Here is a 72,089-nt window from a genome sequence, read left to right as displayed (position 1 = left end):
CTCACTTAGTGGTAGAGGCAGTAAGTGAGTGTGTAAGGTAATTGGCTAGTGCTAAGTGCTGCCAAGCATACCGAACGTGGTTATGTGTTCGATAATGACGCAAGGCGAAGGAAACCGTTTTAGACTGAGCTGAGACCCACGTGATACATGGGATCCAGCCACGTGAGTACTTAGGGGAGCAGTGCTCCCAGAGGAGAGAGCAGTAAGCGCAAAGGTCCTAAAACTTAGCTAATGGCACTGCTCAGTCATTTGGGAGTACAAACTGATAGGGCCACTTAAAAAATAAAATCTTATTAAGTTAAATTAAAAATTTTAAAATTTTAAAATTTTTTAAAAAATTAAAAACATCCACAACCATGACGAAAAGAAAACATATTAAGGACACCACTTAGATTCTTTTTTTTTTTAGGTATACAGATGAGTTTTTTTTTTTTCTTAAATAGTTTATTGTCAAGTTGGTTTCCATATAACACCCAGGGCTCATCCCTACAAGTGCCCTCCTCCATGCCCGTCACCCTCCTTCCGCTCCCCGCACCCCCATCAGCCCTCAGTTCGTTCTCAGAATTCAAGAGTCTCTCATGGTTTGCCTCCCTCCCTCTCCCCCACTATTTTTCCCCTTCTTCTCCCCCACGGTCCTCTGTTAAGTTTCTCCTGATCCACCTATATGTGCAAACATATGGTATCTAAAGGACACCACTTGGATTCTAAGTTGTTCTTTGTTCTCATGTTTTGGCCAAGGAGTGAACAGATTCAGTACAGTTCTCCCTGCTTAGTCTCATATCTTTCCAAAACTTCCCGCAATCCACCTGTCTTTCGATTCCTGAATAGCTTAAATGGCAACCAGAGAGTATGAGAAGTATATATTTTCATGAAGCTGTGTCACACTCACATTCCAGTGGGACCATGGAGAGGACTGACAAAATTATCACTCCCCTTTGCCACTCAGGAGAATTGTAAAATTGTGTAGGTGTGGACTTTGCTGTTGACCGCAAATGTTTGATCGGCAGGCACACTCAGAGAATTTACGGTGCCTTCGTGGGGTAAGGTAAACATCTAGATTAAAAAAAAAAAAATGCTGGGGTGCCTGGGTGGCTCAGTCAGTGAAGCGTCCGACTTCTCCTCAGGTCATGATCTCGTGTTTCGTGGGTTCGAGCCCCGCGTCGGGCTCTGTGCTGACAGCTCAGAGCCTGGAGCCTGCTTCGGATTCTGTGTCTCCCTCTCTCTCTGCCCCTCCCCTGCTTGTGCTCTGTCTCTCTCAAAAATAAAAAAAAAATATTAAAAATAAAAAGCCAAATGCCTTTCAAGGCTTCTGCTACACTGGTAAATGGTTCTTAAAGAGCACCATGTTGATAGTTTGAGGGTTAATAAGAAAAGACACTTGGGAAAGATGTTGTAGGAAACAAATGGATTTACATTTTAAAGGGGTGGAATAAGAGGAAGAAGAGTCAAAACATGACAAAAGAAAATTACACTGTCTTATGTCAGGTTCACTAAAAGCAGAGCCTGAGGCAAGGATTTGGATACAGGTGATTTATTGAGTGATCTCAGTAAAACCTGTGAGGAAGTGAGGGAAGCAAGACAGTGCTAAGGAAGGATGTGGTCCCAGGTAGAGTCTAGCTTCGGTCTGAAGCCCAGACAAAGGGCTCTGGAACTTAACCCCCAGTGGAGTTCTCCTATTTGGAGTCAAGGAGGGCAGACGTTGGCATCCTGATGTCAGCCAGGCATTGGTCATGGGCATCAGGGAGGGGTCTTAACCTTTCAGACAAGATGGCACCTGTCAGCCTCTGTGGACAGCTCTCCAGAGGGGCAGCTGGGGGTAGCTGGCAGCCACCACTCACGAGAGCTGCGGTGACTCCGCACCAGAAAGGGATCCTGGTGGAGAATTCAGAGTCTCCTGCACCTTGACTCTCCTTCAAGGTCTATCTTTTGACAAAATAGAAACATCCATCCATTCATTTAATTATTAACTCATTTGTTTAATAAATGTTTCTTGAGCACTTACCGTGTTTCAGAAATCAGTGTTAAAACACTGAACCAAATGGATCTGTCTGTCGCCAGTTATCACCACACTGAAGCAAATGTGAGAGACACAATGAAACAAAGAAATGAGAAGGTCAGGGTGGCCTGCGTGGCTCGGTGGGTGAAGTGTCCCGCTCTTGATTTCAGCTCACGTCATGATCTCATGGGTTGTGGGCTTGAGCCTCACATTGGGCTCTGCTCTGATAGTGTGGAGCCTGCTCTGAATTCTCTGTCTCTCTCTCTCTCTCAAAATAAATAAATAAACTTAAAAAAAAAAAGAAATGAGAAATTCTACAGTAAGAGAGGCCAGGTTCTGTAGGAGCTCATCTTAGGCCCCCTGAATCTAGGGGAGACCGACCAAAACGGTTTTGCCCATCACAGTAGCCATGAGCACTTGAAATGCGGTTAATCTCAAGTGAGATGCTCTGAAAGTATAAAATACACCTGGAATGTCAAAGACTTAGTATGAGGGAAAAAATGGGAAGGGTCTCATTAATGATTTGTTATATTAATTACATGTTAAGATGACTATAACATTTTGACTATATTGGGTTAAATAAAAATAGATGATCAAAATTAATGGTACTTGTTACTATTTACTTGTTTAATGGGGCTGCTAGAAAATCTTTATATTTGCATTGAGTGGCTCGGGTCTAGGGGCTTCTTGAAGCTGTCTTCATCCCTTCAGCGCCACTGAATAGCTTGCTGAACAATCCAGTAACCATCCAGGACCCCGGTGACTGGGGTGTTCACGGAGTATCTCCCCACGGTAATGAAGATACAGTCACGTGACCCCAAATTTAATATTGAGCACTTCCAATCACTTGAGACCACTAAATTTGGTTTGGTTTGGGTTTTTGTTTTTGTTTTTGTTTTAATGTTGATTTATTTTTGAGAGAGACAGAAACAGAGCACAAGTTGGGGAGGGGCAGAGAGCGAGGAGACACAGAATCCGAAGCAGGCTGCAGGCTCTGAGCTGTCAGCACAGAGCCCGACGTGGGGTTTGAACTCACGAACCGTGAGATCATGACCTGAGCTCAAGTCGGACGTTGTTCAACCTACTGAGCACCCCCGCCCAGGGACCCCCAGCTTGGTTTATTTTTAATAAACCCCTTTATGGCTCCCTCTGGTATCCGAAAGCTCACAAAAACATCCCACACCCCTCTTAGATCATTGGAGTTTGACTGAAGAGGGTTTCCATCCACCACAGATAACAATTCCTGTTTTATCAATCTCCCTTTCTCTTCTCCATGTGGCACGATTATGAATATACATCTATAGATGCGAAAGTGAAGAGGCAAAGAAATATAAATGGTTTGAAGTGAGCCTCTTTTCAAGCAATTTTTCCCCTACCCTGGTAAGTTGTCACTCCGAGAGAGATTTCACAGCACAGCAACATGAAAAAGTATGATAATCGTTCAAAACATAATTGAAAGATTTCAAAAGTTGAACTGGAAGCATTTTTGTCAGAGTTTATTGCAAGTATTTTGTATCTTAAAAAAAAAGTTTATGAAAGTTCTGTGACAAGAAGATAAATTATGGAACCATAAGAACGGGGAAATAAATGGATCCTGGAGACTGACAAACAGGGCAAATGACGAGAACGTATAATTTTAGAACACAAAAAAAGGTAACTAAATTTGAAAAATTGCATTAGTGTATCATTTTCTGTATATGAGCCATTAGAGGGGAAAAGTGGAAATTACACCCTGTAACAAAGTAAAAATGTTTTCAGTGTTTAAAGGTAATTTTGTAATACTGCTACTATTACTTAAACTCTTACCTCTTAGAAAGATCCAAAGACAGGACCCCTGGTGATATTACTTGTATCTTAGGCAAAGAGCAACAATTTGAATTCCATTCAAATACATTTGTATTTTGCCAAGTGCTATCAAGCTCTGAGCTGCATAATTTGCAGTATAAGTGAAATAGATACTTTTTCTCTGCTCATTTATCACTCTCCTGTGGGCTTCATTACTGACAATCAAATCATAGAAGATGTACAAAATTGTCATGATGCACTTATTTCCTCATGATATTCGATACAAATAGTACTTCTTTACAAATGGCTTTTTTTGCCCTATTTGCCACAACATTTTTGCTGTCTTTTTAGAATCTTCCTAAAGTTCCAGTGATAGACTCCCCCCCTCCCCCCAGCAAATGGGTAGGGGCCCCTTGAAAAACAAGTATTTCTATTTAGGGAAAAATTAAAACTACTTCACATAAACAAAAGTAGTACTGTCTACAAGTAGTCCTTTAACTGTTACTCCCCACATGTGTGCGGGTGTGTGTACTATGTAAAAGCGTTTATGAACACAACAGATTCTAGCTCAGGTTACGTCCCTTTTGAAATCATGCACACCCCGTGACCGAGTCACTTTAAGGATTAAATACAGAGATGCCTGGGGCTCCTGGGTGGCTTAGTTGGTTGGGCGTCCGACTTCGGCTCAGGTCATGATCTCATGGTTTGTGAGTTCGAGCCCCACGTCGTGCTCTGTGCTGACAGCTCAGAGCCTGGAGCCTGTTTTGGATTCTATGTCTCCCTCTGTCTCTGACCCTCCCCTGCTCACGCTGTCTCTATCTCTCTCTCAGAAATAAATAAAACATTAAAAAATAATAAATAAATAAATAAATAAATAAATACAGAGACGTGAGTCAAATGCCTAAAATCTAGCCGGGAAAATTAAATGAGGGGGAGGGCAAGACTCTGTCTAGCTTTTATTTTTCCACTTTGGAAAACATCGTGCATACGGAGAAGTTTTCATCGGCTCTAAAAGATTCAAGAACAGGCAGCTGGCTCTGCCTGGTGGGAGTAACTTTAATTGGCAAAACTATAGGGAGTAGTGGGGGCTGTGGTGAACACAACACCACTCTCTGCCTCCAGGGCCAGCAACCACTCCCAACCCCAGTTTCTTGTTCCAAGAGCAATGGCATGTTTTTCTTTATTTCTTTTCAAAAGAAGCCAAAAATCTGGATTTCTCTCTCTCTTTCTGTCTCTCTGTCTCTCTCTCATATGTGTGTTTAGAAAGATATTTCTTAGTTTTTAAAGGTTGATAGCATGTTTTAAGTGTATAAACATTGAGCAAGCCAAAGAAATTACATTTCCTAGCCAGCTACAGCCTGGAGACTGCCAGGTGTGACTTTGGCAGAAGGCTCTTTTCAAGGGTCTGGGGCAGCCAGCGTGGTCACGTAAGGGTCACGGAGTCTGTCCTGAGCCTCTCCCTCTCTACTCTCCCTCCTAGGACATGATCTATTGGAGACAAGGTCATTGACAGATTGATGTATTGACCGATCAGTATTATGTCAGATGTCATCTGTCAGCTAGTCAGCTATGAAATCTCCTCTACTTTTCTTATCAATATAGGTGGCAGTTGGACCTTAAAAATAGTTATGTCCCCTCTCAACAGAAACCATCAGGTCATTGTCACCTAGTGAGTAGGAGCCTTGGGGCAACAAACTAAAGATATGACAGGGAAGATCACTTCCATTTCCTAGATTTCAAATGAATTCCCGTTTTCAGCAAAGCAAACACGACTTTTTAACTCTAATCTGTTATGGGGTCCCCTTCCTTTAAAGCTGAACTAGAAGTTCACGTATAATGCCAGCCTAACCCATGTTCGCAAGGAAGAGGGGGACGGCTCTTGGGGAAAATGGATGGCCCCTGGGCGACGATGACACATGTGGCGTGCCAGTCAGGGGGCCCCCTGTGGCGTCTGGGCCCCGTGTGGGGCTCACACACCTCCCTGCATGGCTGTCTCTGAGGTCTGGCTGTTCACATGCACCAGAGCAACTTAGCCCTGGAGGAGTCGGGCTCCATTACATGGAGCAGTCTCCCCTCCTCCCAGCAAGTGGAACCCCTTTTCTATCTGGGATGGAGGGAGCGGAAAGTGCGGGAGAGGGAGACCGGCTTTCAGTTCTCAATTCTGGCCAAATTCTTCTTGAACTCCTGTTACAAAACCTCTAAGTCTCCTCAAGGGGTTTTTAAGCCTTTGGAGATAAAAGCCAAGGACAGGCAGAAGGTATTTCTGCTCTCTGCTCTGCCACATCCCTTCCCCAAGGCAATGAACAGAACCGAGGACTGCACGGGAGGGTGGGAGGCAAAACCCAGGCTAATATCTCCACAAGTAGCCCAGGACAGTCACAATTCCAGCGTCTCCAACCACCTCGACTTACCAGATACCACCTCTGTGTTCTGGGCTTACTCGGTATCATCTGATTTATTTTTCAGGACAACCCTGTGAAGGAAACATTATCTGTATCAGTTATCTATTGACAGGACAGTGCTGTATAACAAATACCCCTAAACCCGGTGACATAAAACAATCCACGTTTATGTTGCTCACGAGTCGGAGGGGTCCAGCTGCTCTGGGCTGGGCTAGCCTGATCCTAGGTGGCCCTGCTCATAAATCTGAGGTCAGTTTCCAGGTTGGCTCAGGGGGTCGGCTCATCTTGCCTGGGGTTCACTCACATGGTTGGGGACTGGCGAGCTGTGGGCTGATAGAGAACAGTCTGGGCTGTCATGGCTGGGACACCCCGGCCCGACAGCAGGAATCTCTCCTCACCCGGCAAGATAGCCTCTGCCTTTTCTTCTCGTAGCAACGGCAGAGGGAAAAAGTGACCAAGCCAGGTCGTGTAAACATTTTTCAATTTTCTGTTTTGCCTACATTTGCGAACATCCCAATGGACAACACATGTCATGTGCCAACCAGGAGTCAGAAAGGGGGGACACGACATCCGTTGGCTGGCAAAGGGCACCGACGGAGGGAGGGCTGAGGCATTCGGGCCCATAATGCAAACAATATCCCATCTTCTGAATCACAGAACTGAGCCGGGGAGAAACGAGCCTGGCAGTAAAGAGGCTAAGCTTCAAACCCATGCATGTCTGACCCCAAAGCTGTGCTCCGGGCCACATTGCTTTGCTGCCTTAATGTTTAAAAAGAGCTTATAAAGAGGATTCTCCATGTTAAGGCAGCATCTTCGAGGCCAAATGGAGTGTTGAGTAATTGCCTGCTGAATATGGTTGATAGAGAAAGCAAACTTCAAGCCAAAACACTTTAATTTCCCCTAAACATGTGTAATCATCTTAATTTCCTTTTTGCCTCTGTTGACAGAGCTTTGGGGAGACAACCCCTTTTGAGCATCAGCCACTGTTTTCCCGGGAAGCAGCATGCAAGAAATGGGGTTGGCTGTCTTTCCTTCAAAAAAAAAAAAAAAAAATCCGTTTTACATACTTTGATTATCTTCCCTGGGCTGGCCCCTTCCCCCACCAGGGACCTCTTTGGCTTAATGTTGTTATTTGCCCCGTGGGTTTGACCCCACGTGCTCGTTTACCATCAGGCTTCCATGTCTTGGGTGATTTGTGACCCAGGTATAGTTCCCATCAGTTGAATCCATTTGGGGGCTGAATTTCATACATAATGAAAGAGCTGGTTGAGCAGGGCGGATGTCTCTGGAAGGACCAGTCATTGGTTTGTTTCAGAGAACAGTGCTGTCCTAATCTGAGAGGCAGATTACATGTCTAACCCAGCAAATCCAGCTTCTTCCGTGGGTTGGCATGACCAGAAATTGCCAGCTTGACTTTACGGACTGTTAAACTTTTTAGATGATGACATGAGGTCAGATTCAAATGGAAATAATAGTAATAATAACAGCTGCCCAAATTTCCTGATTCTTTATCACATGCCAGGAGCTGTGCTGCCTCTTTGCATGTATTTCACGTTCCCAACCCTCCTGAGTTATGGATAACACTATACCCATTTTGCAGCTTAAGATACTTCAGGTTTGTGTCACTTTCTTTCCCAGGCCACACTGCCAGCCAGTAAGTGACAGGCAGAGACAGGAGTTGGCTCAGCGGATGCTGGTTAAGAACAGGATCAGTAAACTTTGTCTGTAAAGAGCCAGACAGTAAATCTTTTAGACTTTAGCAGGCTCTTTGGCCTCAGCAGCAACTACTCAGCCCTGTTGCTGTAACACAAAAGCAGCGACCGACCCTGCGTTTCCAAGTGGGTGTGGCTGTGTGCCAATAAAACTTTATTTACAAAAACAGGCAGGGAGCTGGATTTGGCACTTGTCTGGCATCACTTCCAAGCTGTATTTTTGGGGGGAAACTATCTCAACTCCTCTGTCATCTCGATTTTCTCATCTAAAAAAATAAGAAAAAAATAAAATAAAACAAAATAAAAATTGAGCATGATGATGTTCCTAATGCCTAGTTTATAAGGTCATTTTGAGGAGTAACTGGATTGTGCCTACAAAACACTTATTTCCATTATTGCTAATGTGGGAGAGGGAGGGGGAGGCGAGGAGCACTTCCTTCTGGGCTTAAGCTTCACTTTCCAACTTAACCACTGGCTGAGTGATCTTGGACATGTTACTTACCATCTCTGAGTCTCTGACTCCTTTCTCATAAGGTGGAAGGTGCTGAGAGGACAAATGTCACAGGGTATTTAGAAAGATGAAATTCATTCAATGCGTCCAAAGGGTTTAGAACAATTCCTGGCACATGGCGAGCACTTTAGAGGTGCATTATTATTATTATTGTCAGTATTATTACTGAAAAATCAAGGTTTGAGCCCAACTACTCTTTGCTTCCAACCGCAGGTCCTTTGCCACCAAATGCCCCTGAAATGCTTCCTCACTGTTTTACACTATCGATGACCCCCTTGGTGACCAGGTGAAGTCTATGGACCCCTTACCAGATGACTATTTTTCAGTGCATAAAATAAAAATATAAAAAATCACAAAGAAACAATTACACAGAAATTCAGTTATCAAAATATTTAAAACAACAACAGATTTTGATGCAGCTACATATGTACTTCTGTACAATGCATTAAACAATACGATCTATCAGGAGGCCTAATAACTACTATAATGTTGAAATAGTGATAAATGTCCGTGATATTTCAGTAGCTCCACAACAACTGTAATGTGATACAAAGATATCTGTGATTTGTACTGTTGCTAAAGTCACAGGTCTCGTGATTTGATGCCTGCATTTATAATTGAAGAAATGCTACATTTCATTGTAAACGTTGGTGAAAATAATCTTTTCAAAAGTTCACGTTCACAAATGTCTGAGCTCATAGAGCACTGGGGTGCACAGGCTCCCGGGGTCAAGAACCCTCAAGGAGCCATTTTAAAGAAATAATAAATCTAATGAACGCTGGTTCTTATGGAGGTGACTGGTCTCTGGATCCAGGACTGACAGCACACACGGAGATGGTGTTGGGCAGAATGGACGTCCACAGAGAGAGCAAATCCTTCCTGTGTCTGTGCAGTCATGGAGCGTTCATTCACTGGTACGTGAGCAAGAAATCAGAAACTGTGTTGTCCCCTAATTTGATGCCCCGCGTGGAAAAAGATTGTCATTGAGACTAAGCGAGCGAGAGGTAATGGAAACATGATACCGCTGACCTCATCCAAAAAAAAATAGCTATTGTCACAGGACAGAGATGCTGAATATTTGTAGGTTTGGGGAGAAATATATTTGTTAGTGAAATGGAGCTTACTGTGGGGTGAGTAAAGGTGAATTATTTGTCAGACGACTGGAGGAGGTTTATGCAATATAGTATTATTGAGCGGGGCTATTAACAGAGTGAATTGCTATTGTGACATGCCATTAAATTGTTTTTAGTGTCCACAAAGGTATCATTCAGGAGCAGGCAGGGTTAGTAACAGAGTTGTATTTTTGGTGGACAGCAGCAGATCTCAAAACAAAATAGCGTATTTTATAGAAAAGTAAAATACAGCCAAAGCCGGAAGTCCACAGACAATAGAGTGTGGGGTAGTCCTTTGCAACTGCTTGTCAACAACCCAGAGACTCGAACAAGGCTCTCTGAGTCCCGGCTGTATATATAGTTGAAACTGAAATCTGAGCCATCCATCCATCAAGAAGGAACAGTGAAGAAGTGAAACGAAGAGAGAAATCTGAACCCTGGGCTCTTTCAAGAATGTTCTCTCTTGTTCCTGAATGTATCCCCAGTATTTGGCAAAGAGGTTGGCTCAATAATTATTTTCTGGGGGAAAGAAAGGAAGAGGGGAGAGCATGAGAGACAGAGGCAGAGATACAGACAGAGAGAGAAAGAGAGAGAGAGAAAAAGTATTAATTAGCCAAGTAAAACACTGGTGGTATGGAAGCATGTATGTAACCCTGTGTGTCTGAACTCCTATTTATGCATTTTTTATTGTTCAACAAATATGTATTGCATGCCTACTAAGTGTCAGCCCCTGTACTATGTACTGTGTACTATGTATGACTCAGTCGGTTGAGCATCCACCTCTTGATTTCAGCTCAGGTCATGGTCTCATGGTTCATGAGTTCGAGCCTGCATGGGGCTCTGTACTGACAGTGTGGAGGCTGCTTGGGTTTCTCTGTCTCCCTCTCTCTCTCTCTGCCCCTCCCCCACTTGTGCTCTTCCTCTCTCTCACAAAAGAAGTAAATAAAAACTTAAAAAAAAATTTTTTTTAGTGTATGTTTAGTGAGATGGGAAAGATCCTGGCTCCCAAATGATTGGCATTCAAGTGAGGGAGTCAGAGAATAACCACGAAATCAAATAAGCTTATTTCAAGATAATGTTATATGTTTAAAAAAAAAAAACACAGCAAAAACAAACACCCAGAAACCAAAAGCACTGTAATGAGGTAGAGGGGAACTAGAAAGAAGGGGGTCCTTTGGGTATGATGGTGATGTTGGAGCTGGGAAGATCAGCAGAGACTGACGTTTCACTGAGGGCTTCCTACCCACCAGGCATGTGCTAAATTCTTTGCGTCCATTATTTAATTTAATCCTCACGTCTATACTGTGAAGGAGAGAGTATTTATAACAGTTTCACAAATCACAAGGAAGAAAGTGAGGCTCCAAGAGGCAAAGTGACTTGTCTACTGTCTGGTAAGAGACAGAGGCAAGATTGAAATACCTTGCCATGCCTGGTCCCACACGTCAGAGATGAAATGGGTGCCATGTTGCCTCCGGGTGAAGGGAAGCTCCCTGTTCACGATCATGCAAATTAGAGAAGAAGACTTTCCAGTAAGGTCTCTGTTCTTTGACTTGCAAATGAGTGTTATTTTTATGCCCTATCATGGCTATTTTCTACCTGGTCACCTGGCTTCATTCCTGAGACTTGTCGGTAACCCAGATGGTGGATTGCATCTTGAGTCTGATTCATAAATGCCTGAAGAAAATGTACATCTTTCCCATATGGAAAAAAAAAAGAAAGATGAGTCATCTTCCTAAATTAGATAGGGTGGGGAAAAGGGATAAAGTTCTTAAGGAAACCAAGCTCTTCTCTTGAAGAAATTGTTTCAACCCTATTTAGGACACATTTTCTCATAGCTAAGCTCTTATGGGCTAAGCCATGTCTACTGTTAGAAAAACAGTATAATTTTAGCATCGACTGGCCACCCTCCACCCCTCTTCTGCCTTGGAATTTGGTTTTCTTGTTTGTTTTCTTGTTCAGAACTCACTATATACACCAAGGCCGATAAAGATCATATTTGTCATTATTATTTCTTTATTTTTGTTTATAATTTAAGACAGCAGATTGCTACAAAGTGTTGGCATGTGTATGTTAATATATCTTAGTTGGTTACCAAATAAATGCAATTTAAACCACCAAGTATCTTTATTATTACAATTGCTATTATATTTGGGTTATCCAATAATTAGTGCATTTCTGATGTCAGTATCTAGTATTGGGGGGTCCAGGAGAAATGAGCAAGAACACTTTCACTGACTATGTGATGAAGCTCAAATTGGTCACACTCTCTGGAGAACATTTGGCAATTTATCAAATGCCTCTGAGGTGAACATGGCCCATGACACAATAATTCTGTTTCTGGGAATTTAGCAGAAGTTATATCCACATTAAGTAATACGTAAATTATATCCAGTGAAGTATTTATAATATAGGGAAAAATAGAAACAACTGCTAGGTCCAATAATAAGGCATTGATTTTTTAATGTATATTTCTTTTGAGAGAGAGAGCAAGAAAGTGGGAGTGGGGGAGAGGCAGAGAGAGAGAGAGAGAGGGAGGGAGAATCCCAAGTAGGCTCCATGCTCCTTGCAGAGTCCAACACAGGGCTCAAGCTCACAACCACACGATCATAATTTGAGCTGAAGTCAGAGTCAGATGCTTAACTGACTGTGCCACCCAGGCTCCCCATAATTATTTTTAAAAATGGTAACTATATAATGGCTTATCACCCACCATTAAAAATCCATGATCATAAAGACTGAAGTCCCTAATATATTAATTAGGGTGAACAAAATGCACATTAATAAACATATGTACATGATGACCCTATAAAATACTAGTATAATTATAGCTACAGTATATCTATAGATACATGATATAGGTAGATATCTATATATAGAAATATATATCTATATAATCTATAGCTATAGACTGATATGTTAAAGGTGATATTATATTATTACATAATATTGTTATTATATTATTATGATGTAATTTATCGTAAGTGGGATATTCTTTCTTTCTTTCTTTTTTTTTTTTACTATTTCCACGTTTTCTGCATGGAACATAATTTTTTATTATAATCGGGAAAAAATACACATGAAGATCCGTGTTAAAGGTCCTTGTTACTTCCCATCAGGGTAAGGGGAGGCAGTAATGAGAAGAGAAAAAAAAAAAAAGAAGAGGTTAGCATTTATGGTTGATCGTGGCTTAGTATGTTTACTTATTAATGATGGGTTATTAATTTCTTAATACTAGATGCTGAGAATTTAAATCCACATAAGACTCAAGTACTGGTTATGTGTATTGTATGCAAACTATATCTGAACAAAGTAGAAAGAAAAAACTATGGGGCAAAGTACAACCAGAGCCAAAGTTTACTTTTTTTGTTTGTTTCCTTTTGTAAGTCACAGAGTTGACTGATTTCAGAGGAATTGATATGCTGAAGGGCAGTGTGGTTAGTGGAAAAGATCTCAAGTTCGGGACTCAGATTAAGCTGGTTGGAACCCAGGCCCTTACATTCACTGGCTTTGTTACTTTGGACAGAGACGGTGTGATTTACCAATTAAAACAGCAACCAGACATTAGAGCTCTAATCCCAGCCCAGCAATTTTTTTTTAATTTTTTTTTTTTTTTAATTTCTAGGAGAGAGAGCGCGTGAGCAGGGGACAGTCAGAGAGAGAGGGAGCGACAGACTCTGAAACAGGCTCCAGGCTCTGAGCTGGCTGTCAGCACAGAGCCCGATGCGGGGCTCGAACCCACGAACCGCGAGATCATGACCTAAGTGAAAGTCGGACGCTTAACCGACTAAGCCACCCAGGCGCCCCATACCCAGCCCAGCAATTTTGAGCTCTGTGATTTCCCTTCAAGTCACTGAAACTCTCTGAGCCTTTGCTTCTGTGCACGGAAAATGGGGGAGAAGCTCTTTTCTTCTGCAGATCAGTGATGTCACTAACTAAGCCCCTGACACATAAACAGTGCTTCCTAAGCATTGACTGATATTAGCACTTTCAATGATGATTTCATTCTACTTACGTATCTTGCGAAGAAGAACAAGGAGATGTAGAAGAGGGAAAGAAAAACCAGATGATGTTGGTTGTAATGGTCAATTCAAACGGAGACCTCCTGACCGTTGAGGGTTGTTATGTGTTTTGCTTTCTGTGAAACACAAGAAAGTCACCTGGACCTCTGTGAAGGCATGTGTGTGCTCCTCTCCATATTAGATTACGTGTTTTAGGACAATAAATCAGTGAAAGAAAAGTAATAAATAATGCATGCCGAAAATGTGATCATGTTTATTAAGAAGCAACAGCCCTGTCAGCTTCATTTTCTTCTTCAGTGATTCTCCCCTCTGAGGGTTTGCTCTTCAGGGACTCCCTGCTATTTAGCTGGAGGCCATTCTCTAATTCTTGTTTGCAGAAATACCTGCTTTGCAAAAATAAGTTAAAAGCCGAGCATCCGGGTCCTCTGATGAGTCTCTCATCCGATCCGTCCCATCATTAGAGATGGCTTCCCAGGAGCTCCACACCCTGCATACTTTGTGCTTTCCCACACTGTGTCTTTGTCACTCTGGCCTTTCTGCGGCAAGGTTTTAAGAAGTCTCTAGGCTTTCGGATTTTGGAGAAGAAAGCAAAACACAAAAATCAACTTTCCTTTTCCGCGTCATGTGCAGCTGCTGAAACAATATGTTGACATTAGTGCGTTGTGACATCCCACGACTTTAATTGGGGCTGCATTATAATCTGTTACTCTTCTCCGTTTGCACTTGAATGACCCTGAAAAAAAAAAAAAAAAAAAAAAAAGAACCACACTGGCATGCAGGCTTCCAGGGGGCCGGGTGGAACTTTGCACTGTGGAAGCAGAGCTGGGTGTGTTTCATCACAGAGAGAAACAGAGCTGGGGGTAAGGGAGGTTGAGTCAGGAGCGATAAGGAGAGGAGAGCTAGAGGGAAGCAGAGGCAAGAGAGAGGGAGACGGAGAATGAAGAATGGCTCGCACGTGGTCCTGGGGAGCAGCCTGGATGCAATGGAAGACACCCTTGCTTGACAAGTTCCTGGCTGAGGTCTTCTCTCTGAGAAGTGAAAGACAATTTCACCCTGCGGAGCCATTGTTCTGCACTCCCCTGATTGAATGTTGGTGGCACAGTCTTCCACTGAATGTCTTGCTCTCCTGCTGTCATTGTCTTGGGTCCTGAGAGCAGATTCCAAACTTTGAGAGCAGCACTAGCCTGGGACTGAAGCAAGGGTGGGTTTGCATGTGCCTGAAATACCTTNCCAACCCCCCCCCCCCCCCCCCCAACCCAGAAGGCTCCTGTCATTCTTTTTACCCTGGTTGGTTTCTGCTATCCTGGAGGAAAGGAATTCTCCCCAAACTCTAAACTTAGAAACCCAGAGTCTCTCCCCCTGACCCTGTTTCTCTCTGTTCCCCCTTTCTCCCTGTTCCTCTCCTAGATCCACACCCGCACCACCGCACCTGCCTCATCTAGCTTGAGGTGTACGTAAGGGACACTTTATCGTCGTGTGCCCAGCCCAGTGTGGTCTTAGCAAGTTCACCGAATAGTAAATTACTTGTGGACAGAGCCCCGTGTTTAGTTAGCTGTCCTGACATGAGCTTATTTATCAGGCTCTTCTGTTCACACCTGTGTCCCTGAAATCCGTGTTAAGTTTGTTTTTCGACTCATGGCTTCCCTCGTCCCCTCCCGGTGCATTCCTTCTTCCCTCTTCCCCTCCCTCCCTCATTTTCTCCCAGTCATCGTGGATGCATCTGTCCAGTGCCCTCTCTCCTTCTTTCTCTCCCTGCCCCTGCTAGCATTTGACTGCATTGCAAACGCGATAATCTATGGTGTTTTATTACGCATTATATTGCTTGCCTGGCCTTCGTCTTCCCAGGGGTGAGTCCAGCCCCAGAACTCCTCTACAATTGCCCACCCCTTGAGCCCTTAGATTCCACGTTGCTCACCTTCTTCCAACCTGGCTTCCCTCCTTTCTGCTTTGACCTCTGTCTTTGTTGACTTCGATATGACCCCCATTTCTTCTCAACTGAATCCCTTTAAGCCAGAAGCTCTGATCTGCTATTTCCTTGCCTTTGATGTGTCTCCATTTCCTGTAATTAATCTCATTTTCCCTATAGCTCAGTGGCTCCATAGTCAGCCATGAGGGTAATGTACCCAGTTTGAGCTAGCTGCAATCCCTCCCCAACCCACATCTGTTCCTCAAGGTCTGCTACTTTGGTAGACACGGTCTTGCCCCAGGAGTAGAAGGTAGATGCACCACGCGGGAAATAAACACTGACTTCTGTTCAAGGGAAACTGTACCACGGGAAAACCAGGTGACAGCAGCAAGCAGGTCATCAGTTATGTTGTGAGCACAGAGCTTTGATGGGTAGCTCTATTTAAAAGAATGTATATTTTTACATTCTTATTTATAGTGAGCTCTATGTATATTCAGTGTTCCGAGAAAAACCAATGAGGATCAACTGAACATCTAGCCATTCCAATAAATCCTATCACATTGCCATATATAGTACTGGGAAATTTTTCCTCACTTTGTAGACTCTGTTGGCTTCAAAGCCAGGGATCCTTTCTGTTCTTGATTTATCCTGATCAACATTCCTGACCCTGACCGTGGGGTGTATTCAGCACCGAAAGGTCTGTTTAGCCTAATCTTTGACTACTAGGACAAACAGATTTGAACAGTCTGTCCTCTGAAGATCCTTTATAAGAATGTTGTCCTTCCTGCTTTGTTAGAATTGTTTCCATTTTTCTTAAAAAAATTAGGTTACAGGTTTCATGGGCAAGTCCTTGATACTATCTGCTGGCACAGACATCCATGAAAATACTTTGAAAATGTAAAGGCATTCAAGTGATATGAAAGGTTGTTCCTTGCTTCCTATGAGCTTCCATTGCCTTGCCTAGAAGGTGGGCGTGCCCGTCCCGGCCAGGCCAGCGTGCGGAGGCTTTGAGATGACCTATAAAGAAATGTTCTGCAAATGCCAGAACATATAACAATGAGGACACTGTGTTGCCATCTTCATGTCTATGTGGGAAACGGACCAAATCGTGGTTATTGCCTTTGAAACTGTCCACAAGGAGTGTTTGGGTGGATTAGCCAGTTAATGTTAGCAAACCATGTTGAGGTATAAAATGAAAGGTTTTGTACTATGTTTTTTCTTCTCTTCTGACATGGGAGAATCTCCAGTGTTCGTTTCACCTGGAGCATTATAGGCCTCAATAAAGACTGTCTGGCCATCTGATGCTTTTTCTTCTCCCCACTTGCAAACTGAAATATGGAGAGCTGGGCATTTCGAAAGGGAAGAGTTTATGTATCCCAGAGTTTTTAACTCATCTGTCTGTATCTTCTCAAATTACTCCCAAACTTGCTTTCCCTGCTGAAGGGCATAGCAGACCATACTTCCAGTCAGTAGCCACAAAGCTATAGATGCAACTCTGTATTTATGCACGTGCATATGTGCATAACTTTCCACAAATAGGGCCATATTATAGCTGCTCCTTTTATATTTTAACTGGTCATCCTTTACCGCTTTTCAGGCCTGACTCTCCCATTCTGGACCCTATCCCGTGCTCACTGCACTCTCCCTCCTCCACCCATAACTCATAATCCAAATCAACAACCTCGATAGAACCTCTTCACTCTTTACCCCCTACTCATATAAGCTCTATGTCATATTTGCACTTTTTCCCTCTCTCATGTTCACACACACAAACACACAAACATAGAGGAGTTGGAGCACTGCCTTTTGGGGGCTTTGGGGTTTGCTTATTTGTTAGTTTGCTTGTCTCTATGCATAAAATGGAATGCATCTTCCAAGAATGGAGACTTTTCATTTGTGTTTGGATGCTTTTATTTTACTTGTTGTTTAATTATTTATTTTTTTAATGTTTACTTATTATTTGGAGAGAGACAGAGACAGAGCATGAGCAGGGGAGGGACAGAGAGAGAGGGAGACACAGAATCTGAAGCAGGCTCCAAGGCTCCGAGCTGTCAGCACAGAGACCGATGCGGGGCTCAAACCCACGGACCGTGAAATCATGACCCGAGTTGAAGTCGGCCGCATAACAGGCTGAGCCCCCAGGAGCCCCTTATTTTACTTTCTAAATTATCATATGGTGAAATGAAATCTTTCTGGTGGTGTAGAATTCTATGAGTTTTAATTCCAGTATGGATTTGCACTATGACTACAGCCGTCAGCATGGGGATGGTCCCCTCACTCTGGAAATCTTCCTCCTCCTTCACTCTGTAATCACACTCTTCCTCCACCCTCTTCCCTGTCACCCACTGACCTGTTCTCCTTCGTCTGGTTTTTGGGTGAAGTATATTGATTGAATTCTATAGTAATTAACCTTCTGCGACTGGCTGCTTTCATCCAGCATAATGCTTTTCTGTTTTTATTCTCTTTTATTAATTTCATTTAATTTCATTTTAATTCCAGTAGTTAACATACAGTGTTGTATTAGTCAGGTATACAACATAGTGATTCAACACTTCTGTGATACTTTTCAAGAATATCTGTCCATTGTCCCTATTTAATGCTGAGGAGTATTCCATGGACCGATGGGCTTGGACTGGGTGATCCATTCTCCCAAGAGTGAAGGCTTGGTGATGGTGCTAGTTAAGTTATGCGTGTTTTATGGCTCCATTTTTAGAGCTTCCGGTTTAGGTAGGGGTTTGGATTCATGTGTGAATTTACCAAATTAAAATATCGAGAAAATCAAGGGATTAGAGAATTAGTCACTAGGCGAATTTAAATTTAAAATTAATTCGAGCTTAAAAGGCAGACGAGCTACCAGGACTATTAAAAACAAGTCCTTGCCCACTTTATTGACTGCTTCCCCTGTACCAGGTATGGAATGGAGATGGACACTGGCGTCCAATATCTCATCAACTTCCCTGGAACCCTCTGCAGTAGACACTGTTACCCCGTCTTACAGAAAGGAACCTAAAACTCCTTTGTAAGTAACACCCAAAGCAGGTGGTCCTACCCTGGTCTCCTAGGTCATTGTTTACCCAACCTCCGTCCCCCGATGCTGGAACTTTCTATCAGCTTATGCTTCTCTTGGCTTTAGAGTTTCAAGCCGCTTTCTACTCAGTAGTCTAGATACGCTTGATATGATAGTTTCCCTTTCATTTCTTTAAGTGATGCAAATTGCTTTACCCAAAGAAAGGCATCACATTACACCATTACATGAAAAAAATCTACTGAGGAAGAAAGAGGAAGAAAAAGATGTTTGTATTTTCCCCCCTCATTTTTCTTTCTGACTGATCTAAATGACTGCTGGGATCCCTCCAGCCCCTTTTCTCTTGTTAAGTGAGGATATTCAGGTCTTACTACAGAAGCAAAAAGAAGGGAAGAGATGATCAAGTTATCTGATTATTTGTGGAGTTGGTGGTGGGGGACCATTCTCCCCTCATCTGCCTGCTCCACACCACCATGAGGGGTGCGGAGAACGGGGCTTGGGGTTCCGAAAACTTAAAGTACGTGAAGTGAACCAATGATCTACTTCAGTTTGCCACTGTGGTTATGTTCTGGTGATTATTTGTTCGCTTTCATTATTGACAATGACACTTTTGTAGCCAGAAGTTAAAGCATTCAATTTACAAAGTACAGGAAGATCTGCTAGCAGAAAGTGCTAGCAGAAAGTTTGCTTCCATTAGCCATGTCGCATCGACAGCTGGGCAGACAGATGGACACATAGTTACGTTTCTTTCTTTCTTCCTTTTCATCCTAAACACTGCATATCGAGTAAATAGTTCTCCCCAGGAAAAACCTTGCAGGCTCTGTCACCAAGAATTCAGCTCCTGGAGCTTACATAACTATGTTTCATGCATTGGAGAGCTCAAGATTCTAGCTTCTGTGAATGACTCGGATATAAATGGAATGACTTTGTAAATGGCTGTCAGGAACTGCCCCTCCATTAAGGAGCCACGTCTGGCCCATCACACCTGCCATCATTCCTCTCTCCCCTGTCCTATCTGCCACTAAATCCTGTTTGGTCTACTTTTGAAATGGCTCTCAAATGGGTCCCTCTCTACCCCCACCTCCACTGCTCCATCCAGACCTTTGTCACCTTTCTGATGCATTAATATTATCATCTCCTAACTGGTCGCTGTGCATCCAGCCCCTGTAATCCATTCTTCTTGGCAACAAAAGCGTCTTTGTAAAGCAAGGTTCTGCTCTGATCCTGCATTTTCTTAGAATACCCAGAGTTCCAAACAGTGTTACCAGAACTATGGTGTATGATTTGGCAGGAAATATACAAATGAATACACTTTATTTGGAGAGTTATATGTTTAATTTTAGAGTTATATCTTATTTATGGAGATCCTAAGTTTCCATCCATGATGTGCACTTTAACTTCCTTTTAAAATAAGTTTAATAACGTGTGTCTTTTTAAGTGAGCTGCCTACAAAATAAATCCGTAAATCAGTGGCTGGTATGACAAAAATTGTGAACCTTAGAAAACACCAGCAGGGACACAAAGTCCAAACTCTTTAGCCCGTCATTAAAGATCTTTCACAATTGGTTCTCCCAAAGTAGCAAAGAGCAGTCGTCATGCCTGCCCTCCTTCCTCAAGTTCAACATGAACTTCCCTTCCACTTTTAGTCACATCAAATATTTTGCAGTTTTCCAAACATATTAAGGCTCTCATATGTGTGCATTTCTTTTTCCCACTCCCCAAAGTATCATCCCCATGTTCTGGATTGTGGTTTTCTACCTGGTGGACTTCTATACATCCTTCAAAACCCAGTTCACATGTGCCAGTCTCTTCTCTAAGTTCCTCAGGGAGAGTTCAGCAGGCCTCTGTGCTCCCACTCTCTGCTGTATGGCTTTCAACACTCGATATCGTGGCTATTTGAGTTCGTATCCACTTTCACCCCCAGAACTAATGAATCCCATAGGGCCGTACCTAAATCTCTTTGTCTCCATTGCCCATTGATGGGCATGGTGAAAGGACTGAGCCATTTGCTGAACAAATGAAGAGGTAAATAGCTGAGTAAATCAAGTCAGATTCTTTCTTCAATAGGAGGGTGTCCGTAGGTAAGTGAGGTCTCACACACAACTCATTTGCCAAAACAAAGTCATCACCGTGTTCCATCCTCCCTGCTAAATGGGGCTCAGAAAGTTGTTCTGACAGTGTTTCCCAAGCAACTTAGCTGCAACTATCTTTTCTTCTTTAATTTACTCTGAAACATTCACCCTTACTAAAAGGTGATACCGCGGCACAGCTGTCTTCCCGTAACACTTATAAAACTTATTATAATTGCCTGCTCTCTACCTTCCTCCCGTCTCTACGGACTTCACTAGAGCAGAGACTGAGTCTATTTTGTTCAGTGCAGTACCTACGTCCAAGGACAGGGCCTGGCATGTGAGAGGTACTTGGTGTTTCTTGAATATATGGCGTCTGAATACTCCATTTATTTGGCCGGCAGACTCTCAGTTTTTCCTTCTAGTTAGAGACCGTGCAAAGCGGCATGAGAAAAGCAGCTTTCCTCCTTCCAGGAGAGGCGCCTTCAAAGCCAGTGCCTTCCTATGGCCGTTTCCCCACTCTGTTTGCTTGGCCCTACGGTGGCGCCATTTGCCAGCCTGGAGTATTGTCTTTCATTCCCTGAATTCCCATGGTCTACTCAACACAGAACAATCAAGTGTGTGCACCTGGCCAGTATTTTGCTTTCAGGTGCATGTACAAGTGCCTAGTGATCAAGAGTGCAGTCAGATAAAGGGATTAGCAGAGTGACTGGCGTGGCCAGGCCTCAAAAGTGCGATTATAATTAATGATGATTTATAACCATCTTTATCCTCCTAAGGGTAATAAATGTCACGTGCACAACTTGGTCCTCTTTGTCTATGTCCTTTGATAATTTTATATCCAGTCCTGAAGCCCTTTGATGCTTTTCTGGGACTCACACTAAACCCCACCTACTAGCTCTGGGTCCCGTGGAAGGTTATTGTTATGGTTCCCAGCACGGAATCCTTTTAGGGCCCTGGCTTCACAAATTATCTACTGTCCTCCTCCTTCCTCTTCACTGAGGCATGTACTTTTCACTTGGCCGGTTTTTGACCTAGCTGGATCTTAGAGTTTCTAGTCATTCATTCATTCATTCACTCACTCACTCACTCACTCACTCATTTCAGTAAATATCCACTGAATGCCTAGTCTACACCAGATACTGCTCTAGGCTCTGGGGACACCATGTTGAACAAGACAACAGCTCTTGCCCTCTTAAAGAGTTCATTCAAGTGGGGAGACAGACAGACAAAAGAAAAGGAAAGGAACAATACATAATATAATATAATATGACATAATATGACATAATATGACATAATATGATATATGACAATGTGTTAGTATAATAGTATATTGTGATATGTGTGTTATGAAAAAGCCAAATGATAAACAGTGGCTTTGACCCGAGTCACCAAGTCAGTGGCTTCGGCTTAACTCCTTGTACTCGCCAGCCCAGCTTCCGTCCTGGGTCTGCCAGGAAACGAACCAGACCTATCTTGCCTCTCGACCCAAACTAGCTTCCCACTGACCTTTGCACATTTCCAATCTAATCAACTCCCCTTACCTTCCACTGCTGGTAGCTCCAATCTGTATACCACTCTGGGTGCAGAGAGCGCCTTGGGAGGTACAGCTTGCTGGGAAGGGGGTGAGTTAGGGGGAAGAGGGGGGACACCTGGCTCTTGAAGACCTTTCCCAAACCCCCTCTTTTGCCACATGAGTCAGTGATGAGGGCTTACCTCTCTGCATGTTAAAGGTATGCTTTGGCCAAAAAGAGGTTTCCAGAGGTTTCCCCTTGCGCTGTGTGGAAACGTTAGCTAGCACAGCAGTAGTTGGGGGTGAAACATTTGTTGAATGTGTGTTCCGGGGACCATTTGAAGAAGGCCATCATGGGGGTGTGGGAGCTGAATTCCACTGGGGGTGACAGTTCAGAGAGTCACTTGGGCACTTGCTGGGAAGGGGGTGTCCCCATGGGGGACAGAGGAGACCTGCAGGTCCTGAGCAGACAGCAGAGTGAGCTGTGAGGAGCCGCTCTAGGCCAGCACCCAGGCTCCCCGGAGCCCTCGGACTCTGCACGGCCCTTCTCAGGCTGGCGAAGGTCGGGAGCCCAAGGCATTAGTACCCTTCCATCACTTCCTCATTAGTTCTTAGATAGTGTTTTAATGACAGCTTGAGAGGCTGCGCATCCTGGCCTCCTTCTATTTATGATCCCCACCGTGTTAATGTGCACTTAATGAGAAATTCTTGTCTTGCTTGTAAATCCTGTAGCCGGCATTCAATTTATTGACAGATGTTTGCTTGGATCTCTTTAAAATTACTTCATAAATCTTCCAGGATAAAAGGCCTCAAGTTTGGTTATTAAGACAGGACCTTGTTGACAGTTTCATATTTAACCGTTTAGAATTCAACTGTCAGGGCCGTAACGGGGTGTGCGGCCGAGGGGCTCCGGGCCGAGCGCCGTTTCCCACGTCTTCTGCCCCCCGCGGGGCCCTCCCTCCGTGGCGAAGTGTGTCTACCGGCCCTTAGAACCCCTTCAGTCAACTTCTCTGTGACCTCGCCGCGCTTCGCACCTACTCACTTCGCCTCTCGGCGGGTCAGCGTGACGGAGTGCCGGGGCTGATAGGAGCCAGGGGCCGAGTGAGCCACAGCACGGCCGTCACCGCGACGGGCAGTGCTCCCCACGACAGTCGCTAGGCAGTGAGCGGTGCACGTGGGGGGAAGGATGGGGCGAGGCAGCCGCTGCTTTCGAGTCTTAAGACCACACTCATCTGTTGTGGTCTTTTCAACGCCATCTCTACTGTTGCCAGTGGCAGAAAACTCACCCCTAAATGGCTTAAGGAAAAAAAATGAGTGAAAATATAGTTAATGGACTCCTGTGATTGAACCATACAGCCTCAGGGCTGGCTGGGTCCACGGGATAAAATAACTGTTTCACTCTCTGTATTGCTTTCCTCTCTATTAGCTTTACCCTCAGAATTCCTAGGGGGGGCCCAGAATCTCCTTTGGGCTTCCAGCTTCGGCCCCAGTTGAAAAGACAACCACCCCCTTCTCTTCCAAATGTCCCGGGGAAAGGGGCTCATTACTTCTCATTGGTCCTGATCAGGTCACATGGCCACTCTTTAGCCAATCACTGTGGCCAGGGGTAGGCTGCGTTCTGATTGGCTGGGTCTGAGTCACGTGACGAGCTGGGTCTGAGTCACGTGACGTGCTGTTCCTACCACACAGGCTGTAAGACTAAGCCGGAGGGTGTTCCGGGTCAAGGCGGGTCCTGTTACCTAAAAGAGGGGAAGTAGAGCCAACCCGCCTTAAAACCAATTTTCGAATGTCCCCCATCAAGTTCAAAATAACATCCTGCCGTGTCCGATTCTTTCATTTCACTCTGAAGGGTTGTTCTGCATTGGCAGCGTCTGTGCTAAACCGGAGTGGTGACCTACCCTGTTGGGGAATGCGCTCCAAAGATTAAAAAATTCAGGAAAGCCTGGAGAGGCCGGTTCGTTGAGAAGTTCTCTCAACCCATCCACAAGCCGGTAACAGTAATAGGATGAAAAAGGGACTTACTCTACTTAATGCTACCACAAATCAGAGGTTTGCATGTAAGATGATAATGAGCATTTGGGCCAAAAATAGCGTGTTTTTTGCTTACTTGCTAGTGTCTTGTCACATCGCATTGCTTGAATTATGTCATATCGCATTGGGTAATGTTGCCTCCATCCAGCGCTGACGTGACCCATTGCTTTGCAACACTTAAGACAAGCGTTTGGGGGCTTTTCTCCCCAATCCAATTTTTTTGGCACAAATGCTGTTTACCAGATGAGGCATATGTGAATACTATTAGAATTGAAAACACATCTACCGTTTGAGCCAGAATTTATTAAGGGGCCTATGGGAAGAAAGGCACATGAAACATTTACTCACAGTCCCTGACAGGCCTCAACAAGGGGCCAGGCTCTTTAGCCCAGAATCTTCCACGTTTACTAAAATCTGATATTCACGGTTCTGTATGTGGGAACTTCTGAAAAACTGAGAGCACTCTGTATGGCTGATAGCTGGATGGTAAGCTCGGCCTTGATTGTCTGTGAGAACCTACTGCCCAAGCCCCTGAGAAACACATTCTTCACCGAAATAACTAAAATAATTTAGGTTCACAATTGCCTTGTAATGTTAACAGCTAATGCCATATAATGTCTCTCCTTGCGGGTTACTGTATATGTTCTAATTCCTCAATAATACAAAGACCCTGAATTATTTCCTGTCATACCGGGGGGAAACTGAGGCACAGAGACATTAAGTAATTTACCCAATGACCCACAATTCATGGAGCTGAGTTGTGAACTCACACGGCCTGGCACTTGAGCTATGAACCCAATATGGTGCTGTGTTGCCGGTACTGAGGGTTATATGCGTAAACACATTTACTCAAGATGTGTGGTACCACGTAGTAGCAGCTGTATAAAAAGAGGAGTTAAATGGTGTATATATATTACCTACAATCATATATATCACGTAAATGGTATATATCATATATTGTGTATGTATGCATATATAAATATTTAACTTTCTCCTCAAAGAATGGAGTCAAGATATAATAATACTCAGGTTAGAATGGTTTAAAAACGACAAGAGAAAAAATAATAGCAAAATTAAATTTGGTTATAACTACAAAATGAACTTGGGAGAAATGCAATTTTACAGGAATGTTTGCAACAAAACTTCGAACCTGGCCTCCTGATAGACAAAGCCCAAAGGGGTGAGTAAGGAGTCAGGATGTTTGCAACCTCCCAAGGCTCAAGCAGGCTCATGCCCGATTCTCAAGACAAGAGCGAGAGAGATTTTTCCCATGATTCTCAGACGTAGTGGAAGCAGAGGCTTGTGAAAAGCTTCACTTTCTTTCACAGGACAGGAGTAAGGGGCAGAAGAGTCCCAAAGAAGACCCTTGTATTGATTAAAACAAAACAAAACAGAGCATTTCTGTATTCTCGAGCAAGATATTTAATGCCTATGTATTTATCTTCTTCTCTGTATAAATATGCTATTCTTGTGTGTGTTCCCCCAGATTGACACCTGGAGACAGGCATTTGAGTACATACCTTGGTTGTTGATCCCAGGAGACACCACTAGGGGAGTAGAGAAGGAAGACAGGGAAGGGAAGGATATTGATAGAGTGAGTGATCCAGCAAGTAACCACTGTAGACCATGGGAGCTTGATGCTCCTGGGGCTAATATAGAACATGTACCTCAGAGTTGTCCCAAATTAGGGTTAAAGGTACTGGGATAGTTTTCCACCAAAGCTCCATCCACCATGACTTGGGGGCTTCTTCCTGGGACCTTCCTGTCCAACATTTCTAGCTTGCCCTGTGCATGAGCCAGACATGCTCCCGTGGCTGGACCAGTGGTCCTCAGCCAGAAAAGCTCAGGTATCAGCAGTCGTCATGCTGGGTAAGGAGAGGTACTTGCTTAGGAGATGTGGATGGGAGGCCATCAACATCTAGTGTGGGTGATAGTGACACCCGCCTCCCTAAGGATGTCATAATGACTGAATGAGGTCATACGTATAAAGCATTTGGAATACTGTCTCGTTTAAACACAAACGTAACAGTTAGGGAATAGTATGCTGGCCCACAAAATTAAAAAGGCCAGAACATCTCGAAGCTTCCAGAAAAGGTGGATCCAGGTGCTCCGATGAATTGGGCCGGGCAAAGCATGACGAACAAGGGAGAAGAGCCTGTGCAGTGGTGCCCAGATGGCGAAGACCATGCCATCTCTGAGGTCCCTTTCAAATCTAGTGTGCTAAGCAGATCTATTCTCAGATACTGAAAATGAACTCAAATAATCAGTCAATGCAGTGGAAGGGGGGTGGGGGGGCAATGAGTCAACGCACTTTGGCATCATGTAGCTAAATCCGCCAGTTGTGTGATGGACGGTTTCATTTCTCCACGGGCTGTTTTGGCATTGTGTAGACACAGCCTAAATTGGTGCCCGCACCTCCCACTAATCATGCTCTGAGAGGGAGAACGTGGAGTTATTGAGATCCCCAAGCAGCACTTTGGCGCGCACACTATCTAACGATATCAAGAGATGAAGGAGGCCTTTGAAATGAGCTTTCGAGAGTGAGTAATGACCTTCAGGATGTGGTGCAGGGATTGTCTTTTGAAACTGGTATATCTTGATGGATGATTGAAAAGCTGCTGTCTTTGGTATGGGTTTTGCGGTTTTATATTTGGGGATGTGTAATAAATAAATGTGTAATTGCCCTCAACATGATGCAAGACCAGGAGGTGAGGATGAGACAGAAAAGTCCTAGACCAGCATAAAATTTGATTAGGATCCCCATTGATAGGCAAGGCAGTGTTGTGTGAACAAAGAATGGTCTGTCTTAAGTTGACCAAGATAGAATCCAATACAATGGAGAAAAATCCCACCAGCTGGCTTGTAGGGAAGCCTGGAGAAGGACACAAAGGGATTGGTGCTCTCACTTTTAACATCCTTATGAAAGTAGTTCCGGTGCCCCTATTGATAACAGGAACGACAGCCTAACTTGTTTATCTTGTAATTCTGTGGCTTAAACAGTATTTATAAGGTCTTTGCAGTGCTCTTTCTAATTGATGGAAGTGGCTATTTTTCTTCTTAATTTATGGAGATCTTTTCTTCCACTTTTGTGCTAATGTTGGTTTTTGAACCCAATATATTAATTACATCTTTTTTTTTTTAGATTTTGATTCTTTGTGATCACAGTTCAGCTAAACATGCATGCGTGCGTGAGTGCGTGCGTGTGTGTGTGTGTGTGTGTGTTTTCTTCCATTGTAATTCCCATTATTTGCTTTATACGTGGATAGATCTGTCTGTGTCTCCCAAATTACCTTTGATCTCTGTTGGCAACAATGGGTGGGTGAAAGCCTTAGATACTATATATGGTGTCTAGAAACTGGGCTCAGCTTTCTTTTCATTCCATGTTTTATTGGATAGATCAAAGGATGTTTTTAATATCACTGTATAAGCTCTATTAGAATTGAGAAGATTTGCATGTTAACAATTTTGTGTTTATCATCTACAAAGAAGGCATAAGACACGAGAGTGGAAGTTTAGTCCTACCTTCTTCAATCCAATTTAGAACCTTAAATGATCACAAAGGTTTAATAATGTTGTTTAATAAATGATAACTAATTATCAAAACTTTAATGACATCATCTGTTAATATCCTTGGAAAGGAGATTTTTTGACTTGGTTGCATCTCACTAGATTTTAATGTGATTTGTCTGAAACTAAGGTTTCTTTTCTTTTTTTATAACCCGCCTCTCTGTATTCAGTTCGGTGATACTGAGGCACAAGATTACATGCATAAATGGTGGGTCTGCCTCTTACAAGACTTTGGTTTTGTTCTGCAGCTTAAATAGAGGCACCTGCACAAAGCTGGTAAATGCAAATGTGTCTTTTAGAAAGTGCCTAAATTCCTATAGTTTATATTTCCTATGTCATACTATCTAGCATTTAATTATTTACTAACTTCAATTGTCACCCACAAATCCCATGAGTATTCTTTTCTTTGGAGGCTTGGTTTCAAACTCCTAGAACAGTGGTTCTCAACTGGAGGTGGGGTGGGGGGGACAATTTTGTTTCCCAGGAGACATTTGGCATTGTCTGGGGATATTTTTTAATTGTCCTGACTAAGCAATGTGGATGGGGGCGCTAATGGTATTTAGTGGGTAGAGGCCAGGGGTACATGCACAGCACCCACAACAGAAATTGTCTGACCCAAAGGTCAGTAGTGCTGAGGCTGAGAGGTTCTGCAAAGCATAGAAAAAATTCAGTCATCTATTCCCTTTTATTAAAAATTGTGTAATGCTTATTTATTTTTGAGAGAGAGAGAGACAGAGCATGATGTGGGGGCGGGGGGAGGCGGTAGAGGAAAGGCAGAGAAAGAGGGAGACACAGAATCTGAAGCAGGCTTCAGGCTCTGAGCTGTCAGCACAGAGTCCAATATGAGGCTCAAACCCATGGACCGCAGGATCATGACCTGAGCCGAAGTCGAATGCTTAACTGACTGAGCCACCCAGGTGCCCCATAGCCATCTATTCCTTAGTTTCCCTGGTTTGGATCTAGTACAGACCTGATATCCAGTGTGTGCTCTGATTCAGTTTGATGATGAGGTTGTGTTGGTCTTTTCAATCAAGTTGGTCAAGTGACCCCCAGTGGATCTAAGTGCAGAGGCTTACCACAGAAGGGGCAGAAAAGTTTTTTGAACGCAGTATATGAAAATCACTGGTGGCCGGAGGGAGAAGGCAGTGTGATACAAAATGGAAAGAAAGAAGCATAAGAAAAAGAAGCCACCTCATGCTCTTTCCTGTGACTGCCATCAACATAAAAAGGCAAGGTTGTTAATCTTCAGGGGACAATCTTTGGGTGGAGGGAATCCCTTGGGGGGCATCGGGAATTTTATTGCTTTTCGTTGGGGGCAGTGTAAAATGGGGTAATTTAGGCTTGACAAACAAATCTTGACTCACTTTTTTTCTGAGGCTCCAGAAGGAAAATAGAATTCTCACAGAGCAGGGATCAACCTTTTCCTCCATAAATCACAGGAGTAGGTGAAAATTTGGCTAATATCCAGGGCACCACAAAGAAATAAACAACGCCAAGGCAATCTGTGGCTTATTGTATGCCAGCTTCTCCATGGATACATATTTCTTCTCCTTGTTTGGACCTCATACTTTGTTTCCCCCCTAAGCTCAAACTTTCTCCGTCCCTTTCAGACTGTCTCTTAGGCAAGGCCTTTGGAGCAGGACCCCGACAATGTCCTGGTCAGCTCTTTTAGGTTTTTTTTTTTTTTTCAAAGTTGATTTCCTGTTCTGGCGAGCCATCCATCACTGACGTCCCCCGTCTGTGCGGCTTGTCTGTGACAGAATGAGAGGTGTCATTTATCACTGGGGCTTGCGGAAGCTGGGGGAAGAGGGATTGAAATTTTTTCTGGAAGGCCTCAGTGTCTAGTGGCTGCCAGATCATTAAAAAAGGGGGCTTTCCAAAGAAAGCTGTGTGTGATGTGATTGCACTAACTGTCAGGGATAGGCTGAAAGAAAGGGGAACATCAAAAGGGAGCGAGAGAAAGAGGCAGAGGAAAGAGAGAAGTTTCTGCCAGGGGCATTGAAAGTTCTTGAGCTGCGGATGCACGGATTTGCTGTGGTTTGGTTTCAGTGTGTGCATGCTAAGTAAGTCCTTTAGAGATTTCCACGGCGCTCGTGGTGCCAGTGAGGAAACCAAAACAGGAAGCCTCTTTAACAGCACTTCTTCACATCACATATTATGTAGGGCGCGGGGACAGACTTTGTACTGTACAGGCCATGACTTGCAGCACAATCATTGAGGAGCTGAGGCAGGAAAACGTCTCCACACAAAAGCAGAGGATCCCAATAAATCACGAGGCACAACCAATACCTACCGGCGGGCCCCTTCTCCAAAGACACATTTACGGCATCCTGTTTGCTTCAGCGCACTCAGGAAATGCCCCAGAATATCCTCTTACAGCTCCCCCGCTCTGGGCATCAAGTCCGCCACCAAATAGATCTCCAGGGATCAAGGAGGAGGCACTGCATATCATTTCTTTGCCATGGAGGAGCCCCTCCCTCTCCCTGCACTGTCAAAGCGTTAGAAGTGGGCTGACACTTAACGCTGGGCTGCCTGGGTGCCAGGCACTGATCTAAGTGCTTCCTTACTACTTGCTTGAATCTTCGGAGTGATCCTATGAAAAGGGTGCTTCTATTTTAGGACGGTGCCCCTGAAGCACAGAGAGGTGAGAGACCTTGCCAGGGCTTGCTTATCTCTTGGCAAAGCTGGGATTCTGTTCTGATCTGCATACTTTGGTTCCAGAGTTTACGCTCTGAGCCTCTGATCGGGAGGGTTAAGGATGCACCTAGTGAGGAGGCTGGGTGACTCTTGCTGTTTTAATGTTTGTTTGTCTGTTTGTTTAGAGAGAACATGAGCAGGGGAGGGGAAGAGAGAGAGGGAGAGAGAGAACCCCAAGCAGGCTCCACCAGCGCAGAGCTCAATGTAGAGCACGGAGCCCGATGCAGGGCTCGATCCCACGATCCCTGTTGAGCGCAGGGCTCAACCGACTGAGCCACCCAGGTGCCCCAGATGATTCTTAAAGCCTGGTTACCTTAGGAAATTAGCAACTTAAGGATGACCCAGAGAAAGACATAGCAAACCATACCAGTAGGTCAAGTTCAGCCAGTGGCCAGTTGTGCAGCCAGTGAACCAAGAAGAAGTTTTACCCAATTTAAATGGTCCAAAAAAATTGTGAAATTTTGTTTTCTTGCCTGTTATCAAAGCACCTGCACGACATCTTTCCTGTTGCCTCCTGTATAAATGCTAAAATATCTCCTGGTTGGCACTTTACAGGGAAAGCTTGCTGCCTTCTGAGCTAGATAAAATTACCTACAGAAGAAAAAAGAAGAAGAAGAAAGGAAATGAAGCGGGCAGGGAAGGGAAGGGAAGGGAAGGGAAGGGCATCTTTTAAAAGCAGGAAGAAAACTAGGATTCACAGCAGTGGCTTTCGGAGGCCACTGGCCCCACCACCCACAGACCGGCTTACGTATACTCATGTGCGAAGGCCATCTTTTCAAAATAAGTTTCCCTTGACTGCTTTTCCACAAAGCCTGCTGCTTCGAGAGACAAATTAGCTATTAGGTAATCTAGTTAATTGACAAGTGACTTAACTAATTACCCTAACATGCTTATTAAATGTTACCTTTCCTATTCTCAACACATTGTCAGAGCATCCATTTATGTAAGGCCTTACCATATCACTCTCTTCTGACAGCACGTTCCCATTAAAGCAGAGGGAGCATGGGGTGCGCTTTTTCTATCATTATTTCTCTCCCTCTGTGGTTAGAGTCAAAAGAGAGAGCGAGGAGCCCATCCCTACTCAGCCACGATGTCCAATTATGCTGGCACATGGTCACTGGAATGGATCAAGAATGGATGAAATAAAGAAATAATGTGTGTTATCAAGCCTCGTCTAATGGGTAGAACAAAGCTGAGGGGGAACTCAATTTGACTTGACTGTAGCCTTGACTATAGCCTTTCACAGCTGGGAAGGCCGGTGTCTTTATTATACACATCCGTAAATCTGTGCCTCAGACTCTTTGGAGCAGATGCATTTTGAAATTTTAGAAAGAGGGGGCGCCTGGGTGGTTCAGTTGGTTAAGCATCCGACTTCAGCTCAGGTCATGATCTCCCCGTTTGGGGGTTTGAGCCCAGCATCAGGCCCTGTACTGACAGCTCAGAGCCTGGAGCCTGCTTCAGATTCTGTGTCTCCCTCTTTCTCGGCCCCTCCCTTGCTTGTACTCTGTCTCGCTGTCTCTCTCAAAAATAAATAAACATTAAAAAAACTGTTTTCTGAAATTTTAGAAAGAGAATGTGGTACATATACTATATAGTAGAGAGCGCTCCCAGTGGGCCTGGGAATAGTATTTATGCTTAAAAATAGAAATAATTCTGTGATGAAAACTACTATTACTAAGTGAGTTCTTTTCTTTAAGTTTTAAAATATCTTGAATCGGTTCAAGTGTGGTTTTTCTGCTAACTGAATTATGAAAAAAAAAACCTTTTGCTTTGCAGAGCTTTTAGGATTTCTGATTTGTAGATAAAGGATTGTGGGCTAGCACAAATATTTTAATAATTTATGGCTTTTCAAACAAGTGCAGCCTTCTAGTTCTTTTATAAGCTTAATATTTGTTACAGTTATACATATGGAATCAGTTGATGATTATCTCTCAGAGTAATATGAGATGAGGCATGAGATATATGTAGATATGTAGAAATTTATATAGAGATAGATCATATATTATAATGTATATCGTGATATATACCATATAGATCATGGTGGATATAATGATATATATGAACATGCTATTAAATATGATTCAGTATCAGAAGGTTGGAACTACACACAAGGATTCTTAAGTACGTATTTCCTTATTTTTGAGAGAGAGAGAGAGAGAAAACGAGTGGGGAGGAGCAAAGAGAGAGAGAGTCTCAAACAGGCTCCACACTGTCAGCCCAGAGCCCAATGTGGGGCTCGAACTCATGAACCATGAGATCATGACCTGAGTAGAAACCAAGAGCTGGATGCTTACCTGAATGAGCCACCCAGGTGCCCCAGCTCTCTTTTCTGTTTAAAATGGACATAGAGGACAGGGATGCTGCAGAAGATGTGGAATATACGTTGGTCTGGTGTTGGCAAACTCTAGTTTCTGCTGGGGCCATGAAGGCACCGTGTCTCAAGGTCCTGAGATGCCCTCTTCTTCCCGTTACAGCATGTGTGAAATTTGCATGCAACCTCCAGTCTTCGGTGTGACATGAGTTCACCGGAAGCATTTTTTCCCACTTTCTTGACTGTAATAACCATAGCATCAAAAGATCTTAAAGTCAATTTACTAAAGTAACAAGACGAGCCAGGGGACCCATAGTGACCGGGGGAGGGAGCTCACACTCCATCTGTAGGAAACTCATTGTCTGTAACCCTAACCCTAGCCCTAACCATAACCATAACCATGACCATAATCCTAACCCTATCCCTAACCGTAACCATAACCACAACCATAACCGTAACCATAAGCACAACCATAACTACAACCGTAACCGTAGCCATAACCATAAGGCAATAGTTGTTGCTCCACTGGTCTTTGCCACACAGTAACACAGACCGAGGGTAGCCAATCTTCTGACCTTTACGGAGAACTAGATATCCCAATGTACAGTCTCATGATAGTTAGGGGCTGGCAATTAAACTATCATTTATTAACCTTCTACAGGCCGAACGAGACCCGTCTCCCGGTGAGATCTGCCCCATGGCCTACCCAGCACCTGAAAGTTTTCATGAGTTGACTGGCCACGATCACCCTGCTGGTATAGGCTGTGATCGCTGTCCGAATCCAGTATATCTGACGCTTGTGGTTTCCATTTTTGTCTGATTATTTGCAATGGCGGGGTGGAATGATTATAAAGCACAAACCCCAAAACTCAGGAAGCTCACAGCATTGAGGGGTGATATTCAAATAAGCAGATGTTTTGTTTAGAACATAGTGTAATAATATACATAAGGATGTTTATGATGTGGTGTAATGCTACTCTGGCTGTGGGGACCCAGAGGAGAATGACAAAACCCAGTTCTGGACAGGCAGGAAAGGCCGCTCAAGGAAGGCATGCCAGTGCTGGAGGAAAACAGATGGACTGGTGGTGCAGGGGACAAGAGACAGAGCTGTTCCAGGTAGAGGGAACAGCATGTGCAAAGGGCAAGAATAGTTCATTTTAACAGCATCTTTATCAGGGTTTCTTTTTTTAATGTTGATGTATTTATTTTGAGAGAGACAGAGTGTGCGTGCACACAAGCAGAGGAGAGGCGAGAGAGAGAGGGAGAGGGAGAGAACCCTAAGCAGGCTCCATGCTCAGTACAGAACCCAATGGGAGACTTGATCTCACGACGCTGGGGTCATGACCTGAGCTGAAATCAAGAGTTGGACACTTAAGTGACTGAGTCACCCAGGCGCTCCATCTATTTTTTTTTTTTTTTTTTAAATAGGATTCCCCATAATACAATCAGGACACATTGTGCAGCCTGAGAAGACCCAAAAATAATTCAGTTTAACTTATTAGGAAGTTGACGAGAGAAGGAGTAGCTGCTGTGACCATGACTCCTGACTCAGCCCATAGCACTGCAGCGAGGCAGGCAGCAGATGTCTCCAGGCTGGGATTTCGTCGTCTCTGTACGAGCGAGGGCAGCCGAGCAGCCTGGCCAAGGGAGGTGGTGGCCATACAGCGCTGGGCAAGGGGTCCCCACTGCTTGCATGTGCCACCTCCCCCCTCTCCTGCTTGGTCCTGGTCTTCGATGTCCACATCAGATTGTCCAGGAGGCTATTCTGAGACCGCAAGTAAGAGAAAGTGGCCCTCCATACCCTTAAGCAGAAGGGACCCTGATGAAAAGTGTACCAGCGAGTCACAGAATACTGGGAAGGCTGAAGAACCAAAGCTGGAAAGAGGTTGATGCCAAGACACCGTGAGTCCAGAAACCAAGAACGGACAGACCAGTCTATCCAGGTGCCGCCTCTGGATGAACAGTCCAAATATGCCTTCATGCTCTTGGCTCCTCTACTCAAGGTGCACATACTGTGGAGATTGTCCAGTGTGCTCAGCTCGGGCAATTAGCTACTGCTGCACCAGACCCAGCCCAGAACTTAGCAGCTTAAAACACTGACCTCTTATTTGCTTATGATCCCATAGGTGGGTGGCTTAGGCGAGACTCACTGAGGCCCGTCTGCCCCTGCAGGGCTTCAGATGAGATGACTTGGCGCTGCTCCATGTGATCCCTCTCACTGCCCAGCACTCCAGCCTGGGCTTGGCCCATGGTGATGGTGGGGTTCCTAGAGCAAAAACCCAAAAGGCCTTTTGCAGACTAGTCTCTGAACTATACTACGGTCATTTCTGTTGGACAACATGAGTCAAAAGGCCAGCCCAGACTCCAGCATTGGACCTGTAAATGCCATCTCTTGACGAAAGGTGCTTCCAAATCACATGGCAAAAGATGTGTATACAGATGGGGCCAATTTACCATCAGTCAAACCATACCAGTTTGAGTCCCAGTCATGTCCCCAAGCTGGAGGGTAGGGGACTTGAACAAGAGCCTTACCACACTGTATTTAATGAGGAATAAGTAGCTCGTCAAAAGGAAATTTCAGTTCCGTGAGGAAATGGGAATGTTCCACGTAACCCAAAGACAAGTACATTTCTTTTTAAAGAATTGCTCCTATGTATGATTTGGTCCTCTGTCTGAACAAAATTTCTGTCTTAGTAGTAAAAGAAAGATAACAAATGATAAAACCAGGCTTCACAGTTTCTCTCGCTCCCCCTGGATTGTCAGAAACAGCCACCTTCTGGCTACAACCACTGCTGATGCCATCTTGTGCCCGAAGTCCAGAGTGAGAGCCAGGGATTGTTGAATCAAATATCCGTTTCTGAAATATCTGACTTCTTGATATCAGTTCATCAGTATTTATTTTTCTAGACTACTCTGTTTTTCGTTGGCCACTCCTTTCTTTGAAACTCCGAATTCACTGGAATCCAGATATAATCACGAGATTGGGGGTCCAGCACAGTCCCTTGCTTCATGTATGAAATCGTGTAACATCTCTAAACCTCAATTTTCTATCTGCAAAATGGGCATGGGAACAGACCTACTTCACAATGTTGTGAGCAGTAAATGAGACAGTGTGTGCAAAGAACACAGCGGTGCGCCTAGCCAGTAACAAGCATTCAACAACTACGCTTTGCTTTAATTATCATTGTTGACACGCATTTGTCTCCTCTACCCCTCTCCTATGGCATCCAAACTTTACCTTCTATATACAAAATGCCTACCACCTAGCCGCAAGTTGGAAACAATTTTTGTTTAATGTGTGTCAGACTTTTGTTTCTTGTAAGACAGGTGTTTGAACATGTATTGATTTTTCTGAGGTTTGTCAGTAACTAAATAAAGGTTAATCTCTTTTTCTGGCAAATATTTACTGAGTGCTCACATGAGAACTGCTTGGTGCACTCACCTGTGGTCCTGATTTGGAAGTGGGCCCTCGCTGTCTCACTCAAAAAGGTCCACTGGGATAACTAGTGATGGGAAACATTATTGTGTCAGTTGGGGACCAGGCGGAAGACCCCTGATGTACTCCATTGGGTAATGGAGGGAGAGTGGATGAACAATGAAAAGGTAGGAGTGATTGTTAAGAGCCAACAAGGGACATTGCAGGGTCCCGGGACTGGTGACGGAAGGGAGCCTTCACTGAAGGAGAATGAGGAGAAAACAGTTTCCAGAACCTGATGAAGGTGTGGCCATAAGCATAGGACCTCTTCTTAGGAGCTACATCCTTTGATACAGTGACATAGGACCCATGGCCACCTGGCCAAAAGGAGCCGGGGAAACAAAAGCACCACCCCCTCTCTTCCCAATCACCCATCGCCTTTGGATAAACCCAAGGGGAAGCCAGAGGACAAAGTGTCCAGATGACATAAGATCCCTGATGCCACATCAGCCCCCCGGGGCTGAGAAGGAGGATGGGTACCGATGTGCAGGGCAGGCAGAAGACACCCAGGACAAATGACTGAATATCGAGAAAACCCTGTTCATGCTATCTGCCCATCATGGAAAGCTCTCACCCTGAAAACAAACTGGGCCCAGGAAAAACCGCAGAGGGCATTAAAACCCCAGTTACCCGGGAATTTTGCACATCGCCCTTCGTGAAATGAGTTAGCAGGTAGGACGTGAATGTCCAGTTAGATGCTGTGTTGAGCCCAGAGACAATTAAGACATGATCACAAACTATAGCCCACAAGCTGGTACCGACCCCAGATGTGCTTCTAGTTTCTTAGAACTTTAATTAATGAATTGACTTTTAATTAAACATTAGAAGACTTTCTCCAAGGCTGTAAATGCCTGGCTTCTCTTCAAGTTGGGAAATCTGGTGCCACGAGCTGCGTCCACAGCTGGAGGTGGGGATGTTCTATTTGCCACAGTCCTGTTATCTCTCCTCGGCAGATCCGTGTATCCTTTGTCTTTGGTGTTGTTCTTGTGCTCGAAAGTTTATGTGATGTGGCTGTCCACCCGCGTCCCCATCAACAGCAAACCAACAAAAGCTAGTTCAAGAGGGCCATGTGTTTTAAGCAAAACTGATGAACACATGGGTCCCCGTGGAAGCAAAGAGTCTTCCCACACTTACGTATGCAAAATGATCGATAACGTCTGCATGGGAAGGCTGTACCCGGCAAGCCTCTCTTTGCTTTTACTGGCTTGGCTCATGCAGGCACTTTGGCACTTGGTCCCATCTTGGGACCCTACCCCTTCACCTGTGAACATGCTTTCCAGATGCAAAGCACTTTGATGCGTATCCATTCACTTAAGCCTCACAGCAACCCTCTGATACAGGCAGAAGTGGGCTACTGCCATCCTTTAATCAACGGAGAAGCTCAGACGAGTTCAGTGATTTTCCCAAGGTTACTCAGCAAGCAAATGTCAAGACAAAAACCCAGGCCTCAGTCACATCAAGTGCAAAATCTCACAGTTCAGAGGGACGCTGGAGGCTGGTGTGGCCCAAGAAGGAAAGAATTGCTGGTTTGTTCTACATTTCGGGATGAAAGAGCAAATGCAGTGATTTCACATTGTGCTGAATTAATACTTATTTCCTGATTTTTTTTTTTTTGGCCTATTCTGTTTCCCCAATAGGTTATGTTCTAAAGGTGGTCAGAGATTGAATGATAATGTTCCCAGAGGTAGGGGAAAATCAGAGCCGTTGACATGATCTGTGTGTCCTCTACCTTCAAGGACAAATGCCATCTACTAACTTCTATCTGCCTAGAGAGGTGGGTCACCCCAAATCTTTGTGAGGCAGAGAAATATGAGCTGTTTCACGGTCACTGTACTGGTTACCTGTAACTCCTTGAGTCCCTTTACTTCTGTATGAGTTACAACTTCAAGGCATGCTTTTAGCACATGTCCTTTTAACCCTGTCCCCAAATCTGCCTTTACTTAATTTTGTCTACAGCTACAATCGCACCCTCTATGACCTATGAGGCTAATTTCCCAATTGATGCTCAAAATTCAGTTTTTTGAGGAGAAAAAAAAATGATTTTTTAGAGCTTGTGGGTGTAAAACATTCTGATTGTGTTTAAGATTTCTGCCTTTTATCAGTGTCTCCAGTGCGTTTGAAAAGAATTCCTTTCTTTTGCATTTTCTGGAAGCCTCTATAGATTCATTTCTCTAAGACTCTGTTGAACAAGACTGCTCCACCCCCAACACTGAGCTGGGATCTTGAAAGAAATTATCCTTATCATGAACATTTCACCCGTGCTATAAGGAGCTCCAGTTAAATGTTGATTGGTTTCTACCAAGTGAAAATAGTATTATACATAATAATACATGTCAACATATTTATTCTATCTTTGATAATGAGTCAGATTTGCTTCAGCTTTTAGAGAGAGGGGGAGATGAATGGATGATTCCCGGGTGTCCTACATTCACTTAGGTAGTCAGCACACAAATTTTGAACCTCTAGTACATGTCTCCCGCCATTTGGCTTGCAGCAGGGAAGAATAAAAAGATTCCCGCCCTCAAAGAGCTTATATTCCAATGGAAATTGTGGTAGAGGGAGGTCAAGCCAGAAATAAATGGGCACCTGGTGGTAGATAAGTGAAATAAGAACTCAAGTAAGGGTTATGAATTGCTGCTTTTGGATGGGGCAACTAGGGAAGGTAGGAGTCGATGAAGTGATATCGTAACAAGGCCTGGACAAAGTGGTAGAGTGAGCTATGTGGATGTTTGAGGGCTATCTAAGGTTCCAGACAGAGGAGACAGCAAGAGCCAAGGCCCTGCGGCCACTATGAACTTTGGGTATCTCACATACAGAGCAGAGTCTGCTCTCTGGAGCAGAGTCATGGAGGGGAAAGCAGATGAGGTCATGAGAGGCCAGGATGTGCTGAGCCTATAGGCCCTTGGATTTCATTCTAGGGTAATGGATGCCACTAGCAGGCTGGGGACAGGAGAGTAACGCTGTCCGACTAACGTGTGAGAAGATCGACAGTGCCACTGAATGGATTGTGGCAAAGCGTAGGGGCCAGGAGGGACGCAGCAGGTGGGCCGTGGATATTGCTACAGTCCAGGTGACAAATGGCAGTGAGTTGGTTGTGGTAGAGGCTGATTGTGGTAGAGGCTGATTGTGGTAGAGGCTGTGAGGGATGGTTGAATTGTTGGCGAATCTTTGAAGCTCACGCCCACAGATAAGAGAACAGGATGCTAAGGAGAACATCAGTAACCACATGCCTTGTAAACGAGCCATTCTAGATGTTTCCAGAATGTGGCGACTATATTCACTCTATCAACATCCAGTACCCAAGAATCTTCTGCGTTCCCGTCATTCCGGGGGGTTGGGGGGTGGGACTCTCCAGGTGCGACAACACCCTTGCCACTGAAGAAACAGGTTCCCTTGGTCGACGGGCAGCACCGTGTACGATGGCCGCCATGGGTTGCCTGCAAGTAGTGTTTTATGTGGTCTCCCGGACCCTGGGCTCCTCCAGCCCACCCTCCACACAAGAACCAGGACGATCTTTTTTTTAACCTCAAAACATTCCTCATGTTGACACACTCCTCTTTTTCCTTCGATACATTTCTATTTTGAAAGAAACAATATGGGGGAACCACAAAGAAGAAGTCAGTGTGAGTGACTGGAGGTGGGAAGTAAACGGAGGAGTAAGCACGGTTAGTCCAAGGTCACTGGAGTCCAGCCTGTTCCGTTATCAGCCTCTTATCTTCACAACCGTGCTAGGCCCAGCAGCGGCCCCCACATATACCTCAGTACACGGAGGTGAGCTGATACGCTCGAGCTCCTGGAAGAAGCCACAGCCTTGCATGGAACTTTCCAAGTTTAAATGCCGGGCGGAGCCCTTAATTTGAACTTGTTTTTTTCCCCACGTTCAATAACAGGAACCAGCAAAGTATAGCCCGTAGACCAAGTCCAGTCCAATGTCTCTTTTTATAAATAAAGTTTTATTGGCACACAGTCACACTCATTTGTTTACACTTCATCTGTGGCAACTCATGTCTGGTAATGCCAGAACTGAGTAGTTGCTGTAGAGACCATCTGGTCCTCAAAGCCTTAAATATTTATTATCTGGCCCTTGACAAAAATAGTTGGCCAACCTTTGTTCTAGATATTAAAACAAGGGTGTCGGGGCACCTGGGGGGCTCAGTCGGTGAAGCGTCAGACTTCAGCTGAGGTCATGATCTCACGGTTCATAGGTTGGAGCCCCGCGTCAGGGTCTGTGCTGTCAGCTCAGAGCCTGGAGCTGCTTTGGATTCTGTGTCTCCCCTTCCCTCTGCCCCTCCCCCTCTCGCGCTCTGTCTCTCAAAAATAAACGTTAAAAAATATTTAGAAAAAAATGCAGTAAATCAAAGTGAATCAGTTATAGTTCATGGAACACACGTAACATCTACCTGTCTCGTGACAGCGACAAAATGCTAAAGCCAGTAAATGGGTCTGAAGGAATGATATTGAAAAATCAGGAGTTAAAAAACACTTGAGTGGTTAAAGTCAATAAGTTGCCTATTCAAAACAGGACTTGCTATTATTGCTTTACTCTTACAGTCAGTACTGAAAACAAACTCTTCTGTTTATTTTCCTCATTTAACAAATATTTATTGAGTGTCCACACCGTGCCAAGCCCCTATTTGTAACAGCCACAGCAGGTTTCGTGCTCAGCAAAATCTGACACACTTCCTGCCAGAGCAGGGCTCACGCCCTGGTGATAGAGACAGCCATTAATCAAATAACTATGAAATTAAACCTGTAGATAATGGAGGACATAATCTTCAAAAGAATACTTCATGGGGTGAGGAGCACCTGGTTGGCTCAGTTGGTTGAAGTTCGAACCTTTGATTTTGGCTCAGGTCATGATCTCAGGGTTGTGGCACTGAGTCCCATGTAGGGCCCTGCACTGAGCATGGAGCCTGCTTGAGATTCTCTCTCTCTCTCTCTCTCTCTCCCTTCCTCATTCCCTCCCTCCTTCTGTCCCTCTCCCCACTTCATGTTCTCTTTCTCTAAAAGAAAATAGGGGTTTGACGAGTCAGGCAAGTCACAGGATGCTTTCCTGAAGGTGAGAGGTGTAGTAATGTACGAACTGAAAGGTCAGTAGGTCCAGAAGAGAAGGAAGGTGCACCTGGGTGGCTCAGTCAGTTGAGCGTCCGACTTCGGCTCAGGTCATGATCTCGTGGTTTGTGGGTTTGAGCCCTGCGTCGGGCTCTGTGCTGACAGCTCAGAGCCTAGAACCTGCTTTGGATTCTGTGTGTCCCTCTCTGCACCTTCNGACGAGTCAGGCAAGTCACAGGATGCTTTCCTGAAGGTGAGAGGTGTAGTAATGTACGAACTGAAAGGTCAGTAGGTCCAGAAGAGAAGGAAGGTGCACCTGGGTGGCTCAGTCAGTTGAGCGTCCGACTTCGGCTCAGGTCATGATCTCGTGGTTTGTGGGTTTGAGCCCTGCGTCGGGCTCTGTGCTGACAGCTCAGAGCCTAGAACCTGCTTTGGATTTTGTGTGTCCCTCTCTGCACCTTCCCCCCTCTCTCTCTTTTTCTCTCTCTCTCAAAAATAAATAAACATTTTAAAAATATTTTAAAAAGAGAAAGGGAAAAAAAGAAAAGGAAAATCATTATCCCAGGAGCGGAGGAGCAGTATATGCAAAGGCCCAGTGGTAGGAGGAAAGACAGCAGCAGCAGGGTATTCAAACCAAGATGCTGTGTGTCTGCAGGACAGTCGGCAGGAAGAGCATATGTCTGACCGAACTAGGCTCAGAAGCCCATGTGAAAGGGTTAAGAGAATGGTGCCTCCCTGGGAGATGATATTTTATCTTCATGGGCTCAGGACTCAGGAACGAATCCATTACGGTTCTGCTGGGTCTAATCACTCGTCGTGCAAAATATTCCTGCTCTGTATCCTATAATCACTTCTGTTTTCAAATTCAGGCACTCCCAGTGCTGCTGGAGCCGCACAAAGCATGCAGGAGGGTAGGATTTAAGACGCACACGTTCCGTGGACCCTCTCTAGACTAACCGTCCTGCAAACGAGTTCTCTAGAAACGCTTTTATCAAACTCACCACCCCCATGTCTTCAACGTCACCTCTTCGTCCATTTAGTCCCTAGAGTTAGTCTACTTCTTTATAAGGTGTCAACGATCCTGGGCAAAAACCTCTGCTCTAAAAGCAGATTAGCAACAGGATCGAACAAAGAAGCCCTAAAAGCACTAACAAATACAATCAGGCTTGTGGTTGAAAAGAAGTTAAAAAAAAAAGGACAAAATACATTTTTCAAGAAAATTGCTATTTGAATTCATTCAACGTCTCTGATGGCAAGCAACAGAAACTATCTCTGATTATTTTCAGGAAAAAGAGGTCATGGAAGGCTTGCTAATGAGGTGGTATTTGTCTCAAGAGCTCAATATTGGGGGCTCCTGGGTGGCTCAGTCGGTTAAGCATCTGACTTTGGCTCAGGTCAAGACCTCATGGTTCGTGAGTTCTGGCCCCATGTCGGCTCGGACAGCTCGGAGCCTGGAGCCTGCTTCTGATTCTCTCTGCCCCTCCCCTGCTCACACTCTGTCTCTCCCTCTCTCTCTCAGAAATAAATGAAGATGAAAAAGAAAAAAAAGAATTCAATATTGGGAAAGGTTGAAAAGATAGAAAAGGTGTTCTAGGCAGAAGCACAGCAAGTGCAAAGGTCCTGAGGGGGGAACAAGAAGGCATACGATACGGATGGAGGGAAGACCAGGGGCTGGAACACGGGGAGGAAGAGCAACCAGAGTCTGATCAAATAGGCCTTTGTAGCTCATGGTAAGAATTTTTAATTTCATTCCCTGTCATAGAAAGCCATTGTAGAATTTTAAGCAGTTGAATGATATTATTTGAACTACGGTAAAGAAAGATCACATTTTAATAAGCAATTATTATATCTCGGGCACTATATATAGCCACCTTGGGTCATGCCCTTTAATCCTGACCACAAATCAATAAATAGGAACGAGGGGCGCCTGGGTGGCTTAGTCGGTTAAGCGTCCGACTTTCACTTGGGTCATGATCTCGCGGTTCGTGGGTTCGAGCCCCGCGTCGGGCTCTGTGCTGACTGCCAGCTCAGAGCCTGGAGCCTGTTTCGGAGTCTGTGTCTCCCTCTCTCTCTGACACTCCCCTGCTCATGCTGTCTCTCTCTCTCGCCTAGAAATAAATAAAAACATTTAAAAATAAATAAATAAATAGGAACGATGATTGTTTTCAGAGGAGTGGACGGGAGCCTGGAAGGAACATGGCTTGTCTAGAGCAATATGGCGAACACATGAAGAGCCAGACTTCACCCCGAGTCANTAGTTAACTGCATTGTTATTCTCTGCTCAATTTTGTAAATAAGAGATTGGCCTTGAAGTCATAACTGAAAATGATAATAATTAATAATAATGTAGTTTTCTCTGAAGAATTACACAAACACCCAGCTCAGAAAAATTTGGCTGGCGGCACTGGGAGGACTGGCTGCGGCAATCCTGTGCGTTCAGCCATCCCTTCTGTGAGAATCCGGAATGTTCTTTGGACAAAGGATCAAAGACGAGTTTATTCCTCTCTGTGTTGAGACGTGGCCCATTCGCCTCCTCTTTTTATCTTTGCTGGTAACTCAGCTTCAGTTTCTCTGATGGTAAAGAGATGAGATCAGCCACTCGGGGACCGGTCGATGGAATCAGGTTTCAGTCATCAAAAAGTCACGTCAAGTGCTAAGAATGAGTTACACTCTGTTGCCAGTGTCAGCCTAGGGCTTGGATTGCAGGGCCCTCGGTCCAGGCTCCCTCACCCTTGCAGACGTTAAAATATAGGGTTCTCTGGGAATTTGACAAGAGGAAGAGAGAGGGGAGGAGCCGAGCTCCGGGAAGGCGGGGGTGTGGAGAAGGAGATTTAGATCCTAATGATCTTAGCCAGCACATTCTAAGTACTAACTGCAGAGACAGCAGGTGATTACTTTCTTTAAAAAAAAAAAAAGAATATAAGCAAGTTGATTTCAGAGTTAGAAGTGGATTTAAAATGACCTTCATCGGTTACAAATATAATGCTTGTGTATTCTTAATGGGGTTTCTTTTTTCAATTAAATAACATTTATCGAGTGTTTCCATCATAGGACTTGTTTAAAAAAAAGTTCATTATTGGAAAATAGGGAACATAATATATAGAAAAAAATAACTACTCTGCGGTCCAACTCTTTAGAAAAAGCTGCAGAGAAGACCCATTGTGTCTTTGTCTGGCTGCTTCTCTCCCTCTTTTACATCGTAAAGCCGATCTTTTGTATTGTTTCCATTGGTGTGGCTGTGTTGCGTAGAGGGGTCCTGCGATGAAGCCTCTAGGGTGGTCCCAGTGACCCCCACCTCCCAGCATCACTACCCCTGTGCGATTGCCTCCCCCGATGAGTCAATGGACTTTCTGATTCACCTGTAGTAACGGGACATGGCAAGTGTGCGGGGGCATCGCTTCCAAGATTAGGCTATAGAATGACTGTGGCTACTACCTTAGATGCTCACCCACACTCCCCCCCCCCACCCCTCCCTCTGAATCACTCACCCTGGAGGTAAGCCTGTTTCCAGGCTGTGATCGATCCTGAGGGGAGAAGCCTATGGGATGTGGTGAGGAACCGAGGCTGGCACCCTGATAAGTCACCGACAATCACGTACCAAAAACCATGTAGGTGAACTTAGAAGTGGACTCTTCAGCCCCAATCTCAAGAGGGTGACGGCCCCAAGGCAATGGCTTGACTGCAGATTTCTGAAAGACCCTGAGGCAGAGGCGCCCATCCAAGCCACTTCCAGACTCCTAAACCACAGAAACTGAGAGAGTGAAGGTTTGATGTCATTAGCTGCTGAGTCTTGGGGTAATTGGTTATATAGTAACAGAAAACCAACAAAATAGAATACCGTGTTATATTCTGCTGGCTTCCCCCGTTTAATTCTGTCTGAGGTATCTTACCAAGTTGTTACATTCTATTTGTAATAATCATGTTTATGCAACATCAGATATATGTACCATTGTTTATTTAATCACTCCTGTATTAGAGAACAGGTACTTTGTTCCAAATTTTTCTACCAGTAATCGCACCACTGTGGTGAACATCTTTTTATATAGAGCTTCTTCTGTGTTTTTAGCTATGATCTTAAAATAGATTGGGATTAGCTTTAGGGTTAGGAATCAGCTTAGATTACTGGATCAAAGGGAGAGAATACTTATATTCCTCTAGATTTCCATTACACAGCTTCTCAGTTGGGACAAATCAGTACACTACCATTAGAAATATGTGAAAAGTCTCCATTTCGTCTCATCTCTGTCTTATTTGATTACTGGCAATATGATAAGCAAAATATTTCATTGTTTCACAGATATTAAAGGGAAGAGATCATTTCCATAGCCAACCTCTCTTCTTAAGCAAGCAGAATTTATGGAAGAATTGAAATACTAAGATAAGCAACTAAATGTTCCCCTCAAGCAGTGCCATCCAAGAGAACTTTCTGTGACATCGGAAGTATTTTTCATCTGCATAGTCTCTGACAGTAACCACTAGCCACCTGCAGCTATTAAGTCCCGTTAAATGTGGCTAATGTGACCAACAAGCTGAAAATTCAGTTTTTTTTTTAAATTGAAATAATCTTCACATGGATTTTAGTGACAACTTTCTTGGACAGCACAGTCTGAAGGGTCAAATGAAGGACTAGCCTTCAGTTAGGAGCAAGAAGTTGAAGTTTGAGATACTGAAGTTTTTACCTACCCAATAATGTCCCCACTTCCCTCCTCATTGCCGTTAATATAATGTCACTTGGGGCTGACCCCTAAATAATAGTAACATCATCTCCACATGGCCTTCAGCAAAATAAGCATATGTTGCTTGCGTTAGCAGAAAGTCTCAGGAGACCTAGCATTATTGATGCTTGGGATGCAAGGGTCCTTTATTGATGGTTATGTAATCACTTCTTCTATTTAATCCTGGCTTCTCTTCTCTAATATTCTATCCCAGCGGTCTCTGAAACAGTGAGACTTGTTGCAGAAGATTGCATGGATAGTTGCATGCATACATGCATGCATGGATGATGGATGGATGGATGGGTGGGTGGATGGATGGATAGAAGTTATAATAATTATAATATAAATAAATAAATATAATAATATAATATTATAAATATAATACAAATATATATTATAATATAAATATAAATATATTTTAATATATTTTTATATTTTTATATTTTAAAAATNAATAGCGTGCCTAGTGAGTGTCAGAATTTGATCCCAAGGCTTTACATGTAACATTTCATTCATTTTAAATACTCATAATGTTTCAAAAGGGAAAATGCCACTCATTTTCTGTGCTTAATAGATAAGGAAACTGAGGAAATTATTAGCAAGTGACCCAGCCTCTATGTGAAGTCTGCCTTCAAGCCCTGTCTGTCTCCGTGATCCTACATCACACCATGGAGCCGTGAAATGTTAGCACCATGCGTTATTTACACCTTGTCACATGGTGGTGGTGGTGGTTGAATTTTTTCTCCCTCAGGTGGCTACAGATGCTGAGGTGTGTTGGGGGGGGTGGAGGGAGAATGCTAGAAACTGACAGATAACTTCGGTTCTCTCCAAAAGTGGCTCTTCCACTTTGCATTGCTGACCAACTTCTAATGTGTCAGTGGTGTACGACTGTGGTTAACTGTTTGCCTGGGGCAGAAAAATAAAGCTTCTGGCATGCAATTAAAACATCGTCTTGCCCAATTGGGCAACTAATGGGATCAGCAAGAATGGAGGCTGCCTAGTTAAGGCGCAGTTTGTATCTCGGATCTATTTCATGGGGCAGGTGACATAGTGGCAGAGTGGTGTTGCCTGATGGTTCCATTGGAACCTTAATTAGGTAGCCCCGAGCCACCCTTGACTGCCCACGTGTGTTCCCGTGAAGGCGCACATGCGTCCATGAGCTCAAATCCTTGCGGAGGCTCACAGACCCCGAGCCGTCCTCTGATGGGTCCACACAGCTTTCCCAGCATTCTGCACTCAGACCTGAAAATGGAAATGCACCGTGAGCCTCTAGTTTTAGACAATGTCGTGTGTTTTGTGGTCAGCTCCCAAATCCAAGGATTTGTTCTGCCTGCGATGATTAGTCAGAAATTAATACAAGGTGAGAGTTTGTCCCAAATGGGGTAGAATCAAACCCAGAAATCTCAGCCCTTTGAGGACATTGCCAGGAGCTTAGAGTCTATGTCGGTGGTCCCTGTCCTTAGTTTTGTTATGAAAAGAGGTGTTGCAGAAGTGTCAACAATTTTCTGTTAAAGAAGTTAGGGTTAGGGGCGCCTGGCTGGCTCAGTCGGTTGAGTGTCCAACTTAGGCTCAGGTCATGATCTCTCAATCTGTGAGTTCAAGCCCCACGTCAGGTTCTGTGCTGACAGCTTGGAGCCTGGAGCCTACTTCAGATTCTGTGTCTCCCTCTCTCTCTGCCCCTCCCCTGCTTGTGCTCTGTCTCTGTCTCTCTCTCAAAAATAAATAAACATTAAAAAATTTTACAAAAAGAAGTTAGGTTTAGTTTAGTTTATTCAAGAAATGTTCACTAAGAACCAGCTGTGTGTGAAACACTCTAAATGTGGTGGATGCACCCATTGAATTAGATGAATCCCCTCCCCGCATGCAACTTACATCAGGACTGGGATTAAAAACAATTGACAAATAAATAAATGTGTGAATACGATCATTTCAGATGGTGATAAGTATTATAAAGAAAATAAAATCGATAATGCAATAGTAAATGACTAAGAATGGGGGTAGGGAACATCAGTGACAATCGCCAGAGAAAGGTGACATTTAGTCTGAGGCCAGAATGCTGAGAAGGAATCAGTGACACAGAAAGCCTAGACGAAGACAGAAGAACATCCAAACGGGAACAGCAAGTACAAGGGTCCTGGGGTGAGCATGAGTTGGCATTGTTCTTTTGGGAACGGAACGATGGTGGCTGGAGCACAGTGAGTATAGAATGAGGTGGGAAGATGTCAGATGTCAGATGAGATGGGCAGAGACAAGAAGAGTCCAAGTCACAGATGACTCTGTGCTCCGTGGAGGAGAGTTTTTATTACACGTCAGTAAATACTTACGTGCCTGGACACTTACTGTGTGTGGGCACTGCACTGAGCACTTTATATACCATTTCTCTTCTGATCTCCAAACAAACCAAAGGAAGTGGATATTGTTTTCTCCGTACAGGTGAAGAACCAGCCCTCAGACATAGTTTATAACCTGCCTAAAATCATACAGATAGGAAGTGGGGAAATCAAACATATGTTTGACCCCAAAGCAGCTCATTCTGTCTCCAGGCAGTACCGCTCGTTAGACTTTGAGATCAGACTTTGCGTCACGACAGAGAACATTAGGCAGTAATGTCTTTCATGCGGATTTGTGGGTAATAAGGGGGCTCTTGGTGTTTCCCAAATCATACCAATTGAATGGCATTTCCACTTACAACCCCTTAAATACCGAAATCAAAAATTGTTCTCCCAGGAGAGCACGCATGCCGGAGATGTAGGCTTGGCAAATTCTATCACTGCACGCTCCCACCTGCTGGTGTTACACGTCCCAAAAAAGAGGAAGAGGTGGCTGTAAAGTTATGACATTACAGGTGTGACTTTTGCCAGATCTGGTGACAGCAACACCGACTTTTGAACGGGGAACACAAAGTTGAACGTGTAAATGACCGGGTCCTTCACGCTCTCTCTTTATACCCAGGTGACAGAAAGTCCCTGGAACATTTCTGGTTGTCTCCTGACAAACAGACTGTCCCCGTCTGGCAGCGAGTGACAGGACACTGCTTAGCAGCAACGGGCCGTCTGATTTGTTTAACTGTGGGCTTGTTTGGCCCCATCGGCCACGGTTTTTCTGGGTGCCGTAGGTTTGTGATTATGTCCAGAAGGCAGGTCAAGCATACTTGGGATTAGTCTAGAGTTTCTCTGCCCTGGCACCACTGAAACATTGGGCTCGATGACTCTTCGCTGTGGGGCGTGGGTCTGGGCGCTGCGGGAATGTTTAGCCTGGACCCCCGGGATGCCAGTAGCACCCTATCCCCGCAAGCTTTGACAGCCAAAAATGTTTCCAAACATTGACAAATGTCCCGTGGGGTAACACCTGGCCTCCTACAATTTAAGAAATGCTGGCTAATTCAAATAGTCTGGTTTACTGCAAATGGAATCTTTTCTTGATTTAATTCCAAATGACTAAAAATACACTGAAATATACCAATGCTGAAACTAAAAATAGCCGCTAATGGTTATTTAAAGGTTTGCCTTAGAGAAAACCATGGTGACACTGGAAAAATTGAGAGAATTTGTATGAAGTCCATGCCATCCTCTGAAACGTGTTTTTGTTTTCCCATCTCCCTGTATGAGTTAGGGTAATCAAGGCTAGTTACTCTAACAAATGACCCCCAAACCTCAGCGCCTCAACACGGCACGCATTTATTTTTTTACACATATAATGTCTGATGCTGGTCTCCTCCAACTGAAATAGAGCAGTACCATCTGGAACATCTGGATTTGGGTTTCCAAGATCACTAAAGAAGGTGTGGAAGAATCTTGGCAGTGATTTATATCACTTCTGTCCAATCTGGTTAGAATCCAGACTCCATGGCCCCGATTGAAGTACAAAGGAAACTGGGAAATGTAGTTTTTCTGTAGGAAGAGGAAAAGGAAATAGCATTTGGCAAACATAAAACATCATCTCCGCCACAGTCCGGGATAACAGATTCTCAGCTTATTGAATAGTGATCAGAATCCTATTTATTTGTTGATTCAAGTGGTCTAAGTGCCCACTCCTGCTTAAATACGTCTACAATTGGTATAGCAAAGATTCCCCACCCCCCATTCATCCATTCTGATTTTAAAGATCTACGAATGGACTTTTTTAAAAAAAAAATTAACATTTATTCATTTTTGAGAGACAGAGACAGAGCGTGAGTGGGGGAGGAGCAGAGAGAGAGAGGGAGACACAGAATCAGAAGCAGGCTCCTGGCTCCGAGCTGTCAGCACAGAGCCGGACGTGGGGCTGGAACTCACTGATCATGAGATCATGACCTGAGCCAAAGTCGGAAGCCCAACCAACTGAGCCACCCGGCTGCCCCTGAACGGACTTTAAGAATCTCTCATTTTACTTGCCCCAGAGAAGGATCATGGATGGGCATCTTGAACTCACTGGTCTCAAACCTAAGTGGTCTTGTATCTATATTTCTGGTGCCCTCCATTAGGGTAACAACTTGTGGGTTGGCTATCATATTCCTGGGCATTCTTAAAGACAAAAACTATTGTTACGTGAGATGATTTCAGATCTTCCTTCATTTTCTGGTAAACTCTACAAGCTCTAAGCCACTAGCCCCTGGCTTCTTGACATTACAGGTCCCCCTCACCAAGCTGCCACATTTCCTTGACCAACATGCCCCATCACACAGAAACTTCTTGTGAAATGCAAGTCTGTCAGTTCTAATCCTTTGCCTAAACTCACCAATGGTCTCCTATTGTGCTGAGCTCAAATCCAAATGTTGTGTCATCTACCTAAAACATCTTTGTCTGTGTTGCTTTTCAACTGTGTCCCCAAGGCCAGCACAGTCCCAGACACATAGTAGGGTTTTCAAAAAAAAATCTGTGGAGTGAATGCATTTGTAGGATGCCGTAAACTATGCAGGTATGCAAATGTAAACATATCAGAGGCATTACCTCCCCCTTTAAACTATTACCTGTTTATCTCAGTTCTTCACAGTGTCAAGAACTCATGTCTTCTTTTCTGTAATGTTTATTTATTTATTTTGAGAGAGAGAGAGCTTGAGCTGGAGAGGAACATAGAGGGGGAGGAGAAAGAGAATCCCAAGCAGACTCCACCCTGCCAGCCCAGAGCCCGACACGGGGCTTGAACTCACAAATCGTGAGATCATGAGCTGAGCGGAAACAGAGTAGGACACTTAACCGACTGAGCCACCCAGGAGTGCCAAGAACTCATGTCTTAATAGTAGTTTTTATTGGGGCGCCTGGGGGGCTCAGTCAGTTAAGCCTCTGACTTCGGCTCAGGTCATGATCTCAGGGTTCGTGGGTTCGAGCCCTATATGAGGCTCTCTGCTGACAGCTCAGAGCCTGGAGCCTGCTTCCGATTCTGTGTCTCCCTCTCTCTCTCTCTGCCCCTCCCTCAGTTGTGCTCTGTCTCTGTCTCTCAAAAATAAATAATTGTAAAAAAATTTTTTTAAATTTTAATTTTCATGGGAATTTGCATGTTAATAAATTTCTGCATATGCACAGATCCACATATGTGGATGTAAGTATACATTGCGTAAGTAATGGTACTTCACATAAAGGTACTTATTCCTACAGTTATGTATCTACTGTGCAGTATACATACTTCAATACACATAATGAATTCTGTATGTATAACTATATTTATAAATGCCCTTCTTTTCATCTTGATGCCACGACGGATGGCAAGGACGCTGTAACTAATTGTAAGAGAGACGTGAACACCGAGGCTTTGCAGGGGAAATTGACCTCAACAGAGTCACAGGGTTGCGAACTGCAGTACCCGGTTCTGAGTGGCGATCTGTCCAGCCCCGAAGTGGGACCTTTGTCTTTCTACTGCCTCTCTAGAGCTGTGCTGCTTCTAATTTCATGCTAACGTTTATACTGTAAACAAAGTCACTGTTTCTCATAAATAAGCAAATGAAATCGACATCTAGCCTTAAAAGCAGGAGGCAGCAGCCCCTGACCTACAGTGGGATTTGGAAAGATTCTTGACCGTCTCCTCTATGGCCACAGTTTTTTCCTAACAGGCACGTACCAAAATTTGGTCCTTCTTTATTAAAAGAGTTTGGTATCCTTTGGAGGTTCCCTTTTATTTAAATGCAATCAAAGTATGGACAAAACAGCACATTTGCTTAAGATCTGTACTCACACGGTGGGAGAAAGCATGTGTTTACTTCTCTGCAAGATCGGCTAGCCCTCCCCCTCCCTCCCTCCCTCCCTCCCTCCCTTCTTCCCTCTCTCTCTCTCTCTCTGCCTTGCTTCCACCCTCTCTCTCACTCTTTTCTATATGGACCAGGGTTTCTTCACCTAAACGTTATTGGGCCAGATAATTCCCTATTGTGGGGAGCTGTCCTGTGCACCCACTGGATGCAAATAGCATCCCTTCCGCCAAGTTGAAACAATCAGAGACATTGCCACATGTACCGCCAACTGAAAACACGGATGTATATGGTCTTTAAAAGGTTTCCGATCATCATGGTGAGATTCGTGCTAATGAAATAGAAGGCCTTTATGTAATTAGCGGGCATCGGTTTGGCTTCCTCGAGGTGGATGACACAGGGCTGGTGGTGGGGGACATGTCTTCCCTCTGTTCTCCTCAGACCCAACACACGTCTGTCTGGCTTCCCTTTCCCTGCTCTCAAATCCCTATACCTTTTCATGACGATTGTCTCAAAAAGAGAAGATAATTAAAAAAAAGTTTAAAAGCCACGTAGTTTCGAATTTACATGGCCTTACATTCTGTCCAGCTAATAGAATCATGTGCCACAGCTTAAATTTAGACATCGAGTTTCATCTCTTACTTAAATGTATCTGTGTGTTTTAATAGGAACATTCAGCTTTGCTTTTATTAATGCAAAAACATTAAGGCACCAGCCCTCGATCCGAAAGCCTTAAAGGGCTGTTTCCAACAGAACCTGTCATAAAATGTGCTCTCAAGCGTGTCCCCTTTAAGAGACTCCAGAATTAAATGTTCCCGTATGTGAATTTTATTTTGTACAGCACATTTGCTTTATGGCTACAATTAAGTTAGATGTGCCGATAACAATGTCTGTTTTCCATTTTAAATCGCACATTTCAGACAGTGTGCATTGTTTTATTATCTAATCCACATGCTTTTAATTGCAATTATGGTCCCTTATGAGTCCCCTGGGAGGGCATGATTGCAATTAAAAATGTAATTTAAATGTTAATTAATTACATTCATTTTCTGAACTGGGAAAATTTCATTTATTATTTTCATGTGTTGTGCACTTATCCTAAATGCATTACCTTCTAAATGTTTTTTTTTCCTAAATTAAGTGTTATGTTTATAAAACAGGGTGTTTAATATCCTTTAAAATTTTTGTGAGGGTGTTTGTACAAATTATTACTTAAATTAATTGATTCCAAACTATATGCACGAGCTATAGGTTCTATATATAATAAAAATAATTCTGTTGACTTTTCTCAGGCTAAAATATGGCATCAAATATATGTTTTCCTCATTTATTTCCTGAAAGACTTTGATATGGAGAGGAAAGTCTGTACTTTTTTTGTTTATTACTATCATTATTATTTTTTTTAAACAAAGGGAGAAAGGTATTGCTACTACAAATGATACAGATCATTAATATGAAAAAGGTTTTCCCTCCAGATGAAAATTGCAATCTAAGGAAGAAATTTATAGTTAGATTAATAAGTCATCCCGCCTCATATGAATAACTAAGGGATAAAAAAAAGGACCACAAAGATATGACGCCTTAAAAGTCATTGCATCCTTCCAGGAAAGAAAAAGAAAAGAAAAAAAGATCACTGTTTGCATATCTCAGTTTATGTGGTGAGGACTATCAACTTGCTATGTTACTTTATCTAGAATAAGAGGGTCATTTTCTTTTCTTTTATCTATTTTAATTTGAGAGAGAGAGTACGGGGGAGGGGCAGAGAGAGAGAATCTCAAGCAGGCTTCATGCCCAGCACAGAGCCCGACCTAGGGCTCTATCTCAAGACGGGACCTGAGCCAAAATCAAGTGCCCCAAGAGAGTGACTTTAGAAATGAAGAATTACAAAACAACATCTACTTTAAACTCTAAACCGTATCAATTTGGTTAGTTTAAGTGGATGAAAGTACATGTCCCAAAAGGACTAGGATTTAAATATTTCTCTCAGTTCAATTCCAGGTATATGGTACCTGAAATCAATTAATATAAGTCTTTTGAGGATTTTTTGCACTTGCTTTCTTTTCCAATTTGCCAAACCTTTCTTTAGCTCTTTCATTTAAAAAATGCCTGCTATGTCTGAATTCTGGCTATTTTTTTCCCCCGAGCTTAAAATATTCAAATAATATATTAGGAAAATTATCTTCAGTTAAGAGTTTTTATGTAGTATCCACTAAACTGTAGTATGGGTGCTTGGTGGATAGTTAGGGAAACAGTGAAATAAAAAAGAACAAATCCAGGCCCAGGTATGGTCAGCAAATTTCTATGGGGTCTTCATTCTGGAGTCCAGGCTTGGATAATTTGTAACACTCACTTTGCGCCTCCTCTGGGCATGTTATGTTGTTAAATCCATACAACAATCTGGGAGGTGAGTATTATCATTGTCTCTGTTTAACAGAGGGGGAGACTGAGGCACAGAACATTCTGGTAACTTGCTAAGTCTTCACTTATAGCAAGAAAGAGGCAGAGCCAGAATCTGTATTCCGGAAAGCTGTCCTTGGACTTGAGATTCCCTTTTATACTCTTAATCAGAGCACGAAGACACACTCCAGACCTGTGGGATTTACAAGGGAGGACCCCACCCAGCAGGGGGGAGGGGCAGTGTGGACCAGCTCTGCAGTCAGATTCCTCAGGCTCGAATCCACTTGGCTTGTATGTAACCTCAGATGAATTACCCCTTTCCTGTAAGCCTCAGCTTCCTCTTCTGTGCAGTGGGTGATAACAGCACTTGTCTCATACATGCTGGGAAGAATGAGCCGGGGTATCAATGAGCCAGTGTATCCAGGGCAGGGAGCGTCACATCTCCTGTGTGGAAATAGAGACCACAGCCCTGACTGCCATCAAGTATGGCCTCTGCCCTCAAGAAGCTTGCAGTCTAGTTCAGAACGGCAGTAAATGACGAAGGGCAAAAATGAATGGTGTTAACAAAATCAAATAGAGCAAAACAAAGCAAAATAAAACCACTTAAATGTCTATCGGTAAAGGATTGGCCAAATAAATTATGGCATAGCCACATCATAGAGTGCTGGGCACATTTTAAAACCATAATAAAACAGATCCTTATATTCTCATACGGATCAAGCTTCTAAGCTTATTAAGTGCAAAAAGCAACATGTTAACTATTTGTGTGCTGGAGAAGGGGATGGATAGACGGGTAGGTGGGCAGGTAGATAAGAGATCATTTTTGTAAATACAGGAACATGTTCTGGAAAGACACACAAGAGACCATAATCCTTGACTGAAGTTTGGGATTGTCAGAAACAGGTTGTGTGGAAGGTACAGACAGGATTTTTTTTTTTGCTTTTTGCTTTATTCCTTTCTATATAATGTACTTTTTCTGCCCCAAAGTCCATGTAGTACACACACACACACACACACACACACACACACACACNTTTTGCTTTATTCCTTTCTATATAATGTACTTTTTCTGCCCCAAAGTCCATGTAGTACACACCCACACACACACACACACACACACACACACACACATGAGAATAGGGTCCTGACCACAGGCAAACTCAAGAAAGGAGAAGGAGAAGGAGAGATATCTCTGGATGCTGGAGCCAGGAATGGCTTTAACCATGAGTTGTAATTGGTTTAATGGCTTTAGAACAAGGCAAACAAGATGTCTGCAGGGCCGGAGCAAAAGCAAACCATGAGGTCTGAAGTCAAGTTGCCACCAGGCGCCCACCAAGAGACCCAAGGGGAAAGAGGCCAATAGAGAATAAGGGAGAGGCCAGCCCCTTTCTACTACTTAAATCTATGAGGAATAAAATTATCTCAAAAAGAAAAAGAAAAGTAAGAGATTGCTGGCCTAGAGCTTCAAATCTAAGCAGCAGCCTTCGCAAAGCCCACCAGCATGAGGGAACTGGGGACCCAACTGTAAGACTTGCCATTTTCAAAAACAACCCTTCCAAGGTCACATCATAAAAGCTCCAGCATTTTTTTTTTAGTTTTTTTTTAATGTTTTATTTATTTCTAGGAGAGAGAGAGAGAGACAGCGTGAGCAGGGGAGGGTCAGAGAGAGAGGGAGTCACAGACTGAAACAGGCTCCAGGCTCTGAGCTGGCAGTCAGCACAGAGCCCGACGCGGGGCTCGAACCCACGAACCGCGAGATCATGACCTAAGCGAAAGTCGGACGCTCAACCGACTGAGCCACCCAGGCGCCCCAAAAGCTCAGCATTTTAAATGAAAGCAGCCGGGAGGGTGGGGTGCTGGTGGCCCAGGCTGGCGGCCCAAGTTGTGCCCCTGCTGGGTGCATGCCCAGATGCCCTCCTCACCTGCTCACGAGGTGACACTTGCCCCGGTGGCTTGTCGTGAAGCGCTCAGCGAGCCTGGCACTGAAGGGTCGGCCGTCACCATGCATGGGTCTTTCACCCGACACGACGTTCTCAGGTGTCTCCTTCAGGAAACCTGAAATGGGATTGGGTGTGGTTGAGGGCCAGGGAGGGGATTCCTGGAGCAACGGCTAGACAACAGCAGAGAAGACAGCAGCTGTTGCGTGGGTCCCGGACACACACAGCACTGCCATGGGAAAGCAGGAAGCCAGAAGGAGCGAAATGGAGCAATACGAGGAGGAAAAGGAGCAGGAAATTGCAAAGCATCGAGTTCTCAGGGTCCGAATGGAAAATGCCCCCCGTGTCTTGCTTGTTCTTTATTTCACAAATGTCTTTTTCCCCACGAGCATCCTGTTGCCGATCTTCAAACTGAAATGTAGTGATAGCTCCTTGTGGATGATTCTCGGCTATGGAATAGCGACCTCGACTTTTGCTTCCTCAGCCTGGGTCCTTGGTGGCTTTGCTGGGATGCTCAACAGGCAGAAGTAACCTGGGACCATGAGGGAGATGCCCCCCGGGTCCCAGTATCACTCTCTTTCTTTGTCTTCCTGGGCACGCACACACTCATGAACTTGTCTGGTTCTCAGCAACGCCTGTGAAGGAAGACAGCTGAGCCTCCTTGTCCCCATTCAACATGCGAGCAGTGGAGGCAGGGGCCGGGGGGAGGGGGGTGGGAACGGCTCTCCCAGGCCATGCAGTGAACCAGGAACTAGTGCCAGAATGAGAGATTCAGTCAGCTCTTCCGGATTCCTTACATTCACACCTGTGGTTCCTGATCTGTGGTCCTGATTAGAAAGTGTCGCTCAAACTGATTTTCTTCTGCCTTAAATACATGTGTTCAGCCAATTTTTGTTGAGCATGTATTATGGGCCGGCTGCTCGTCCAAGAGAGGAGAATGTAGTAGTGGTCGAGGCAGCGCCCTATCCTCCTGGAGTTTAATTTCTAGCGAGAGAAATCCAGAGGAAATAAAGAAATAAACAAAGTAGCTCAGATTATCACAAGTGCTATTACAGCAATACACATGCGTGTGCGCGTAGATGCACACACACTTTGGTCCAACATCCAGCGTTCACTGGACAGAGTTAAATTCCCCCCTCGTTCTTTCGTTCTTTCACCCACAAGGTACCTGACCACAGGTGGATTATCGGTTACCATTGGTTGTGACTCCCTAATGTTGGTTTATCTTCTCAACTTGCTAGCTTTTCTCTGTTGATCTCTTTTCCTTCCCATTTTTCTCGCATTCTCTCTTCCTCTTTCTTTCTTACCACCCACCCTCCCGCCTCTGCCAATCTTTAGCTTCTTCCTAAAAGACCTCCTATGAGAACACCTGTTAGATTAACACCCATAAAAGTCATTGGACTCTCGTAACCAGCAGGCGTCAGAGACACAGACCTAGAAGACTCTTGGGAGGAGGTGGCTTCTGGGGTCCTCAAAGCCCTCCTCCTGGGGGGTTGCTTGGGAGCATTGTTATAGTGAAAAAAACAAAAAACAAAAAACAAGCACGACTTCCCCTTGACTGAGAGGTCCCTTCCAACCCAAGGACCTTTCTTAAGTAGGGTGTTGATTGCTCTCATTAGAGAGCACTATTGGTACAAAACTCCCTAATTATTTCCCAGCGCTTAAGTTAAGGTAGCAGAATATTCACAATTTGATTAACACTGTTATCTCAAAACTGTATTTTTATTTAGGAGTGTATTACTTTTTGCATTTTTGCAGCCTACCTGCCTTAGAGTGAGAAAGAGGATATGGAGGCAGTTACTGGTAATAACTCTCTTGTTGCTTAGCACGGCTTTGCAGTTTAACGTAGGTTAAGATCATCGCAGCTTAAGTGAGGATGAGGAGCTAGTATAAACTATTGGTTACGGCTTTGGTCAAGTGCGTCTCAAATGTTAATGTGCACAGGAAGCACCTGGGGCTCTCACTAAAATGCAGATTCTAATTCAGCAATCTGGTGTGCAGCCAAAGATTCTACAAGCTTCCGCCGGTGCAGCTGCTTCTGGTCCTCAGACCACAGTTTGAGAAGCAGGATTTCAAACTTGACATTTCATTCCTTTTCCTCAGGGTCTTCTCCATAACAAAATATTAAAATCTCATTTGAGGGGCGCCTGGGTGGCTCAGTCAGTTAAGCATCTGACTTCGGCTCAAGTCCTGATCTCTGGCTTGTGAGTTCGAGCCCCGCGTCGGGCTCTGTGCCGACAGCTCAAAGCCTGGAGCCTGCTTCGGATTCTGTGTCTCCCTCTCTCTCTAGCTGCCCCTCCCTCCCTCCTCGTTCTCTGTCTCTCTCTCTCAAAAATGAACAAACATTAAAAAAATATTTTAAAAGATAATAATAAAATAAAATTTCATTTAAAAAATATTAAACATTGTATTTTATGACTACATTGATGCAAAGACAAATATGCTAACGATATATTTAAACACATTCTCTCTTGAAGTTCATTTTTTCTCTTCTCATTTTAAGAGAAATGAAAGTAGTTCATGGGCCCCTGAGCACTGTGGTTCCCAGGCACAGCCCCTACAGCCCAGTGTACACATCAGGGCCCCATCTCTTCCTTAATTATGTGCTGACGTTCTCTGGGCCTCTATTTCCTCATCCGTAGAATGGGGATCATGGGACCTGCACTATTGTTTTGTGCCTTTGCAGAGTGCCTGGTGCATAGTAAGCACTCCGAAAATGTTAGCTTTTGTTACTACAAGTTGCCTGACTCCTGATCACTGTCATTGTCTCATGACCTACTGAAAGTCACATTTTACATACATTACCGCTCCTCTCTTAAAGCTCTGCATGATATGTCCTACTGGTTACATGACCTGGATAATTTCCATAAATTAACCTCTTTTACCTTCCATTTCTGTGCTACCCCGCTGTTCTCCTTCTAGAAGGGCCCCATCATCTCTTGGATGAAGCAGACAGCAGTGCCACATAACTTCGGCTGTGACACTCGGAACCTCCCGAGGATGCTCAGGCGTTCATTTGCAGCCCGCTCTCTAAACTCATCATTTCGATAGAAAGGCAATATGGCCCCTGATGGATCTTGAATTAGCTGTCGATTTCTCTGCCTGTCACTCAGAGATGCAGAAGGAACCCTAGGACTAACCGTAGAAGAAGGCTTTGCCATCACTATTTTCACGTTCTTTTGTTTCTTTTAGCTCCTGGCTCCTGTTGTTTTTACTTCCTCAATTCTGACACTCCATCCATTATAAGGCATGCAGAGATGTAGCAAAAGCTTTGTTTGGGGGTGGGGGAGGGGCGAGAGGTGGGCCAGAACCCCAGCATGTTACATGTATATGCCAATTGCAAAGTGCATCCCAATTTCGTGAGAAAATTAAAATAAGGTGGTTTCAGAGTGAAGGAGATGCAATCATATTTGATGAGGTTTGATAAAATCTCCCGGTCCCATTAAGGAGATAGTCATCACTAGGTCATCAGCCTCACTTTATAAGAAGATAGAGAGAGACGGCACTTAATTTTCCTTTGTAATATTTTTGATACATCCAAATATTTCATAGCATCCAGGTGCCAAATGAATGATGCAGAATTTGCTATAAATTTGGACTTTCAAAGTACACCCCTTTTTTTTTGCCTCCTGCGGGAAATTCCCACCACACATCCTCTTTGAACTAATCATTTCAGATTGTAAGTTTTCTTAGGCACTGTGCACAGCTATTCAAAGCATTCATTCATTAAAAGCACGAGCTGAGCTTTTAGTATGATTTTTAGAAAAGGGGAGACAGGTCAAAACCCCATCAGTTTGTAGGGCTATTTTCTGTTGGGTGTCTTCATCACAATCTTCAGGCTTTGTCTTGGATATATTTTCTGAACGCAGTGCCCCGATCAACGGAAACGCTGATGCTTTTCATTACAAGCGTCTCTCTTTCCTCAAAAAGGATTTCCATTTGAGCATCTTTTCCTCATCCTTTCTTCCAAGTACTTCTTTCCAAATTTACTCATGCCCCTTCCAGGCCCAGAGTCCACTGCCAACCTCAATTATAACATGCAGGCTGGATGGAGGAATCCTCAGACCTCTAGAGGGGAAATGTGGAAAGTATTTGGAAAGATTCACCAAGCTTTTTTTTTTAAACTTTTTTATGGCTTTATTTTATTTTGAGAGACAGAGAGCGAGCGAGGGAGGGGCAGAGAGAAAGGGAGACACAGAATCTGAAGCAGCTCTAGGCTCTGAGCTGTCAGCACAGAGCCCGACGCAGGGCTGGAACCCACGAACCATGATCGGACACTTAACCGACTGAGCCCCCCAGGCGTCCCAGGATTCACCAAGCTTTACTCATAGTCATCATTACTGAGTCCCACGTGCTACCCAGACATTTGCACCTAACAGAAAGTACACAAGCAGCTTTACAGACCTGTCTGCAGTGCTGGGCTTGCCAAAGAAACCAGGCAAGTCAGAGGTGAGAAGTCAGGGGATGCACCGTCTGCACAGTTGATAAGGTTTCTGGCTGCTGCGCCGGAAGCTCAGGTACCATCCCCATTCCCACTGAGTGGGCTTTCTATGCCACACACACCTGCTTGTGAACGTGCAGACAGTCATGTCCCTGCTCCCCTGGCCTTTATGGGACCCGTCACCATTGTGCAGGCTTTCTTTCCTGTTAAACCCATCTTGGGGCGCCTGGGTGGCTTAGTCGGTTGAGCGTCCGACTTTCGCTTGGGTCATGATCTCACGGTTCGTGGGTTCGAGCCCCGCGTCGGGCTCTGTGCTGACTGCCAGCTCAGAGCCTGGAGCCTGTTTCAGTCTGTGACTCCCTCTCTCTCTGACCCTCCCCTGCTCACGCTGTCTCTCTCTCTCTCCTAGAAATAAATAAAAAACATTAAAAAAAATTAAAAAAAAAAACCATCTTCTTAACATCATTGCCTCCCGTGTATCTCCAGAGCCTTCGACACTTCCACACGACTACCTTATACATTTTAAGTTCAAACCAAATCATACCGGGGGCCAGAGAAGATAAATGCCAGTTTTTTTCATCGTCAAGGTAACGATAACAGATTTGCTAGAATTTACATAGCACCAAAGTCGATTTACATGCTTATTTACTCTGTTGTTCTCTTTAAAAAAAAAAAATGGAGTTACCCTAGCAACTGTAATATCACATGATGTTCAGGCTAACCGTAATAGAAACACCTTCTGAAAAGAAAAGACACATTTCACCAGATGCATAAACTGTCATTTATAGAATTTTGATCCTTTTTAGAAATGATTGGGTGAGGTTCACGCGGCATTAGGTACTTTTCCCATTAATTACTTGGCTGGCTTCAGAGACACTATAATGAAAGGTAGATGCTGAGAGGGAGAGGGAGGCATTGGACCCTCTTGCAGGGCCTGTGGATGGAACTACATGCTGCATCTCGTTAGCGCATCAGCAAAAAGAGCGCATTACCAGATCCCATCTTGTGTTACACTTTTGCATATGGGTAGAATTTATTACTTCATTCAAACTTTGTTCTAATTTTAAGAATGACGGCATTTGCTGCGGAGGGGCGGTTGGCTTTGTCTAAGGCCGAACACTCCATGAAAGCTGTCCAGAAGCAGAGGATACCAAGAGATTGTAAAGGCTTGGTTGCCATCAGCCGAGCTGGGTTCTGTTCGAGTTCTACAGATCCATTTGCTGAAGCATGGGGTAAAATGCAGCCCTTCTCTGGGGCCACACCAGGACGACTATTTCTGAGTTTGGTTCAGTCTTGCCCGTTGAGCGTGCATAGGCAACAAAGGAGTGCGCCATCTCTCTGCCAGTGCCCAGCGGCCCTGCTCTGCTTAAATGTGTTGGGTTAGGAACAAGGAGTTGCCTCGTTGGGTCGGACGTGTGACTTCTAGGAAACCAGGGTTTTGATCTTGTAGAAGTCACAAAGGAGAGTCCACACCTACCTGGTCAAACCCCAGTGGCTGCCCACACCCTTGGCCAAAGCCCCACGACTGAGCTATGTGACCTGGCCTCTGACGCCTCCCTCATCTGCTAGTCCTCTGGCCAATCTGCCCCGACTCGTCTCATCGTCCTTTTCTCTCGCAGGCCCTCCAGGCCCCTGCCTCTGTGTCTGTGCTTATGTTTGTCTTCATCTGTCCTCGACCATCCGCATTGCTTACTGGCCATCCGCTCCGAGAGGCTCCCCTGGCCACCCTAGCTCAGGAACCCCCTTCCCACAGCTGTGTCCGTCTCTTAGCTTCAGTCACTCTCTGCAGTGCTGGTGTTGGTGGGAGCATTGGCTCTTGCCCCAACAACGGCAGGAGCCACAGGGTGGGGACCGTGCTGTTCTTTGCACGGATGTACCCTGACTCCAAGATTGGCACCCGGGACGTAGTCGCTGCTCTGCACAAAGTGAGTCTAAGCGAAAGACTGGGTGGAGGTCTGAGTGAATTCTGTTCCTAACTGATCAAGGGAAAGAAAGAGAAAGCTTGGTGTCACTCTTGAAAACAAAGAACGTTAGAAAGAAAGAGAGGTCTAGAAAGATGGACTGGGCTCATAGAAGCAGAACAGGCCATTGACAAATCAAAAATCCCGAGGAGTGCAGAGTGGAGGTCGTTTTATTTGGGAATGGACAGCTGTCCTGAAGCAGCCGGTGTTGCTGGCCACAGACATCAAATTTAACAAAATATGGTTAAAGGACACAAAACGAAATGAATCGAGTAGGTGAAGAAGTGGGGGCCACAACACACAGCTCTCGGCTGATGTTAGGAAATTATGCATCAAGGAGTTCATACTGCCTGATACAGCACCTACTACATGACACACAGTGTGTCAACCTTTCCTTCCTTCCCTCCCTCTCCACTTCCTCCCTCTGCCTCTCACCCTCCCCCCTGCATTCCCCTTTTTCAATATGTAGCAAGCCTCCATTATGACTCCAGGATGGTTTTAGGAGCTTCATTCATTCATTCATTCATTCATTCATTCTCATTCATTTACTCAACAAACATGGGCTAAGTTCTCTGACCATACTGACGATGCCGACATGAGAAGGCACTGTGCTTGTCCACATGGAGTTCCCAGTCTAAGCAGACAGCAAGCAAATCACTGCAGATTATTCACTAAACACTTAGTGGGATTAAATTAATTAAACCAATTAGTTAATTTACAGCTTGCCAGCAATTCATGAAAATGACCCACCTTTTGCCAAAGACTTCCTCTGGCTTTTGGAAATCCGAGGTCCCTCTTTTCCTTTTGATGCACGCGCACGGGGTCAAAAGCAACCAAATCAGTACAACGTACCAGGAGAATTTTCTGCCAGCCTTTGCTCCCGGACGGTTTGAATATGAAAGTCTCTGTCTGTGTGTCTCTATCTCAGACCCTCTCTGAAGATGGAGCGAGCCTCCATGTATCCAGTGTGCCCCCAACTTTGGCCATAAGCCATGATTTACTGGCATTTAATGGAGTTGCCTCAGGCCTTTTTTTCCTGATTCCCTAGCTAGGATGGAGCTTTCAACTCTCTCAAAGACAGAAGTGGGCGACCCCTCCCTGCCCCACTCCTTGAACTTGGCATCGGGAACAAAAGGCCCATAAGCAAGGAGTTTCAAACTCATTTTTCACTGTTACTCAGAGAACAGTGTGTCCTGGGTGCCTGTCAGCCAAGGAAAAGGGCCCCTTCCCCTGGCTGGGGAACAAGGGATCAACCATATCAGGGCACACTGCTGACCTGTCCAGTTCCACCCTGCGTGATCATGTGAAAAAGTTCCTAAGATACTATGAGATAGGTTCTCCGTGATGTGTGTTTCCCTCGGGAACATTTCAGGTGTCCCAGTGCAGAAGGGCATCTTTGGAGATGGGCTGGAAAAGCCGACGGGGGTGGAGCCCAAGAACTTCCCTGAAGGGACGTGGCAATGTCCCCACACCCTTGAGTGAAGGGGCCACTGTCAAGTTGACGTTGGTACTGGCCATTCCCACCAGCTACCGTATTTGCAGTCACCCATGCACGGAGCAGTTAGAAACCACCCGAGCAGCTCGCTGCCACGCAACCTGGCGTGCACACACACACACACGTACGCACAGACTCAGCGCCATCACATGTTTCTCACAGAGAAAATGATCACATCTGAGCCATCAGCAGTTTCGTGGCCAAAAGCAGTGCAAGACACCTAACAGATCAGTGCCTGACCTGCCAGGGACCTGATTTCCTGAGGTTAAAGCCACTGTCACTGCCTCGTATCTTGAGGCACTGCAAGTCATTCTCTTGCTTAGTTTCTGCTCTCATCGGGCGGGGGGTAGGGGGAATGTAGCCAGGACGTGTCACCCACCCACTTGGTGGAAATGAAAATGTGACAGAAACGCCACTGTGCTGATTTCATCCACCGTGAGGAATGCCTTGGGTGTGTGCCTGGCTCCCATCTACCCCGCTGACCTTGGGAGTGTTAGCCTAAGAAGGATAAAGGCAAACAGCTGCTCACCACACTATCTGGACGACATGGAATGCCAAGGCCAAATGGCTCTTGCTCAGTCCCTTCACCTCCTGAACGAGTCAGAACATCTCCAACTTGTTCTGTCTGCCTTTCTCTCTTGCCCTGTTTTTCCCCCTCTGGCCCTGGGTGGCCACCATGACTTCACAACACGACACCATCAAATAAACGATCTTTCCACTCGCCCTCACTTTGGTGGACACAGTCTGTTGTCCCTTCTATGGCTGAGAATGTTTGATGGATTGGATTCCCCCACCCACGTTTACTGGGCACCTACCGTGGGCCACGCCTTGTTCTGTGTCTCCGGGAACAGAAGCAGAATCCGTCCAGGTCCCTGACATGAATGCATTTGACTTTTTCTGGATTGTAAGATATTTTCATGTTAGTGTTTTTCACGGACCAATTCTTGTTTTGTTGAGCATTTTATTACTTTAAAAAAAAACAACAACACTTTTCTTTAAAATTAGAGAAGCAAGGGGCGCCTGGGTGGTTCAGTCAGTTAAGTATCTGACGTCAGCTCAGGTCATGATCTCACTGTTCTTAAGTTCAAGCCCCGCCTCGGGCTCTGTGCTGACAGCTCAGAGCCTGGAGCTTGTTTCAGATTCTGTGTCTCCCTCTCTCTCTGCCCCTCCCCTGCTCACACTCTGTCTCTCTCTCTCAAAAACAAAAAGAAATAAATAAACAAATAAACATTAAAAAATTAAAAGAAAAGAAATCATCTTATTCTCAATCAGCCAAAGAGTACCACTATTGTGTGTGTACTTCCAGAACATTCTCTGTCTATATATGTATGTTTATATAAAATGAGGTGATAGTATACATGCTATGTTACCTACTGTTTTCAGTCAACAATATCTATTTTTCTATTTCAATAATTTTAATCTTATTTATACCAGACCTCTTTGTATTTTTCCAGCTGCACAAAAATGTTGTTCTCAGCTGACTTGATCAAACTACTGCCCAATCGAGGCCCACATTGGTTTTGTCTCATAAATCTTTTTTTAATCCAGCATGGTCCCTTCTTTATGACTCAGAATTGTAGAACAGATAGAGCCAATTGTCCTGAAGAATGTCTTCCTTCGGAATTTGTCTGAGAGTTTCTCACTGTCACTTAGCGTGCTCCTCTGTCCCCTGCAAAAGTGACACATAAAACCCCATGGGCTCAAAATGGACTTGTTTTTACCAGAACACATCAGAAGAGTAGACTCTATTGCAACACATCTGAAATCACACCATCTGTTTGCCCCCCAAATTAGTGATGTCAAAAGGCACATCTGAGCTAAAATGATGGCAGTTTGATTGCTCCATTGTATGGGTGCACTTACCCCCTTGCAACTAGAAAGTAATCTTTATGGCTTCGCTTTTACACTAAATGGATGTCCAGTCCCCCATCAACCATCCACTTAATGATTTTAACACTAATTAGTAATCCTTTGCCTGATTCAGTAATTTAACTAAAGGTTTTTAAATGATGTATTTCTACATCTATCATCTGAGTACAGTCATTTTATTGACTCTCAACGTATATTCCTTCATTATGCCTCTTGTGACTTGAGTGGAGAACATTACCATGAATGGTGTCATCTTAGGGCCTTGGACTTGAATGGGTTTCCCACGAACATAAAGAAGACTTTGCTCAGTTCTGCTGTCCACTGTCTTCATGTCGCCCCTCCCCCACAGTGACTGTCATTGATTTGACTTATCACAAGCTCTCATTATCTTTATTCAGATTTTCCTTTGTTTGGAGCTAGTGGTATACAGATGCCAGCTTGTACTGTCTAGCTAGTGCCGATCGCGTATATATCTCTTCCTCACTCCTTCAGTGGTTTCTTGAAAGTGGCCACAGCAGAAGTATTTTCACCATGGAAGCTGGCAAGTGCTACAGTTTAGACCTTTTTTTGTTTTGTTTTCTGAGAGGTATGTCTTTAACATCTACCAGCCCACCACTGCTTTAAGCCGTCAATTTTTCTTTTTTTTTTTTTAAATGTTTTATTTATTTCTGAGAGAGAGAGAGAGAGAGACAGTGGGAGCAGGGGAAGATCAGAGAGAGAGGGAGACACAGAATCTGAAACAGGCTCCAGGCTCTGAGCTGGCTGTCAGCACAGAGCCCGACACGGGGCTCGAACCCATGAACCATGAGATCATGACCTGAGCTGAAGTTGGGCGCTTAACCGACTGAGCCACCCAGGCATCCCAAGCTGTCGATTTTTCAAACCTGGCCCCAAATCGGAATTGCCTAAAAAACTTTCCATAATACAGATTTCAGAAACCCCACTGCAGATACCAAAGCAGAAGCTGCACGCTAGAAAGAGGCAGAAAACTCGGCGAATGTGCTCACACCCATTTCGCTTCTTCCGAGGGGTCCTGGGTTGCCATTCTCACCCCTGGTATGGTTTGGGGGCGGGATGTCAGGCCAGAGTGGCTCCTTTGTTGAAAAGGATTTCTTTTCATCTGCCTGCCAAGTATTCACCCCACCGCCTTTCCGCGAGATCACCTGCCTCTGCTCTGAGCCATTGCACACATTTCCAAGTCATTCTGTGTCTGCTTTCCACCTGAACACAACCACATGGGGGAGCATGAACCTTCTTCCCTCGCCAGCCACTTGGGGCCGGGTCCCTTCTTGGCAGCCTAAACAGGAAAGTCTGCAGCGGGGTGTGGCTGGGGACATAGGGCTTTAGGAAAGAACACTTGGGGGCCAGACCCAGAGAACTCCCTAGGGCATAACCTCCCTGATGGCCCGTTTGCCATTTGTCACAGAGCCTAGTAGTTCCGGGGGCTCCTGCCTCTGTGAGAACATAACCAAAATGAGTTTTAAGCTGCAGGGCAGCTCCCTAATCAATTTCCTTGGCCTGCGCCTCTTAGAATCCAATATAGCATAGATACAGGACAGCGATAAGGATTTGACACCGCCCCACGTCTGGGGGCTATAGCGCGCCGGTGGAAAAAATAATGTCATGCCAACATGAAGATTGTTGGCCTGTGGTTCCAACGTGACACCAAAAACAAAAAATAAAAAATACACACACACACACACACACACACACACACACACAAAAGAACCACATTGCCCTATCATGAGAATTCCTGTTCCCTCTGTCGACATTTCCAAGATGGTTCTTACTTTTGAGCGGGTATCGATTGTGGATAGGTTGGGTCCTCCAGTGCCATTTGTCATTTCTGATATAATATCGTGTTACCGTTTAAAGCCGTAATGGGAGAGGTGTCCGTACTTAAAGCAAAGCGGTGTCTCGGGCTTTGATAAATGGCTGGATGGTCTTTGTTTCTGCGGCAGTGAGCAGTTGGCTGGTTATTTGCTTTACCTTTTATCCAAGAATAACTGTGTGATGGGTTCTGGAAGCGAGCAGTATCATATTGTCAGATGTGGTTCATGGCGAGCCGGGTGGTCCTCACCGAACAGCTGTGGGATTTTAGCACCCGACAGGATGTTAGCGGAGGGCCTGCGTAAATCTGGAACAGCTCAAGCGCCACATGGCTGCTTTTGGTTGAAAAGTTCTCAGCGCTGTTTTTTTTAAGGTGAGAGGGCAGGAAACGCTGATGGAAAAGAAGAAAAAAATGTGCTTCAGACAAAAATTTTATTCCGACAGGGCCTCTCGGAGAAGGAGCGACTTGGGGAAAAAGAAATTCTGAGGCCGGCTGTTAACAGACGCCTGCCTCTCAGTCACCGTAGTGCCCGGAGTCCATCCTCAGATGGGTTACCCACCTCTCGGTCACGGGACTCTTGGTCCCTCGTTAGAACCCTTGCAAATGTGGCGGCAAGTGCTTCTGGAAGGTTCTTTGTTGCTGTACCTGAAGACAGTGGTGGCGCTCAATCCATCAGGGCACACAGTAGTTTTGTGCCCACAAGCTCCCTTCCACCAAAATGAAAACCAAAATGCTCCCACAGGTTTGATGTGATGTGCAAGGCTGTCATTTCCCTCTGCCTTCTCTGAGGTGGGGGGAGGGCCAGCCCTGTATCAGGCACTTACCCCCGCGCTCTAAATCTGAAAGGACAGTCAGGGAAGTGCAGGATGTGAGTCTTGGCCTTTAACTGGGGTAAAGTCAACCCATCTGGGGTTTTCAGAAAAGTTCGCCAAGTTTTCAGCGTGAAGTGGGAAATGTACACTCAACCCAAGACACAAGCTGGTGCTAAGAAACCTTGTTTTCTAGAGTTGGCCCTTTGCTTTGATCTCTCCGGGAACAGGGAGGCTTTTTGCATGATCAGCCCAGACTTTCTCCACAGTATCATTTTTAATTAATGAAATGCACTTTCTAGGCAAGAGAGAGTGGTTGTAGAAAAAACAATGGGTATGAGATGGAAAAAGTGAGTCCACCAGCCTCATTAGGATTTGGTGCCAATTAACAGAAGAAACAGCCCCAAATATGTATGTAATTAGATACAGGTTTTCTAGATCTGTCTCTCACACACATACAACATACAGATACATATTCACAAACATCCATTCTCACGGATGCCGAACATATCTGAGCTGATTTCTAAGCTGCTGACATTCCATGTCCTATGAATGTATTAATAAGATTTTAAAATTATAAACCCACTGTATGCCAAGAATTTATGCACATAATTATATTCTATCTTCCTAGTATCTTTATAAGGGTATATAATTATTCCCATTTTTCAGATGACAAAGATGAGGTTGGAAAAAGGCGACATTATTTACTCAAAAGGATTCAGCTTAGAAGCAGCAGATTCTTAGCTCAGGCCATTTTTAATAGGTCACACAGGATTTACATGTCATTTATGGTACATGTCGGGAATTATGATGAGGTGTGCAAATATAAAGAAGAGTTCCCTCCCAGATATTCTGAAGTGAAGGGCTTGCAAATTACGGAAAAATAAATAGTTTCATCTTTTTTTGCATGAGATTCCCAGACCAAAGAGATTCGAAATTTAGGACTTCTGTTACATTAAACCAACAAACACAAAAGCCTACAAGAGGCAGATAGGCTACATGAGTGAAATGGAGTGATGATAAGGAGTGGCGTGGACCTTGGTAAACTCCAGGGCACCTGTCCAAGCTGAAAACACACATGATGCCTAGTTCCGGTGACGATGGCCATGCAGGAAGATAGGGTCAGTATTACAAGATCGCTTGATGTTTGTGTTTATTTGTTAGTATGTTTTCAGTTTGTACAAACCTTTGAAATTTTTCCTTATCTTAATGATTTATAAATGTTGGCAACTAATTCACCTCTCTTAAAAACACTGGCGAGGCGAGGCCAGTCTGGGTGGCTCAGTCAACTGGGTGTCCGATTCTTGATCTCTGCTCAGGTTCTTTTTTTTTTTTTAATTTATTTCTGAGAGAGAGAGAGAGAGGGCGTGAGCAGGGGAGGGTCAGAGAGAGAGGGAGGCACAGAATCTGAAACAGGCTCCAAGCTCTGAGCTGGCAGTCAGCACAGAGCCCGACGTGGGGCTCGAACCCACGAACCGCGAGATCATGACCTGAGCCGAAGTCGGACGCTCAACCGACTGAGCCACCCAGGCGCCCCTGCTCAGGCTCTGATCTCATGGTTTGTGAGATGGAGCCCCGTGTTGGGCTCTGAGCTGACAGCGCAGAGCCTGCTTGAGATTCTCTCTCTCCCTCTCTCAGTCTCTCCTCCCAAATTAAAGAAAATAAACAGAAAACACTGACACTGCAAGAAGAACACATTTGTGAGCAGTGTATGAACCTCAGGGCACGAGTGTCCAACCTCTGCAAGTGGCCTTTGCTCCTCCTGGTGACCCTCTGACTTCTGTTTATTCATCCTGCTGGTTTTGTTTCCATTCCGGGGCTTCAAGGGGAGTGTTCCGCACTGTGAATTAGTGCTTATTTTATTCAAAATAAGTGTGGGAAGTTCTTCCCTGACATGGACAGGCTCTCTGGGTAAGGCATCACCCATCCCCCGAGAGCTGGGACAAGGTCACTGACTTGATCAGATTATTTTTGTTTCCNCCCAGGTTGGGTCACTTATTGTCCTCGCCATCACCATCATCACCATCATCACCATCATCAGCATCATCAGCATCATCACCGTCATCACCATCATCAGCATCATCACCATCACCATCACCATCATCACCATCATCACCATCATCAGCATCATCACCATCACCATCACCATCATCACCATCATCACCATCACCATCATCACCATCATCACCATCATCTCCCGCATCTAGAATGTAAGTTCCACGTGAGAATAGACACTAGCTTTCTTGCTAAGCTCTGTATCCTCCATATGCAGCACAGAGTAACCGCTCAGGAAATATTTATAGAATAAGCACATGGTCGAAAGGAAACTTTGAAGAGCAAATACAATGGGATACATTTACCATTAGATGATTAATTCCTTAAATATCTGTCTCTCTTTGGGTAGCCCTACCTGTGTGTATCCTTCTGTGCCTCTCTCTCTCTCTCTTTCCCTTTCTCTCTCGTTAAGTTAAAATAAGGTTGAGGATAAAGTGCCAGGGAAGCTGAGGTTGCCCAGCCGTTGTTTCCTTAGGAGTTGATATCTGAATAGCAATGCCCCCCCCCCCTTGAGCCACACATCCCCTCACTAATGACTGACACCAACAGGGTTCAAACACAGGGAGGTGGCAGCAGTGGGGGCAGGACCCGGCGGGTCCTACTGATGATAAAGGGTGATGTTGCCTCTCGCTCCTGGGCAGAACAGAACATGGAGAAGAAAGCTCCCAATCGGTGTGCGGGAGCACCGCTTTCAACAAAGAAATCCTGCCATTCCAAACTGTCGAGACCTTTAAAAATAAAAGATGTGCTGTATTTCGAGCACTATTCAGTATTCATGAGGCTTCGCAGCTTGTTGTAAGGCAAGATGAAAACAATACTCAGTAGATTTTCATAAGTGACATGTAACTGTAAGATTGATAGATGATGCAGTTTTAATGTATGTGAAGTTCAAAATCACATAAAAGCTGCAAGGTACCTGAACGCTGGATTCCAAACCCACGTTTCTTCCAGTGATGAGCCCCAACATCCCCCTAACTCTGCTAATCTGTGAAACAAAAAGTAGGCATCGCCCTAAGTATGAGCAAATCTCTACTGAACCTCCAAGGACTAAATGTTCAGATGTTGTCGTCGATGTTACAAGTCCTTGGGTACATTTTTTCCCTTTAAATTAATACGATGAATGATGAATGGTTAAATATCACTATTTACTGCTGCCAATCAATGCCAAGGACAATAACTAATGCTCCTGGGAACATTCAGGGAGCACAGAAGGTGGGCCGTGTTGCTTTTTAAATCCCC

Source organism: Crocuta crocuta, unplaced genomic scaffold (assembly GCF_008692635.1).
Source record: "Crocuta crocuta isolate KB4526 unplaced genomic scaffold, BGI_CrCroc_1.0 scaffold27, whole genome shotgun sequence".
Lineage (NCBI taxonomy): Eukaryota > Metazoa > Chordata > Mammalia > Carnivora > Hyaenidae > Crocuta > Crocuta crocuta.
Note: the sequence above shows the minus strand (reverse complement) of the source record.